This window comes from Felis catus, chromosome C2 (genome assembly GCF_018350175.1).
Source record: "Felis catus isolate Fca126 chromosome C2, F.catus_Fca126_mat1.0, whole genome shotgun sequence".
NCBI lineage: Eukaryota > Metazoa > Chordata > Mammalia > Carnivora > Felidae > Felis > Felis catus.
In genome coordinates, this window is record NC_058376.1 from 62,893,529 (window position 1) to 62,965,617 (window position 72,089).

Here is a 72,089-nt window from a genome sequence, read left to right on the forward strand (position 1 = left end):
ATGTTTTCCTTCACTTGCCAAACTCTCCCTCATCAGTTTAAGGCTTGTTCAAATGTCATCTTTAGGCAGAATTTTACTCCCTAATGCTCTGACTGCGCTTATCAGTCAGATCTGGTTATATCATGATTTATCTTTTACTGGTCTATTATCTAACTCCAACCATGCTCAGAACCCTTTAAAACAGAGACAGCATCTTCTCTGTGTCTTCAGTGGCCTGACTCGTTACTGATTATCAGAAAGAAAGAAAAAAAAAACAACACATTCTGAATGACTCCACGTTTGTTGACAGAAGGGAAGCAGTACTAGGCGCAGTTGATCCTGTTATCACACCTGGTCACACCTGGTCCTTAACAGGTGGCACTAGACTCTCTTTTTCCCTGGTGAAATTATATCTACCAGGTGAGTTCAATGTTACCTCTTGTGTTTAAGACTTACCCAACCATCTTAAGTCTTTCCCAACCATCTTTTATCTTTTCCTCTGCAATATCCTTTTGGCAGTGTGTGTGTGTGTGTGTGTGTGTGTGTGTGTGTGTGTGTGTGTGTGTGTGTTGTCGTCACATAGGAATTTTAGAATGCTGCTAGTTGAGGCTATTTCTCTTGCCTTCACTAAATTTTGATCTATGGAGAGTAGGGTGTGTGCTTAGCATATCATCTTATGTGGTATTAATTCTCAATAAACGTGTTTGAGTGAATGCAGGAATGAGCTGGATTGCTTTATCTGTATACCTCAAGCTTAAAATTGGTGTCAAGAGTTTCCTAGCACAACTTGTAATCAATTTATCAAGTCTATTTTCTAGGACCTGTCTGACCTGGAAAAAAAAGTCCCTTTAAGAGGCGTCTCTCCACTTTCAAGATGTATCAATTTACCAGTTAATTTCATCCTTTCTTGCTTCCTCAATAATAATAATTCCATTGTTCATTTCCAAATTTCCCATGCTTCCTAATGTTCTGCTTTTCTAGTAACTAGTATTTTTTTTAAATTCCTTCTTTATGCTTTCACCCCCCTGAGCACACTTCTCTACTCGTCACCTCAGCCTTGGATAAAGCCAGTCCACCATGACCCAGTATATATGTTCGTGTTCTTAAAGTCAAATGTGCTTTATTATTAGACTTGACAAAAGCAGATGTGAAAGAACAAATTCATTTGAAATAAAGATGCTTTTCTTTTCCTGCTACTGATAAAACTGTTTTTGCTTTTAGCTTTTATTTCTAGTGCCTCCATTCCCACAGTTTACCTTCCTTTTCTCCATTAGTTATTTTAATATGTTCCAGGATTTCTGTGACATTTCCATATCAAATTTCTTCTCAAGTCTTTTCAAATATGATGTTGCTTTTCCATTTTGGATTTCTGCCTTTTTAAGGCTGGGGAAGGAAATTCCTAATGTCTGGAGTTCAACTTTGTTGCTTTTATAGTCTAAGAATGATGATTTTTTACTGATTAAAAAAAAGAAAAGGAGAAGACAAAAAGAAGAAGCAGGCAATTGATAGATTCAGCTGCACAGTCATACTGCCAGTAAATTACCTGATAGCCCAGACAGTAAATTACCAATGAGTTGTACTGCCAGCTATTTATCCCCTGATCTATTCTGTCATAGCACACAGCAGTGTTAGTTGGGTCCAAACCACTATGTAATAAAATTTAGGTTCTAAGATGCTCCTGCACAGTTGCACAAATGAGAGCTATGCAAAAGCTTTGGCAGAAAGAACATGACTTCAGAGATTGAATACGGTTGAGTTGCAACATACCATTACAATCAATAATACAGCTTCAAGCAGGGCTCATTTTAGTCTTTCAGGGGAGATTTCTTCTATAGCATAGTGTTTAGGAGCATAAAGTTAGACGTCAGGCTGCCTGGGTTGAAAAGGCAGTTTTGCCACTTAGTAGACATGAGCCAGTTACTTCAAAGGATCCATGCTCAGTTTCCTCAACTACAAAATGGGGCAATTAAAGTATGTGTCTTATGAAGTTATTGTGAATATCAACTGAGTTAATATCAGCAAAACACTTATGATAGAGCCTGCCACATAGCAAGTGTTAGCTATTGTTCCTGTATAATACAGACATCAGCAGATCCACGTATTTGAATCATGTGCAAACCAAGGGGATCAGGTAGCTTATTGCCTAAGGAGGCTTCCATATGAGCTGCTGAGGGTGCATGCTGCAATCAGTAATAATTGTCAATCGCAGGTCTCGTGATCAAATTATTCCTTCCAAGGTAAGACTGTATAATTCACTGTAATTCAGTTGCATGACGATCCCTCCCTAGCCAGCTATTGTTCTCAAATTATTCTCATATTGGTTTAGAATAATCCGATTTGACCCTTACTTACTGTTGCCAGGAAGATTAAACTAAAGTCTTTGGCAGCCAAAAATGCAAGAGCTCAGACCAACAGTCCTGGACTAATCCCTGTCATTCATGGCCTTAGGGCAGATCTGTACCCTGCCCAAGGAACACCCGGGTAGGCACTTGGCCCAATTTCTTGAATGCACCGTGACAGTGTTGTTAAAGGTCTCACTCAGGAGCAGAGAAGCTGAATGTGCCACTAAAGCTTCACTTCAAAACAAATATTTGGCAAGAGGAGTTTATTTCTGGTTTAACCTCCCAAAATGGGTGCAGGCTAGTAACTCTGAAAACCATAGTTACTAAAGCAAAGCTTTGTAACCATTGAAACCTAGGTGGTATATTCCTAAATGTCTCCAAAGCCAACATGCAGCCATGGTAGTTTAAGAAAAATTTGGGATTAAAGAAATTTGTGCAAAATGTGGGAAAAAAGAAAATGCTAGAAACTTTACGGTTTGATACTTTAGGGCAAGCGTTTGACAAACATGCACACCTGTGAACTCTGAAGTATTCCATACTGCACATAATGTTTGATTAATCACCAAAGTGATTACGCTAAGTGGCATCCACAGTAATTTAAACAGATATATAAATGGTTTGTAATTACAGGATATTGGGCTCTATAATTCATTGCTTAGCAAAGAGGTATTTGTTGGGTAATTACTGTATCTTTGTGAGATATTTGCTGTGCATTTATGGTGTAGTTTATCCTGAGCTAGCAGGCTATGGACTATCTTTAGTGCCCTCATGCCTAAACTGAAGACGTCTTTAATAAATGGCAAAGCCACGATAACGTTGCCAGATGAAGAACTTTTTACTACTTGAGAAGGCCAGAAATGTGGAGAGATTTATGATAACAATATTCAAAAAGCAAATACAGTTAACACTTGATTTTTTCACACCACTGAAGGGTAGCATTGCTGTGGCTAATAGTGTAGCTCAAAAACTCTGTGCAGCTTAACTCAAGTCATGGCCCACAATGAACTCATTTTGGGGACTCCAGGAGTGTCCATCTTATACAGCTTGCTAGCAAACAACTATGCCCAGTATGCACTGGAAAATATATAAGTGCCCCCTACATGGATAATAATTCAGGGTTTTGAGCTGAAGGGAAAACCTAACAGGAAAGAATGAAAAAGTTTAAGAAATCAAAATTGTCTCTATGCCCTATAAGTATAATTGGGTGTATCCTGTAAGTATAGTAGGCATGAATAGATTTATTCATGCCTGTGAAACTGGTTGTTATGTAACAGTGTCCAATCGCCCATTTCCACTAAGTAGAGACCAAAACACAAAAGTGCTATGTGAAAAAAGAGAGAAAAACTGCAAAGGGAAATTTAGTTTAAACATAAGGACACCTTCAGATGGGTATCTTAGAATTATTTTCTTAATAAGAAGTAACAATAACTGAGATCCATACACAAATAATCCAGTTAACAGAAAGAAAGAAATAGCTAAGTAAGAGATTTGTATCTGATGGTAATGGAAAATTTGAGATTTCTGGATTTCCATAATAATGACAGTCCTACAGAGAAAGAGCATAATGGGTAGGGTAAACTGGGGTTTAGGGAGCACACTTTCTGGAACAACTTGGGAACATTTGGTACTGTCTCTGAGAGTGATGAAGATGAAGAGCCGCTAATCTTTTCTAGATATAAGAATGTATGAAATTCATAATTGTGCTCATGCTCAAAGGTTGCACATAACAAATATTTTGAGGTAATTATGACCTCCAAATCAAATAATAATAAATATCTAGGTATTAGTAAGACAACAATTTAGTCAATAGGAACAAATAACATATAATTAATGCCTCAGGCAAGAATGCAAAGATATCCGGAAAAACTTCTCTTACACCTAGAAATTAACTTGTCCAGTTAGGACAAGGGAAACAGTATCTGGGCTATTAAAATAATGCCAAGTTGGGCATTCATAATCTTACTGTTTTTGTTAGAAAAATGCAAACTAATCTTGCAAATACACAGAAAAAATCAACACTTCCCTCCAGTTCTTTGGAAATTAATGACCATGACCACAAATTTTGTTTTTCTTATTACCAGGAAGAAAATACTAAACTACATCTTTACAGTTCTTAGTAAATGTAAATATATAAAATCAAGGTTTGTGATATAAAAGACACACATATAGAAATGATTAAGGTGTTAGATACGGATGTTTTAGAAGTTTCTAGGGCAACTCTTCTATGATCTTTCCCATAGGGCTGTGATCAGCCCTAGTAGAATAATAGGTTCCCTATTACTACAACCTGACCAGGTGAAAGGACTTGTTTAGAGACCAAAAGTATGAACTTCAAGACATGATCCAGCTACTTGAAAATATACACAGAGGGGCGCCTGGGTGGCGCAGTCGGTTAAGCGTCCGACTTCAGCCAGGTCACGATCTCGCGGTCCGTGAGTTCGAGCCCTGCGTCAGGCTCTGGGCTGATGGCTCAGAGCCTGGAGCCTGTTTCCCATTCTGTGTCTCCCTCTCTCTCTGCCCCTCCCCCATTCATGCTCTGTCTCTCTCTGTCCCAAAAATAAATAAACGTTGAAAAAAAAGAAAATATACACAGAAAGATCTGTATTTAGATATATGATAGAAACCACATACAAGAATGGTCATCTAAAACACCTCACTTCCAAATATCCTTTCTCACTTTTTAAGTAAACCTCCCAAATTTCTGGTAATTTCCTTTATTCAAGCAATTAATCTATAATTTCCACTTAAGGCATGATTTTTTTTTCCAGATGACACTTCCATTTTAAAGTTATAAATGTCACCGTAGATTGCAACTACATAAAAAGACTTTGAAGATTTTTTTAAGTTCAAAAGAGATCGGAAAACTCATATCAATCAGATTTTCCTTACCTTTCTACCCATGACTGTAACAGCTAGTATCTCTCTTTTTGTCTTTGCTTAAACGCCACCCTCTCAGAGAGGTTCTCTTTGATCTTTCAGAAGCCCCACATCTTTCCATGATTACCACCTTTGCGTTCTGAATCCCCTCTCCCGTGCTCAATTTATCACCCATTGAAATATTACAGGTTTTACTTATTTACTATTATTTGGCTCCTCCTGCAAAAATGCCAGTTCTATAAGAAGTTGGAATTGTATTTTTCTCTGTTCTAAATCCACATCTAGAAGACTATATGGCCTATAACTGGCTTCCATTAAATATTTGTTAAGTAAATAGATCTACTCCCATGATTTCAGTTGCAATTTTTGTATGGTTTCAAATTTGTTTCTCTAGCCTAGGATGCTTTCCTAAGTTTAAAATTTATATATTCAACTGTCTGTTTGAATCACCCCAAAACATCTCAAATTCAGCATACCTATGACTGAATTCATTACATTGCCTCCTCACAACTCCGCATCATCCCCTCTGCCTGCTATAATCTTACATAATCTCTTCTATGGTGATTTTCACCCATCCATCCACCCAATGAAAAATCTTGAAATTATGCCACAGATCCTTCTTGCTATATCCTTAACTGCTCTTGCACCTATGTCCTCCCTTTACTAACTTATCTTAGTAACTTTCCTCTGGTACCTTTGTTTAAATTAATACAGTAGGCTTTTGATTGGTCTTATTTCTGGTCTTTCAGTGATCTCTATTCCACACTGCCCAGAGTCTAGACTAGATTTATCTAGTCATGTCATTCTCTCTGTTAGAAACATTTAGTGGAGATCAGTGGCTACAAACTACTTAGTACAATAGAGACCCTGTCATGATTTAGTTTCTACTCCTCTCCATTGCCTAATTTTCCCATTATCTTCAGCTCAGTCTCAGTGTCAACCTGTTTCAATTCACAAGTTGCTTCATTTATCCATGCTCTTACTCGTATTCATCCTTTAGCAAAGAAAGCTGTTCTTTAATTTGTAATTTCCAACTTGATTTTAATATTTAGCCTAATGTAATTGTACTCATTTTTATGTGTTTTTATGATATTACTAGACCATAAGTTCTTAGAGAACAGGGGCCATATCTCACTCATCTTTGCAACCTCATTGCTCCTTATAGTGGGGAGTGGTAAATATTTTAGCTAAATAAATGAACAAATGAAGAACTATGAGTTTGGGTAGAAGTAGAAAACCATGAGGACATGGAAATAACTTAAGAGTAATTAATTAACTAATTAATTAATTGAAATATAGTTATTATAAGTCCATCAATGAGGAAGTAACAGACTTAAATTTCTTTTTTTAGAACATTTGAATCTATTATCAGCATTAAGATGCTTCAGATGTAATGAAGGCAAGGCCCAACAATTAGGAAGCCACTGAAGGAACCTAGAAGTATGATAGAGGGGAAAAAATGAAATTAAACTGTCCCAATCCACCAGCTTGAATTAGTTGCTACCATTGCATCTCTGCATGTCATTACACTCACAGTGCTTAAAGAGCACCTATTCACGTCTATAACTCTCCTATCAGACTATAAGCTTCCAAGGTCAGGCCTGTGTATTATTTATCACCAAAATGCAAATATTTACCCCGATGTCTGACAAATGGTAGATACACAAACTTTTTGCATGTGAGTTAAGAAGAAAAATAACAGCTCATATTAGGGTAATAGCAGTAGGAAAGAAAAAAGGACAGCACACAAAATTCCAATGGAGGATTTTCTGTTCAGGTGGCTCAGTCTTGCTCTTGGTTTTCTAGGCATGGGCTCAGTGGTCATTCATTATTCTCTCTCTCTCTCTTCATTTCATCAGAATGTCTTCCTTTTCTCACTCTTGATTGCTAAATCTCTGCTTCAGCACTTGGTTGGCTTTTTGGTAAATAAACATTCAATAAATTCTGACTGAACAATAAGTCTAGCCTTTTGACAGCCATTCTTCCTGCTAATCAATCTGAGTTGTAGCTTTAAAATCTGGGGCGCCTGGGTGGCGCAGTCGGTTAAGCGTCCGACTTCAGCCAGGTCACGATCTCGCGGTCTGTGAGTTCGAGCCCCGCGTCAGGCTCTGGGCTGATGGCTCAGAGCCTGGAGCCTGTTTCCCATTCTGTGTCTCCCGCTCTCTCTGCCCCTCCCCCGTTCATGCTCTGTCTCTCTCTGTCCCAAAAATAAATAAACGTTGAAAAAAAAATAAAAAAAAATAAAATCTATGCTTATTTTCTACCATATACAAATCCCTCTAAAATGCTCCCCTCAGCTTTCATCTACCCTATCCACTTACACCTGCTTTGTTATTAGCACACACTACCACATTCCCCCACCCCTACATGCTCCTAATGCCCTTTTTTTCAAGTTGTGAATAAATACTCGGGCTCTTCTAGGACCCTCTCTACACTGCCTCCTCTACAAGTATAACATCTTGAAAATGTGGGCCTTAAGAATATGATCCCTGGATACCTACCCAAGTGACTTTAGGTAGGGTTCTATTTTCACTTGAGGCCAACTAACTATCATGATCTGGTCAGAAAGCAAAGGCTCAAGTGTTGGACTGCATGAGCTCTGCCCATGTCAGAGTCTGTGGCTGCTGTGTATTTGATCTAGCATAGTGAAACACATCAAATTAGGCATATATACCTATGTATACAAATTTATGTATTATATATACACATAGATTTATTTTTTTCTGATACTGAAAGTGATATGTGTTTATTAGAAAAATTAAAACTATAAAAAAGCATAAGGAGAAAATAAATATCTCAAATTTCACCATTCCGAGATAATCAGTGTCAACATTTTATAGATATTTTCCAGACATTTTTCAAGTTCTATGCAAATGTGAGCATATACATATGATTATATACAAAGCCATATTCCCAAATTAGATTATATTATGTATTCAGGCTTCAAAATTTGTACTTCTTATTTAACAATGTATTTATGGAACTTTTCTCATGACAAATATCATCATTATCATTGTTAAATAATGGTGATTACAGTGTTGTGTCAATATTTAGTTAACCAGTCTTTATTATTTTATTATAGGGTATTTTGTTCATCTTTTTTTTTTCTATTTTTACATTACAGTCTAGGTTGTGATGCTTGCCTATGCACAATACATCTTTGTGTCCTTGTCTGATTAGTTGCTTTGGAGAAATTCCATGAAGCAAAACTTCTGATCCAATGATCCATAAAGTTTTTAGAATGTAAGTGCCTGTTTTAGTAACTTCCTTTCCCTCTGGGTCACTGATGGCAAGAGACTATGGCCAGATGTCCCTGTGGATTGTTTTCTAGTACCAAAGAACCAATCTGAAGTGACATAATTAAAAAAAAATGGAATTATGTAGATTTTTATTGTAACTAATATTCTTTATCATGGCTCTGTTTTTGTTTTTGTTTTGGATTTCAATTGCATGGAATTAGAGGGGAAATAGAGATGAAAGGGGTTGGAAAGCATATCTTAAAGTAATTTAATGCAAAAGGGCTAGTTGTGTCTGTCTTTCTTAATCAAATAAGTACAGTAGGACAGGACATGGACAGTGAATATTAATGATAGAAACTTCAGGGTGAGTTCTTCCAAATATCACTTTCAAACAGAAAAACTGTTGACTGTGGCATTGAACTTAATCAATGTTGATTGATGGTTCTTAAGGACCAAGTAGGAAGTTGCAAACTGCAGAACTTGAGCAATGAGCATAAATTTTCAATTGAAGAGCACAGAATTGGGTTTTGTACATAGTATGTCCCCAGTTCATGCACAAAAATAATTAATTACTGTAGCCTTTCTGACATATCTATTACATCATATACAGAAGCTCAAGGCTGAAGGCAGTGTCATTTTCAGTATTTCAAAAGAGGATTCTTAAAAATAAAACTAATATAAAATAAAATAAAAAGAAGAAGAAAAGAAAAGCACCATGGAAACTTAAATTCATAAGTACACAAATGTCAGGAATTTCACATTTCTGGTGCCCACGGTGACTGTAATTTGGCCCCATTGTGCATATACAATAATTTAGAGTTAAGTGCATATTTGGTAATATGAAATGTTACATATGCTCAAGGGGAGAAAAGTTATGGTTGCTGTGGGAAACAGAACTCTGAAATTCCCGATTTTTGTGTTGTAAAATCTCAGCCATCAGACTGCATTAGCATCATTTTCTACATTTAATAATAGATGGCTCCATTGTTGCTTTCAAGAGAGAAAGGCTTTTTCCTCCTTCTCCTAATATATTTAAAGTGATGGGATTTATTTTAAATTGAATTAACCAGAAAACACAGGTTCTTTATCAGATATAAGTGACAAGCAATAAGCCTGCATCCTGCCTCCAATTAAACAACTTAATCAAAATAGTAGTTAAAGGATTCTTAATTTTTTAAATGTGAAATATATATTAACTGGGTTGACAGACATAAAACCTATAAATGATTTTGCTCAAAAGATATTTAAACATATTATTTAAATTTTTTTTTCACACAAAACCTTTTTCTTTAATGGCTACCTATAATACCTGACTGCAGTAATAAGTAGCATTGTCTGATTTTCCTCTATAAGGGAGTCTGATATGGCTGTGATTGCATTTTGAATCATCTCCATCGTCCTCTTTATCCTCAAAATAGTTTTTCTGTGTTGAGGAAACTGGGGCTTACAAAGGTTAAATAAATCACTCACAGAGAAAAAAAGCTGCGATTGAACAGAGCCATGTTCAAATGATCCTAAAATCTATGCACTTTCTATTTCACCTTACAGCTCCTGGCCTGCCTTCCTGTACTTGATCTGACTCAATACCCACTAAGGGCAGATAACGGTAATGATGATGATCATCATCATATGCAAAAAGCCTTAGTAACATTGATAACAATGAACTGGTGTGGCATCAGTATGCAAGAAGGTGGGAAGTTTGGGCGCTTAATACCTACATTGTAGCAGCATTAAATGAGGAAGAGCCAGTCTATTTTGTACTGTGACAAGAGATGGGCATAGCTTGAATCATAGTGGACTTAACTATGTGCCAGGTGCCATTCCAATCACTTTAGAACATTAACCCATCTAATTCTCATGACAATGCAATGATTCAGTGATTATAATTATCCCAACTTCACGTATTAGAACTCTGAAGCACAGAGAAGTTATGTAACATACTTAAGTTCCCACAGCTATTAAGTGGTAGAATTCAAATGTGATCCAGGCTGCTTGGCTTTAAAGTTGGTACTCTCCACCACTATGGACAAAGATCAGAGTTATAAAGGGTACAAGTGCATGTCTTCTCTGTTTGTGCTTGATAAGTTATATAACTTACCACAAAGCGCTTTGGTACTGCTTCAAGATAACAGAAGATCTTGAAAGAAAAAAATCATGAGCTAATTTTGATCCCCCCATTCCCACCTATAAAGATCAGTGTTTAAAATATAAAATTTTGAGTCTTTCTACTGATAGTGACTCCATAAGCTGTTCCCAAACCACTTTTATAAACACTTGTTTTTATAAGCCTAACAGCTCACCTATTTCTCACAGTGAACTTGACTATACAATTTTCGATTCTGCTTTCATAGAGATTGTGACCATCCTGCCAACATATCATTAAAGCAACCTACTACACCTCTTAATTTGAACACTTTCTCATGCCTCAGCCTTCTGTTCTGAAAGTTTAAATGCCTCCATGGATTTTCTACTTCCTCAATGAGACCTATATTGCAGAGATGTTCAGAGTATTAGAAAAAGATGATGGTAAATCAAGCAATATACTCAAATTCATATTATGATCTTAGCACTAAAGAAGTTATTTTCTCCCTTAAATACACAAATTCATCAAATCCTGGAAAGCAGGAAGGGAGAAATAAGACTTCGGTTTTTTTATCTTAATTTTTAAATTCTGAAAAAGACGGTCCGTATCCCCTTCCTTGCACCCTCCCAAAATTTTCAATTCATCACTTGAATTAACCTCCTAAGCACTGAAGCCATCAGATAGCTAAGGCACTATCTGGTCCATCAGTGGAGCCCAGCCGCTCCAGTGAGACAGCGCTGAGCCAGAAGCACAGGGCCTCGGCTGTGTGGGCTTTGATAAGCGGAGCAGAGCCTCCCGCAGACACTGCAAAGCAATTAAAACCGCAAAAGGGCTTCTCCCTGCCACCTCTTTTCCTCTTTCTTCTTCCTCCAAAGTTGAATAAAAATGACTTGATAAATTATTCTTTTCAGATCTAACCACTTGAGAAAGAGAGAGAGAGAGAGAGAGAGAAGGAAAAAAATAAAAAAAAAAAGGAAAGTCGCTCTTGAGAACTCATTATTAGCATGAATTCCCAGCACTCCAGCAATTATTACAGATCCACACAAGAGGGAAGGCAATGGGATAAAAGGACAGAAGGGAGTTTTATCTCAAGGCATGCAGGAAAGAGGGAAATGTTCTCCATAGGCTCAGAGCCTGGTCCGCACTGGAGCCCCTGTTAGGCCTGGTGTCTTTGAAAGGCAAACCTCAGACCCTGAGAGTTAAGTCTAATCTTGAATGGAAGAAATAAACCTCTGTAGTCTCCACTAAGATAAGGGGTGTGCCCTGAAACCTGGCTAGGGAGTATCTTCAGAGTAAGTGAGACTCACATGTGGAAGTAAAAAAAAAAAGAACCTCCTTATGAGCCAAAGGAAAGAAGGCTCTTGAGAATTTAGGAGAAATTCTGGGGAGGGCTAGAAACTTCCAGGCAAAAAGATCAAAACAACAGGAAAATTGGGAAAAGGGAAAATAAGAATTTAGACACTGATCAAGGGACAAATTTAGAAGGTACTCACTCAATACAGATATAGTTGACCATGGAACAATGCAAGGGTTAGGGGTGCTGGCTGCCTCACACAGTTGAAAATCTCCATGTAACATTTGACTCCTCTAAAGTTCATTATTCACAGCCTACTGTTGACCAGAAACCTTACTGACAACATAAACAGTTGTTTAACACATATTTTGTATGTTTTATGTATTATGTATTGCATTCTTATAATAAAGCAACCTAGAGAAAAGAAAATGGTATTAAGAAAATCACAAGGAAGTGGCACCAGGGTAACTGAGTCAGTTGAGCATCTAACTTTTGGTTCCAGCTCAGGTAATGATCTCAGGGTTGTGGGATCAAGCACTGAGTCAGACTCTGAGTGAGCATGGAACCTGCTTAAGGTTCATTCTCTCTCCCTCTCTTTCCCTCCCTCTCTCTCTCTTTCTCCCCACCTCCTCCCTGTATCCCTCCCCCACTTGTGCACACTCTCCCTCTTTCTTTCTCTCAAATAAAAATGGAAAAAGGAAGAGAAGATACATTTATGCTACTATATTGTATTTATAGAAAAAAAATAATCCACATGTAAGTGAACTCCTGCAGTTCGAACCCTTGTTGTTCAAGGGTCAACTGATTTTGCATGATTGAGTAGCTTTCTAGCTAAAATATGGGTACACTAAAGTTATATTTATCCAGTCTCTATGGCGTGAAGAAGCAGAAGGATGTGAGATTCCATAACTACTAGAGGTATCATAACAATCACTGAAATCATTGGCCATAGTTGAAAAGATGAAAAACTAAGGATTAAAATTCCCCTGATCTCTAGAAGAGAACATGGAGTACAATTTTTTAGACTCTAATCTTAACTCAGTGGACAGGTAGACTGATGGATTACTGATAGACTTCTAACTGAGTCTGTTAGAAATTTTGATTCCTTTTGATTCATAAATATGACAAAAAAACAAATGACAACTGTCATGTGACAACTATGGCATATGACATCATAGCATTGTGCCATAAAAGGAATCTTTTCTCCCAAGCATTTCTTCTGTCCTGTCCTCAGTCATGCTTCATGTCACCAATCCAGTCACTCCTCTGTACTTGAGGCAAATAAAAAATTAGAATAATATTTTCTCTGGCCCAATGGGACTGTGGCACTTTGTGAAATGGTGTCACCAAATTTTGAAGTGTGAGGGCAGCCTGAATGAAGATAATGTGGGCAAAGAGCAAGACAGAGGTAAGCAATGTGAATTACAGAATGCAATGGGGGAAGTCTAGGGCAGAAAGAAATGGAGATACATAATCAAAGATTCTTCTTTTTTACAATGGAGAGTGATTTATTCTAGATCTCCAAGTTAAGCAGACTTCTGATCCCTCTTGAAGAGTGTTATTTTTCCCAGCTCCTTACCACATACATTCAACCAATCATGATTGATTCTGCCACCAGAATACTTGTAATATCAAGGTCAATGCAAGAAGCAGTTAAGTTAAACATCAACTGAATGTCACTCCCCTTGCTAGGCATTAAGGCTATAGACATGGACACAACACAGCTTTCTCAAAGAACCGTTAGCCTAATTAAAGACCTGCATATGCAAATAAGAAATTTTAGTATACATGATATGGTGAAAGCTCACAAGGGTGGCATGTAACCCAGACCAGAAAAGGTATAGGAGAGGAAAACAAAGACTTCTTGGAGGATATGAAGTTCGAAATGTTGAAAATGATGAAAGGCACAAAGGGTATTTCATATTAGGTGAGCAGAAGGAGTAGAAATTTATACATACATACACAATAACACAACACAACTGGGAACCACAAAAAGTTTTGGAGAGTTTTAAATATGAGAATAGACAGGTAAACAGTCCAGATTACAGAGTAAAATCTCTGTATTTGAAGATGACCTTGACTTGTAGAAATCACTTCCATTCATTATCCCATTGCCTGAAACTTAGTCAAAGGGCTAGATATATCTTAAATGGATGCTGGGAAATGTAGTGTACTAAAGTAGTCAGTGTTCCAGGAATAAGAGAAAGACTGATCTTAAGAGCACAATAGGCAGTCTACAACATATTTTATCCTATTGACTATAGATAGCTTTCAAAGGGTCTAAACATGAAATGTTTTAACTATATTTGAAGCCCAGAAAAAATGTTCTTGGAGGAATATAGAGAATGTATTACACAGTATAATGGAATTAGCTAGCAGAACGACTGAGAGGCTGATAGAATTCTGATGGAGGTGGCAAGACTGTGAGTTGGAGTTGAGATTAAGTTCATTTGATGAAAAAAAAGAGTCATCTTCTGTATGCTTTGTTGACTAAAATTTTCCCTTGCCATATGTGTCGTGTCTCCATTATTTCAAATTCAATCAGTGAGGGATCCAGGTAAAGGCAACAGCTTACATAAAAACCTAGATACAAGACAGAGAGAATGGTTGGTATCAAAGAAGCAAAAGTTTTCTAGCTTGTGCAGGTAGGGTTTGGTGAGCAAAGGCACAGGAGTGGTAGGGGGTTACAGATTTTGCAGACTCCCTTAGGCTATGCCAAGGATAAGGGACTTTACTGGGTCATGTACAAACACTGCATAAGCGTAAACAAGGAAGTTGCATCACTAACATTTTTGTTGTTGAAAGAACACCTGGATGCTGAGTAGGAATTGGATGGGAGGTGAGAGGGGTGAACTGGAAGCAGGGAGACTAAAAGCAAGACAGGGTGATGACTGAAATTAGAGTACACGTGAGAAAATTCTCTTCAAACTGAAAATGGGCAGAATTATTGGTCCTATTAGTTTACAGTGAAGTAAGAAGGCAGACAGACGTTTACTAAAGAAAGCAGATATCCTACAATGACTCAGGAGCCAGCAAAAGGGAAATTATCAGAATACTGCACAAAGGGAGTAGTTAGGAAGGGGCGAGCCAAGGGTACTGTTTTAAAGACAGACTCTGAAGGGTCATCCATCAAAAGTAGCTCAGCCCTTCAGTCCCACTGCTAACAGGTGATGAAACCTGATTCATAAAACATTTCCAGGGTGTCAGTGAAGTGAAGCATTGGAGGGTTTTACTCACCCTGAATAAGAAAACACTTCCAGTGCTTGAATTTTAACAGATGATCTTCTCCTCCCACTTATCTAACACACACACACACACACACACACACACACACACACACACACACCACCTTTGTAAGTGTATGGCTGCAATAACTATAGACAAGGTGGGAAAGATGGGAGACCACTAATATATTTGCTGTTGTTATGATTAAACCAATAATTCATTTATTTTACCTTTATTTTCAGTATCTGTAAGAGCTCATTTAAGGAGTTTTAGAAACTGTAGTAGAAACAAGCAATAGGTAATACAGGATCTCTTCTCAATGATCACTGAGCTTAAAATCATAAAATCCCAAGCTTGGAAGGAACTTTAGATATAATAAAATTCAACCCTTTAAATCATGTGTGATATTTTACCACAATTTACCACCAGGTAGCTTATTGAGAGTTATTTGTTTCTTGAATCAAAATTTAGTTTCTGAATTTGATCTAGTAAATTTTTGTCATTTAAAATATGGCCCTTTGTAGCAACATGGATGGAACTGGAGAGTGTGATGCTAAATGAAATAAGCCATACAGAGAAAGACAGATACCATATGTGTTCACTCTTATGTGGATCCTGAGAAACTTAATAGGAACCCATGGGGGAGGGGAAGAAAAAAAAAAAGAGGTTAGAGTGGGAGAAAGCCAAAGCATAAGAGACTCTTAAAAACTGAGAACAAACTGAGGGTTGATGGGGGGGTGGGAGGGAGGGGGGGTAGGTGATGGACATTGAAGAGGGCATCTTTTGGGATGAGCACTGGGTGTTGTATGGAAACCAATTTAACAATAAATTTCATATATTAAAAATAAATAAATAAATAAGAAATAAAAAGTTAAAAATAAGAAAAAAAATTTTGTCATTTAGAATATTTTAAAATATTTAGAATATTTTTAAAAAATGTCAGTCAGTCTCTCTTTCATGCTATAGCACTTTAAGATTTTGAGGACTTCCTCTTCCCCTCCTCCATTCTAATCTAGGTTGAATAATCAAGAGTTACTTCAGTATTTCCTCATATGTCATGAATGTCAAACATCCCACCACCCTAATAACTTTTATCATTGTACATCCTACATTTGTTACTCTTTCTTTTAATTATGTAAAGAGAACTGAATATAATACCTCAGGTGTGGCCAGAGTAGCTTCAGTTCAGCTATTCCCTTGCTTCGATTGCTCAAGAAATTTTACTTCTAGTATATCTATTTGGGGCAGTATGGCAGAAAAGGCACTTTGAAAGACCCACCTATTACCTTACAATTATATTCCAGATAAATTACAAGGGTATTTTTTTTTAAAATGAGCTAAATGCCCAGTTTAAAGCATAGAGAAACAGCACCAGAATAACCCCCCACAATAAAAAGAAATAGAAAAAGGTTATAAAATATAGAATACATTAATAAAAATAGCAAATATGCTAAACTAAAGACATTCAACACAGGTAAAATGTACTCCTATGAAAAGACTAAAAATAGGCAAAACTTTGCCAGAACTAATTAAGGAAAATAGAGAAAATAGACACACAGGGATTTAAATTATAATAACAAAAGTTAGTGAACCTTTTTATGACCATAAATTTGAAAACTTAAGAAAAGTGGACACATTCTGCATAAATACAACATATCAAAACTGATCAGGAAGAACTAGAGAGTCTGAAGAGTCCTATAACCAATAATTAAAATATAGAGTGAGCAGTTAAAAATCTTCCTACAAAGAAAAGATTTAGCTTAGACAGTTTTGCAGAAGGTTGTGTCAAACTTTCAAGAAAAAGGTCATTCTAACCTTACCTTTTTTTTTTTTTTCTTTCTGGAGAATAGAAAAAAAGGAACTTTGCTTGATTGAATAAGCTTAGGATAATATTGATACCAAAAAGCAAGAAATGATCATATTCGAAAGGAAACGTATAAACCAATCTCAATAAACTTAGATTTAAACTTCTAAACCAAATATTAATAAAAATTCAATAGTATGTGATAAAGGTAATACACTATAACCTAGATGATTCTATCTTAGGTGTCAAAGGGTAATACATTATAAGAAAATCTATAAATTCAATTTACTCCATTCACAGATAAAGGGACAATAAAATGTAATAATCTCAATAAACACAGAAAAAAGAATTATGATAAAATTAAACATTATAACAAAAACTTTGGGCATGTTAGAAAGAGAAGGAAACTTCCTAAACTTTTGCAAAGATATCTACTCACCTCTCCCCCTACATACTCCAAATATCCAATGGGCAGCTGGATATGAAGAACTCACGCTTGTAGAAAATAAAGATACTGACTTGTAGTCATCTGGGCAGAAGTGATTTTTAACTACACCAAGAATGAATGCATTCCATGACACACCCAACTTCACACTGATTTCAATATCAATTAAAATCGCTAAATGTTCTCCACACCTGATAATTTTTAGCCTTTTCTTTCCTTCCTCCAGATGCTTATCCTAAACTTCTGACTTTTAGAAAAGAAAACACCAGGGAAAGACATATTTTGAGGGCTACTTCTGATCTCATTGCCACAGACTTCCTTGGAGACGAGAGTACAGAGCCTGGCTACTTGCTTTAAAGAAGAAATAGAAAGGTAAGAACATTCTGGGATAAAGAACAAAAATAGTATCTCAAAAAGTTGGCTACATCAAGAATTGGAGTTAGGTACTTTAGGAAATGAGGAGCAATTAAAAAGCTACTTTTTTGAGGGGCACCTGGGTGGCTCAGTCAGTTTAGCATCTGACTCTTGCTTTCAGCTCAGGTCATGATCCGAGGGTCATGGGAATGAGTCCCACATTGGGCTCCATGCTGGGCATGGAACCTGCTTAGGATTCCTTTTTTTTCTTTTCTTTTCTTTTTTTTTTTTTCTTTTCTTTTCTTGTCTTGTCTTTCCTTTCCTTTTCTTTCCTTTTCTTTTCCTTTTTTCTTCTCCTCCTTTATTTCTCTCCTTTCTTTCTTTCTTCCTTCCCTTTTCTTTCTTTCTTTCTCTTTCCTTCTTTCTTTCTTTCTTTCTTTCTTTCTTTCTTTCTTTCTTTCTTTCTTTCTTTCTTTCTTTCTTTCTTTCCTCTCTCTTTCTCTGTCTCTCTCCCTCCCTCCCTCCCCAGCTCATACTTACACTCTCTCTCTCTCTCTCTCTCTCTCTCGCTCGCTCTCAAAAAAAAAAATCACTTAATTTTTTTTTTTAACAAAGTGACATTATTGAAGTGAGATTTTAGGAAAATTCATTTAAAAGAATGGAAGAGGTGGAAACCAGAGGAGATTAGTATATTGTAATAAAGAAGTGAATATAAATATAAATATAAATAGGCATTTTCTAACTTTTTTCCTACCTTAAAAACATTTTTTGTCTCTAGTCATTCACACTTTTGCAGCTTTTGTCAGAGTATTAAAAATAATAGAGGAAGTCAGTTTATCCCAACTCATTGGCTGTGATTGTTAATTTTATGTCAACTTGACTGGCCATGAGGTGCCTGGATTAGACGTTATATCTGATTGTGTCTGTGAAGATAATTCCAGTTGAGGTTAGCATTTGAATCAGTGGACTCTGTAGGGTAGATGATTCTACCCAACTTGTCTTGGTACCATCCAATCTGTTGAGGGCTTGAATAAAACAAAAGATAGAAGAAAGAGGAATTTGTCCTTTTTTTTTTTTTTTTTTGTGCCTTACTGTTGGAGCAGGAACATCTCATCATATCTTCTTCTGTCCTCAGATGGGGATTTAAACCATTGACTGGGTCCCCTATTTCTTAGGCCTTAGGACTAGTTTTCCTGGGTCGCTAGCTTCCAGACAGAAGATTGTGAGACTCCATAGTTTTATGAGTGAATTAATCATAATAAATATAAATAAATAGATAAACAAACATAAAGACATGAATGCATGAATATTGGTTCCATTTCTCTGGAGAACTCTAGCTAGACACATTAGCCAATTCTACAGAAATGCAATAGTGATAGATGATGAAGGAAGGCATAGGCATTGCTTGGAGTGGGGATGTGAAAGTTGTAGAGCAACAATGAGAAAAGAATTTAAGAGAAACTTATACACCTTAGAATTGAATTATACATCCAGAATGTGAAACCTTAGTCTCTGGCTTTTAAAAAGTATTTTTCATTTTTCTGTAAAAGTTTCTCAAATACCAATTTCATATCTGTTAGAAACCTTACCTGTACGAAGCCCATATAATCATTTTATTCTTTAATATTTTATTTATTTATTTATTTATTTATTTATTTATTTATTTATTTATATTTTGTAAGTGGTTCTTCTTATTGTGGAAAACAAAATGGGAAAAGAATGAAAGCGATATCTTGTGTAATGTCTTTCAAGTTTACATATGATAGCTTTGGAATGAAGTCTTACATATACTAAAGTCTTAACTATCCTAAAGGAATCTTTCAAATTCCCACATCCTCCAGAACCCTGCAAGGTTCAAAATCCTGCTTGAAATTCTTTCCTATGTGCACCACATGGAATCAGTACACAAATCCTTCCAGGTTTCCCCCATGTTCCTCCAGTTTGTCCATTCTTTTTATTTCCCACATTTCTTAATTCATGTCTGGATTCCTGAAACAATTCCTGGCTTGTTCTCCCTGGGATCTCTCCATCCTAACCATAGATGACAGATGGCCAGCTGGAACACATTGTTCAATTTGCTTTTCCAAAAACCAGTCTTCATGCATTCCTATGGACCCAGATCTGAAGCCTTCTAGCAAATGACTCCTTCTTATCTATCCAGAATCGCCCCTGTTCTTCCTCAAAAGAGTCTTTCTATTCCAGGAAATGAAATCCAATCTGCTTGATGCTCTTAACTTGTTAACTCCCACATCTGTGCCTTCTTCCTTCATAACAACACCTTCTTCACTTTCTGACAATATGTTTTTATCTGCCTTCAAAACCCATCTGCAGGAAGACTTTCCTTACTCTTTTTGTGTCAGCTAAACACTCCTGTACTCTGCACCCACTGTGTGTGTGCAAGCATGGACACTCATACTACTATTTATATGTTGCATCACTATTTCCCTCTAGTTGTTTCATTTGGGTCTCTGTGAATCTTTAAAAAAAATCTTTTCTTAGTGGTTTTAAGATTTTATTTTTAAATGATCTCATAATCTCTATACCCAACGTGGGGCTCGAACTCACAACTCTATATGCTCTACTGACTGAGCCAGCCAGATGCCTACCCCTAGTTAGTATTTTTAGTAGAAGTTTCACTCAATAATAACTCAAAGCTGAGATGGATAGTTATTATAATCGAAAACTTATGATTGAATATCATTTCGACAGGATAAAAAAAATGGTAAAGCTTCTAAGAGATTAAGTTAGTGGGAACAGATGGAAGGGCTGCACTTGGGAAGTAGTGGGAACAGCACTGGTGTTGTCAGCAAACACTGTGCAACCTCGGCAGGTCTATTTATCAACTTTCCTTACCTAGAAAATAAAGGGTCAGCCAGATGATCCCTCAGATTTGTTTCAACTCCAGTCTTCGATGTAAAAGGTGAAGAACGTGTCTTCATTGATGTTTTCCATAGGAAAAATTATGGCCCAAATAAGAATCCATACTCTAATCCCTGGGTTGTGACTAGGTTTCCCTCCATGGCAAAAAGAACTTTGAAAATACAATTAATATTACCAAAAAATAGACCTTAAAATACGGTGATTATTCTGGATTATCTAACTGGGCCCAATATAGTCACATAAACTTTTAAATGAAGAAGAGGAAGTCAGAGGTTAGAAGCATGGGAAGGATTGTACCTACCATTGCTAGTTCAAAGATGAAGAAGACCACATGGAAAGCATAAAAGGAAATAAATTTTCCATAGACAGTGAACTTGAAAGAATTTCCTAAGCCCCAGATGAGAACCACAGGCCAGCACATACATTGATTACAGTACAATATTACTCTGAGCAATATACTCTCAGCCATGCTGTGCTGAATTTCTTACCTATAGAACTATGAGGTAATAAATTTGTGTAATTTTAAGCTGCTAAGTTTGTTACAGCAGCAAAATGGAAAAATAATGTACTCTCTAAGAACAGAGTAATGCATTTCTTGTTTTCCTAAAACCATATTGTAACCAATATAGAATAATCTTGAAATGTCCAGAGGGCAGCTGGACAGAAAAAACTGGAGCTCATAAGAGAGAACAAAGCTGGAGATACCGACTTTAAGTCATCTCAACAAAAGCAATTGTCAACTGTATAAAAATAGATGCACTTACTGAAACATTTAAGTAAAGCTAGGGGAATAGAAGCACTTAGGAATAAGTCTTTAGGAATGCCCACATTTCAGCAATGGAAAAATAAAAGACACAGGATTAAAGAGACAGAAAACAAATGGTGAGATACTAGGTTGTGAACAGAAAGTATGTGTATATGTATATACATATACATATATGCATGGAACAAAGGTAGAGGATTTTTAGGAAGAAGAGGTAGTCATACCAGATCACTCCCATCATTTCAGTGAAGCAGGAAGCTAAATCAGTTCACAGTGGTGCTTACTGGAACACTGAGAAGAAAGTTCTGCAATACTCTTTGGAGTCAGTGTTCTAGAACATCAATTAGAGATAAAGTAAGGGTGCCTCACCGGCAGCAGGACCAGAATGATTTCATGGTAAGTCAGGAGTATAATAGTGTTTGCGTCTTCTCCAGGATACACTGTGATTTAGAACCGGGAAAGCCATTTGTGACAGGTGATTGTGTTCTGAGCTTGGGCAGTGGTACACTGTGTACAGTAGAAGATCAGCGAAAGAATGTTCAACTAGAACAGTGGCTGGAATAGAGAGGAGGTTTTGAAGAGCTCTCAGTACAGTAAGGAGCAGACTGTATGCCTGGGTTAAGTAACTGAGATCCCTACAGGAGGGCTGAAAAGACTTTGCCATGCTGGAGAATAAAAGAGGTGGCAAACAGCCTGCCTTTCTGACAGCAGCACTTTTCCTCACGGATCATCATATTCAATCTTGTCAACTTTAGAATAGGCACTATTTATGCTCATTCTCCAGATACAGAAATAGAAACTTAAAAGTTTATGTGGCTTATCCAAGATCACATCGCAGGTCAGGAGCTGAACTTGAGTTTGGAAGCTTTGCATCTGCCTCTAAATTCTGCCAAAGGTTACATGTTCAGAAAATGCTACAGCAGGGACGAAAACCTCCCAATTTCAAGGCCTATGCCCTCGCCACGTGATCACATAATCTTTCAAAACCATACTCTTGGCTTGGTTATATCCAAGTTCTTTAATGAGCATGTTTATATGCATTGGCCATTTTATCCTCATGGAAAACCTGTGGTGGTAGGTGGGTGAAGATTTAATTCCCATTATATAGATAAGGAAACTGAGGTTTAGAGAATGTAAGAGACCTAACCAAAGAGCACAGCTAGTCAAAGAGAGTTAGTACTCTTATATTATCTTTAACCCTACCAGAAATGTTTCACTAAATACCAGATACCTACATTCTTTTCATCTTTTCCCTTAATTGTTTTAGCCTCTCTTCCTGTCCTAGAGGAGATATTTCATATATATTTCACATATATTTCATATATATGTCCTAGAGGAGATATTTCATATATATAGGAAATATTTCATATTTGAAATATATATATATTTCATATATATATATTTCATATATATCAAATTTTCATACATTAGGGATGTAACCACACAAACATACATATTTATTACATATTTATTACATATATATAAAATCCTAGCACTACTTTACCCAATCAGAGGGAAGACAAATGACACAACCAGCATCCGGTCTCCTACCTAAGCTCAGAAGGCATTATGCGCTCTCAGAGATGACCTTCTTTGGAATGAAAAGTGGGATTTGGGTGTGTCCTTCCTCATACTATTTCTTTTTGTTTTGTTTTGTTTTGCTTTGCTTTTTATGAGAGAGAGAGAGGGAGGGAGAGAGAGAGAGAGAGAGCTCATGCACACATGGTAAAGAGGAGCAGAGGGAGAGAGAAAGACAAAGAAAGAGAATCCCAAGCAGGCTCCACACTCAGTGCAGAGCCCAATGACTGGCTCGATCCCATGACCCTGGGATCATGACCTGAGCCAAAATTCAAAAGTTGGACACTCAACCGATAGAGCCACCCAGGTGTCCCACACTATTTCAAATCATATGGAATTGATGCAGGACAGTGGGGATACTTTCAGAAGACTGACAGCTGGTGTAAAAAAGCTAAGTTAATTTGCATGTGAAATGGCAGAATGCCTTAAAGAACATGAAGCAGTTGGAAAAAGAAAATAAGAAGTAATAGATGTCTTGGAAAGGAAAAGAAAATGGAAAAGAGAAAATGGGATAAAGAAATGGAGAGAAAACAAAAATAAAATCAGAGGAAAAATGGGAGCATATCACAAGGAAATAAATAAGCCTCAATAATAAATAAATAAATAAATAAATAAATAAATAAATAAATAAGGAAATAAAAAGCCTCAATAATGTCCAGGACCACACTGGCCATTTCTGGCCTTTGAAAAATACAATGAATCAGAAGCAACATCTAACACTCCATTGGATTTCAGTAACTTTAATTTAGGTAATGAGCAAATAATGTTATGCATTCCTCTTTGCATTTAGTCGGTGAACTGCTTTAAAATAGGAGCAATTCTTCCCCCAAATACACTTAAAGATAATTTGTTTCCCTGGACCGCACTGGATTCCCTCAGAAAAGAGATTTTTCACCTTCTGTGGTAAAAGCCTTAACTGTGAGATGGAGGCTCCCTCTACTGGACCTGTGGTTAATTGCAGATGTAAGTTCTAACCTGCTTTGAGTAGCTAATTCCTTGTGACTGGTGTATGATTATGGCTAATGAAGTGAGCACCAAGGATAATGTCTAATTAACATGCACACACACCATTCTTCTCTGAAAGTCTAGAAAGCAACAATCTCTCATGAATAATTTAGTATTTATTCTCTATCTTCTTTGTGCTTGCCACTATAGATGTCTAAGTGTTGTTTTTTTTTTATTTCCGTAACCAGATTGTAAAATTTAAGGATTGAGTTTTTATGTTATACTGACCCACGTTCAATTACAATTATACACTTACTATATTGAAAGCATGGTTTGTACACATACTATTTGTATTACCTTGGGTAAATTAATTTCTTAGAACCTTGGTTTCTTGACGTTAAGAAAATAAAGAAAATAATAGGCTTGTCTAGGTTTGTGAGAATGGAAAAGAAATATATATCAATATATAACATTTTTTGGCGTGGCAGAACATGGTTCTCTGAGTTTATAAATGCTAATTTGATGTTCATTCTCTGACTTCCTCTTGTAGCTAGGTGAATGGATTTAACTAGAAACATGTGACTCACAGTAACTAAAACAGAGTTGATTTTGTCTTAATACTGCTAACGTCTACCCAAATGAACAAATATCTATTGGGTATCTTCTCTGACAAGGCAATATGCTAGGAACACAGGCTGTCAAAATGAATGAGGTAACACTGCAGGTTTCTTCTCTGCAGGAACATACAGAAGAGAAAAGGTCTGTTTCCTGCCTCTGTCTCTGTTCTTGCTCTGAGACATCCCTAGTAATGCTCCTTGTAATTGCTCAATAGATGTTTATTAAAATCATCTTTAGCCATCTATCTTGGTCTCCACCTTCCCTTTTGTGAAGTATAAAATACACATACTTCCCATCCAAGACAGCCTGCCATTGAACACATGTTTATTTTTCTAGTCCACATCTATTGTTCCCCACTCCCTTCTCTCAAGATTTTGAATACACTATAATGGAGCTGCTTTCTCATTTTTTACCTTTCATGATGAGAGTTCAACATATATTCCACTGTTAATCCATATACTTTATTGTTAATGTGTCTCCCTTTTGGAGTATCTTATTCTACGACAAAGACCATTACGTGTCAACATAGAGAAGTAAATATGTGAGGCTAACACTCACTTGAACCTAAAGAACACAGTTCATTCTCTTACACCTGGCTTGAACAAATAGCACCAAATACAACTAAATCCATGAGAAAGAAATGAAAAATCTCTGGATTAGTGTGTCGCCACTGGGGCTTGGGAGTCTGTAATATTTGGAGTAATCAAAAGCACGGCATGTAAGTATGAAACACATTTCATTCCTAGTAACTTTCTTGAAGATATAACATAAACTGCCCTTAGAAATGCTCCCTTTATCAACATATTGTAAAAACAAGACAACAATAAAAAGTAAATAAAAATTAAGATACAGATTCTAAATAACCCTTTATCCGCAAAAGCCCTTAACAAATCAAATATGTTTGTGCTATGGACTCAGTGTTAGCGTCCCCCCAAATTTATGTTTTGAAATCCTAACCTCCAATGTGATGGTGTTAGGAGGTGATGTCTTTGGGAGGTGATTAGATCATGAGGGTGGGGCACTCATGAATGGGGTCAGTGCCCTTAAAAAAGATACCTCAGAGGCTCCCTTGGCCCTTTTAACACGTAAGACCCCAGCAAGAAGATAGCCTTATGAGCCAGAAATGAGTCCTCACCAAACACTAACTTGGCCAGCACCTTGATTTGGACTTCCCATTTTCCAGAACTATGAGAAATAAATGATTGCTGTTTAAGCCATCCAGTATATGATAGTTTTGCCATAGCCCCCTAAATGGGCTAAGACAGTTTCTTTCCTTAGAGCTTCAAACATGATAATACGAATTATGACTCTCCAGGAGAGGTTAAAGTATATAATAGTTATTAATTTAATAAATCCCAGAGCCATTTTTATTTTACAGTTCATCTCACTTGAGTTGGATTTTCTCCCTTGCTAACGTAAATCTCTCTAGAAATTACATGTGAAATGCTGTCTTGCAGATTGGACCACAAGCTTCATAAGGGTAGGGAAGGTATTAGTTTTGATCTCTAAGGCATCCCTGGAACTTATTACAATGCCTAATATACAGCAGTCACACAATCCGTATTTGTTGAATTTAACTGAACAGAGCATCTTTCCTTAAAATATTTTTTAACCCAGGTACAACTGCATGATTATGTTAAAAGCAAGAATCTGAAACAAACCAACACAAGCCCCCAGGGCTGCAAGATAATTTGAATGTATAGAAGTTACTAGGGTTTGGTTTAAAAATGGTGGCACTGGAGGAAGGGGGAGGGGAAAGAATCTGCTGCTGTAATGATTTTCTGCCAATCACTCTCTAATATCTTTCTCCTTACAGCTCTTTGAGTTTTTATACTTATTTTTTCTTAGTCACATGTAATAACTAAAAGAGAACAATTGAGTCAGACATCTTCTGTCACAGTTAGAATTTCAGCACAGACATGCTTTATAAATGGATCCCGATAAAGAGGAAAAGGATTCAAGCCCACAGTCACTATTAATATCCATCTAAGTCTTCACCTAGCTGTACTTCTGTAGATTGACTATGTGTCTCTTCTGATGTATCTACCTGGTAACCTTGCTTGACTGGAAACTATTATATTTTCTGGCATTTTATCACTGTACAGAAGTCACAAAGTATCTTCTTCACTTCCTTCTCACCCTAACAAGGATAAGATTTGGAACCCAGAGAATCGAGGAAGGGGCCGCCACCCCCCACCCACAAGAATACCTGCCATGAAAAATTGTGAATAATTCAAAGATATGGGCAAGATGAAGGACATGGCTGACATAGCAAAACTGAGAACCTGGAGCCAGTCTAAGAGCCATGTGAAATCCCAAGTTTAGTAGTGACAATGCAGGGTGCAGCAATTTACATGAAAAGATGGTTCTAACCTGGGGCACAGGGGCGCCTGGGTGGCGCAGTCGGTTGAGCGTCCGACTTCAGCCAGGTCACGATCTCGCGGTCCGTGAGTTCGAGCCCTGCGTCGGGCTCTGGGCTGATGGCTCGGAGCCTGGAGCCTGTTTCCGATTCTGTGTCTCCCTCTCTCTCTGCCCCTCCCCCGTTCATGCTCGGTCTCTCTCTGTCCCAAAAATAAATAAAACGTTGGAAAAAAAAAATTTAAAAAAAATAAATAAATAACCTGGGGCACAGAGAGTAGAATAAAAAGAATGGCATCTCATACCCATTTGGGGATTGACATTGATATTCTATTGGTCTTTTCACTGTTATGCTACTTTCTTGCTCAGGGTTTTTCCCTCCCAAACCTCATTCATTATCTTTTGTATTTTATGTCTGTTTGTCTGTCTGTCTCTCACGCATCTGTATGAATAGTGATTAATAAAAATTAATTAGAACTCTTAGATGAGAGCCTCTGCTAATTAGAAAATAAAGAATACGAATATACAAGAGAGGCATCATTATTGATTGTTTTATTAACTATGAGAATTCCTTCAGCCTCATTGTTAAGTAATATGAAATGGAAGAAGGAAAATGGTAGAGTTGCACCAAGGAGAAAAGCATTCTCCCTTTATTTCCTATCAAAGTCAATGTTTGAAAGTATATAATACTCTAAGAATTACACAGAGCATCTAGCCATCTGTCTACAGTAGAAAATTTTAATCATCCAGCTAGTTCTGAGCACTGAAACTCCTATAGTTTATGTGGTTTGTGATGGGGGTAGATATTAAAGGGGTTTTACCTATAAATTACAGCTAAGCCTCTGTATCCAAGTGGACATGTCCCATAAAAACTGAAAATACGAATTAGAGCCCAGAAGGAAGCTGAGGGAAAAAATGCAATGTCTTGGCTTACATGTGATCCATAAAACCAGGCATGTTGGTAAGATGTCCTGAAAATAGGAAAGAAACTCCTAAATTGAGGTCTGAGGTGCTCAAACATGTAGACATTAGGAGAAGACAAGGAGCCAGCAAAGGAAACCAAGGAACAGACAGAAATGTGGGAATAAAATCATGAGAATCCAGTGTCATGGAATCCAAGGGAATCTAATCCATGAAACTGCTGAAAACTGCTTGGAGGTAAAACAAAATGAGGTTTGAAAAGTATTGAATCTGGCAACATGTTGGTCACTGGTGCCTTTAGCAAGAAACATGCCAGTGGAATGGTGGTGGGTTTAAGCCAGGTTGGAGAGGGACAGATGAGAGAAGGGAGAAAATCACTCAAAATTTGACTTTAAAATGGTATAAAAACATATTGACAATAAAGGATAGGGAGTGAGAGAGTGGGGGACCACATGGGCTTTTTTGTGAAGGGATGGGACTGAGGGCGTAGTGTTATAGTATCAAGGCTTTTTGTTTATTTGCCTTGTTAGAGTTTAAGTGTTAATGACAAGAATTAATAAAAAGAGAATAAAAGTAAAGTATGGTTAAAAAAAGATTTAGGGGGCGTCTGGGTGGCTCAGTCTGTAAAGATCAGATTCTTGATTTCTGCTCAGGTCATGATCTCAAGGTGGTGAGATCCAGGCCCCTGTGGGCTCCTCTGTGCTGAGGGTGGACCTACTTGGGCTTCTCTCTCTCCTCTTTCTGTCCCTACCCACTCACTCGTGTACTCTCTTTCTCACTAGGTCTCTAAATAAATAAACATAAAAAAATAAAATAAAAAAGAGGTTTAGGAGTGTGTGTGTGTGTGTGTGTGTGTGTGTGTGTGTGTGTATGAGTGTGTTTGTGGAATAACTGATAGAATTGTGTTCCAGGGAAGTGGGAAACATTCAGAAAATTTGGAGAGACTCACCCTTGGTGAGGGGAAGGATGCTAACTTAGTAGTAACCAGAGAGGACAGAAATAATGTAATTGTAGGTGAAGGTACATTTAGATTAGGTAATGGGAAGGCAGACAAGGAAAGTTGTCCCATTTGCTAGTTGGTATTTTCCTTTTGTAAGTAGGAAGAGTGAGGGGTCCCCAGGAAAAAAAGTTGAGACAGCTTTCCTGACACAGAAGTCATTTTAGCCCAAGACCATTTACCCTAATCTATGCCAGATTTGCCCCAGCACTCGTCTTGCAGAACTTCCTAGCAGGAGTTACAACAAAGAAATGCAAAAACCTCAGTAGTTAAGGATTTTAAGGGAACAAAGGGAACGCAAAAACTAACAGTCTTTCCCAGGTCAGGAAATTGCCTAATCATATCAGAGACAATAAATCAATGCTAAAACTCCCAGTGCTGTTTCAAAAGTAAAGATTGCCCTAACACACGCTCTGGAGTTGTTTTTGCAGGTTTGAAACTGTGATCCATAGGGTTAAGGAGCTTAAAACTGTCCCCAACAAGACCCCCCATCAACCCTCCTTCTGGATCACAGGAACGTTAACCCTATCTTTTAGAGGGAAACAATAGGAAGAGCTCCTGGGGACCTAGACCAGTTTGAGTTCTAGCACCAACTCACACCTGTGCAGATGGGCCACAGAGTGTCCTCCTACAGTTACCACTACCTCATTATAATGTTAAATTCTCTGCCCAGGGAGGAACACATGCTTCATCAACATAACACACCATGCATGCTTAAGTATGTTTCCTAAGTACACATGCATGGCCTTATGCCCACCTCTACAGGAATGGACAGAGCTCCCCTTTCTGAATATTCATCCTAACCCTAAATAAAAGAAACCCCCAGGTGGGGAGTCATGGCTCTGGAAGTTATTCTCCGAGATCTCCCTATTGGCTACAAACAAATTTCCCTTTGTGAGACAACTCTACTTGGGTGTGGTCTGTATCTGTAACTCAGCAAGGAACTAGCTTACTTGTAGTCCCTTACACTTACAGAGAACACTGCTTGGAACAGTGCTTTTTTTGCCCGTGAAAGCCCATACTGATACCTCCAGTATTCAATGTCGTATGAACAAACAAAATAAACATACTGGAAATGTTAAGTGTCTGGGATGTGTGTCATTTCAGAACTTTGGTTTTATCATGTTATCAAAAGATACAGCACTGAAAAGAAAAAAATAATACATGTTATAAAATATTTAACAGCTACAATGCAGAAAAATTTTCTGAGCTTTTCATAATATTTATCTTTGAGTTCAGTCTATCCCCTGAACGCTTTTCCAGCACTCTGTCAGGGTCTCTTTCAGTAGTATTATTAGATTCTATTTAGAATAGGCACCAGTGGACCATACTTTTCCTTGGTTTAAGCACAATAGCATACAGTGAGTGCGTGCATGTGTGTGTGTGTGTGTGTGTGTGTATAAAATCATGTCCTGATATGTCAGGAAACAAAATTTCAGTACCCAGAAAATGTAATCATAATGTAATAATCTCTGCTTACAGAGTATATTAATGAACGGACAAATACTTTTTTTTTCAGCTTTGATCAATTTTTAACTTGTGGTTACCATCCATTTATTCAAAAAGAACAAAGTCATGCTATTGCTTGTAACGTTTACAGTGTGGCAGAGGACTGGGTCATTGTTAAAGTTTTTTACATTTTTATGTTTGATAATATCGTCTCCTTGAATTAATCAGAGGTCCAAGGTGTTCAAAATATTTAATATTTTTATAAATAAAATTTCACAACGCAAGAGTTGTGGTATCATTGAAGATTCAACTTTTGAGTGTTTCTTCATGTCTAAAATCCTATTTAAAGTTGAATATTAAGGATCGGTTCAGGAATAGAAAAACTATCTAAATCTCATGTTTACAGATAATTCTGATAAGGGTGGTAATAATTATGATGCTGAACATCTACTGTTAGTGATGATCAAAAATATTATATAAGCTCAGAATAAAAAGTTTTTCCAAACACTCTAAAAAAATGACCTTTTTTTTTCACATCCAATATACTGAAGAGCACTTTTCTTTCACATCCAATCTACAATCTCCAAGCAAATGAGACAAAAAAAAGGAGGTGAAGCCCCTTCCTCTGCTCTGCAGATTTATAGATAATAAGATATTTCCATACTGCTGACAAAGGACTATCACTGGCCCAACCAGTAAAGATACTTTTTCTAGACCACAAACACATCTCTTGAAAGAAAGATGCTTTGGCCTTTGATTTAATACATCATTCTCTAGAAAGGCTGCCCTATGTACACTAAGGGCGTAGGATCGCCAGCCTGTCTTTATTGTGAAAATATGGGAAATAAGTGAATGACAGAAAAATCAGCTAATGACAGAAATATTGCCAGGAAGGATATTAATAGGTCAAAACTTAGAATAAGTCCTGAGATAAACAGTGTCAATATCTATACCTATAGAGACTAGACTGAGAGTCTAGACACTGCCATTTTAGATGAAATGAGAATAATGAATTATCTGCAAAAATAGAATTAAGACATTTTTATAACATTTATATTGGAGACATTAGAATTTTAATGTCCAGTGACCAAAAAAAAAAAAAAAAAGAGGGGGGATAAGGAAATTGTAGACTATTTGCTCTATGGAAAGTTATACACTGATAAGAAATGAACAAATATAATGCTGAGTGAAAAGAGAAAGTCCTATAAAATAACATATATTTAATATTATTTAATAAAGCATAAGGACAAGTAAAAAATAACTTTTTATTTCAGCATATATATGTATACATGTTATGTATGTATGCATGTATATTGCCATTTTACATATACCTGGTATGTGCATACCCATTTAATCAAAAAGTAAATACAAAATTTAGAATAATGGTTATCTACTTCTGAGGGAAAAAAAGAGGATGAAATTGTAAAGGAGCATATTGATAGATGCAAATTTGGGCAATATCCCAATCATTAGGTTTGTTATTCATTATAAATTTTTACTTTGTCATATTATATGTGTGTGATATGTGTATATAAATATAAATGTGCATATATCCATAAATTATTATTTAAGCAAAAATTAAAACAAAGGTAAAGTCTCAGCATTAAAATGTATTATTTCTCCAAAATATGAAAACGAGGTATTTTTATAGTCATTTATCACCAATGATTGATGATCTATAGTATAGGGAGTAATCAATCAATAAACACATTGTATCTGACAGATAGTATTCGTGCTCCAATCTGTGTTTTGTATTGCTCACTTGACATCTTTTCCTAAATGTCTATAGCATCCAATATGCAACACTTAGTACAATACCAAAGAAATATTCAGTTCACTTTTTTTTTCCTGATTAAGGATCAGGCAATCTAGATGTTGACATAAAACATTCCTATCACAAACCATTTATGCAGCAATATTACATATTTCAGATTAAGTCATCATACTGTTGTGAAGCTGTTGACTTTCTTTACTATTTTCTAAAACAAAACAAAAAAAATCTGGTTCCTGACAAGTAAAAAAAATATATAGTAGTGTAGAACATAGTCCAATAATCTAAATTAAGAGTTAAGATAAACTGGACCCTGCTGCTATTGTAACTCAGAAATTCCAGCTACTCCTAATAACACCAAGGGATGCTAACCAAATGTGCATTTTTCAATGCTTCCTCACCACCACCAAAAATTCTATCTGTAAAATTTTATAAATTGTTGTACAAATTCTGCTGGGAGACTCATGGTAATTACCATTGCTTCTGCAGTCACAAATCAACTACATCGATTTCAACCAAAAGATACATGCCTCAAAAAACCATTTCTCTTCCATGAAAACCCCTGACCTAATTATCCAGGAAGACTTGGTATCCCTAAGTGGCGCGTTAGGCATAAAAGAAACTACCTCAAGTCTTTCAAGCTCCTAGTATAGTAGTTGTTAAAAATGGCAGGGTGGGTGGGGGGGGGGGTCTCACGCTATATCTGAGAATATGCTATATTTATCTTCTCAGTAAAATGTATATATCCATATGCACCAAATATGGGGCTTGTGCCAGGGGCTTGTGCGTTTCTGAAACTCATTCATAGACTAAGGATCTGTGGCTTTAAATAGTTGTGGATAGCATGCCTGATGTCCATATTTTCTTTGAGCCAACATGAGTAATAAAGGTGAAATATGAATTGAGTGTTTACCATCACTTATTTGAATTACTAAAACAATGTCCTATCTGGTCTCTGCCTGGATTCGCAACAAACTCTGTCTTCTACACTGCCTCAGTAATAATCTCTTGAAAACAAAGATGGAATCATTTAACACCCACCACTCCCTACTGAAAAAAAAATTAAGGGTGCCTGGGTGGCTCAGCTGATTGAGCATCAACTTCAGCTCAGGTCACGATCTTGCAGTTCATGAGTTCAAGGCCTGCATAGGGCTATCGGCTGTCAAAACAGAGCCTGCTGCTTTGGATCCTCTGTTCCCCCTTGCTCATGTTCTCTCTCTCTCTCTCTCTCTCTCTCTCTCTCAAAGAAATATTTTTAAAAGTTCGAAAAACTTTTTATCATCATTAAGAAAAACAAACAGAAAACAACTTATGTAAGACCCTTGGTGATATAGTCCCCACTTATCTTTTGTATTTTCTCCTTTCCTATGCCCATCACCCTATGCACTCTGCACTTTGTCAGGTGATCTTATCCTCTAAGCGTTCATATATCTGTTCTCTCTGCCTAGAATATCATCCTATGGCTTTATTCTCAAGTAAATAATTATAATTTATCCACCTTTTCTGAGACTTGGTGTGGGTTTCACTTCTTTCTCAGAGCCTTCTCTAGCCATCCCCCAAGCTCTATCCAAAGCTGTTCTATGTATATGGTGCCCAAATAAACCTATGCAATCTGCCATTATAACATTTATCAAACTGCCTTATTACACTAGTTTCCCTCTGCAGGCTGAGAGGTTCTTAATAGCATGGACTGGATTTTTGTTACTTAATCTACAATGGCTTCAAAGGAATGCTAGACACATTAGAAAAACAATGCTTACATGGAATGAATAAATTAAAAAATAGCTTTCTTTCAGGAACAATGTAGTTTTTATAAGAAAATGAATTGAACTGGTTATCTGAAGACTTTTTCTGGTATGGTATTTGCTCCCAATTCACTGCAAACCCTTGAGAAAGTCCTTTTTTTTCCCCCCTGGGTTTTCTTTTCCTTTATGGAAAAATGATATGGTTTGACTACATGCTCTCAAAGCCCCTCTCAAATCTAAATTTCAATTTTTATAAAGCTTTCTGCTTAGTTTCTTCACCTATCTAGGATATGCATTATTGGGGTGTTATATGATTCGAAGAAGGAAGAAGAAAAATTGAATTACATGTACTCAACCAGAAGACACACAGCAATGTCCTCTGGTAACATTGATAATAAGCTTTTTGTTTCCCCAGTTATTTTTTTCCTGCTGTGAAGCAAAAGTGAAAATAAAACTTCATTACATGGTCTTGGTCATTTTTTAAGCTAAAAGAAAGTAGGCAGAGGAGGGAAATGTTCTAACAAGCTTACATTCATCATTTTTTTTTTTTCTTAAACAACAATTCAGATTCCTAAGTTGATATTTCTGACAGATAACAAAATAGAAAGGCATACTCCTGTTATAAGGCTTAACATGGGGACAAGCACCTTGTCTCTTTTGCTAACCACCATTTCCCTAGTGCCAGACATGTATTGGTTGCTCAGTAAATACTTATTGAATGACAAGTATCTCACCACGCTTCTATTCAAGTATATGAAGGAGACCCCAGTTCTGGTGGGATAAGTAATATGGAAGGATTTCATCAATTTGTTATCCAATATTTCAAAATATGTGTTTGGATATGGGCTGGGTGGTGTTTATAAAGAAAGGATTTGCTAAGTCTACCTGACTACTCTTAATAAGTCTGAGAATGCAAGTTGAAAACCAATCAAGAAAATTCCAATTGTTATTTTAAAAAGTAGCTATTTCCATATAAGTAATCAGTATATATCAATCAAACTACATTTGATTTTAACCTGTTCTCTGAAGCAATCACCCTAAAGAATTGTATTAGAGCACTCTTTAAAACCCGTATTTCTATAAGATGCTAGTGTATTTTTTTCTTTTAGCAAGGTGTTTACCTGAAACTCTTGATTTATAGAAAAGAAACATTAGAGCACAGGCATTTTCTCTGTAAGTGCATTTTTCTCTTAAAAACATATGCTCAAATTACAAACGGAAACAGTTATTTCAGATTTACAGAACGCTCAATGTTTAAATGTTTGATAGAATATAAAGATGAATGAGTCATCGCCTCTGACCTAAAACAACATAAAACCTAGGAAAATAAGTGAGAGTTAGGTTCAAAGGACAAAATGTACCATTTGTGTGGTATGGCAAATGCTACCTTTTTTTTTTAATTACATTTTATTGTATTACTTATTTTGTATACGAGGCTTGATGAGGTACGCATGGGATTTCTTTCTTGGCATGGCATTCAGAGCAGTTATCAGAAGTGAGGTAGGATATAAGCTCATTCTTGAAAGAGGGATATAGTTTCAGCAAGTGAAAGGAAGGGGGAAGGCATTTCTGGTAGAGAGAACTATGCAGCAAAAGTCTAGAATCCAGGTAACACAGAACAGACATGAGGGACAGGCTCACACACAGGTGAGATCGTGGAGGTGAAGCCTCAGCAGCAAAGACCAGAGTTACAAATCTAGGCCACACCGAAGGCCACATTAAGAATAGTGACTCTCTTTTAGCATGCAGTGAACCGGCAGCAAGAATGCAGACACCAGAGCTGCAGACTTAACTGCAGTGTTATTGCACACCCAGTTACGAGTCTGGACAGAGTTTGGGGGAGGGGGTGTGAATGGAAGAAGATGAAAGGAATAAAATTTGAGAAGAGTCAGTGTAGCATACTGATACAGTATCTGGAGAAGGATGCTAGAAGAGAGAAGAGAAAAATGAACGGGAAAAAAATGATGCCATCAGAGAGAAAGAACACAAGTCAGCAGGGAAAGTGAATTTGCTAGGAAGACAATGAGGGGTAAGGAATAAGGCTATGCCATTCATTTTTTTAAAATGTTTATTTAAATATTTGTTTAATCTTTATTTATTTTTCAAAGAGAGACAACGTGTAAGCAGGGAAGGAGCAGAGAGAGGGAGACACAGAATCTGAAGCAGGCTCCAGGCTCTGAGCTGTCAGCACAGAGCCTGACGCAGGGCTCAAACTCAGGAACTGTGAGATCATGACCTGAGCCGAAGTTGGACGCTTAACCGACTGAGCCACCCAGGTGCCCCTTAATGTTTATTTTTAAAGTGTTGAATTTCAGGTAAAAGAGGGTAAAAAAAGAAAGAAACAAACAAACAAAAAAACTGTCCAGGTGGAGGTTGTGAGTTTGAGCCTAGGTCAGGGCTGGATGACTACCACTCCAGAGATTTCTGACAACATGCTTCTAATCAAAGCCTCAGGACCAATGACATAGTGCCAACATAACTATTCATTTTGCTGATAGGTCCCATCTCTAATTTGGGACCTCTCTCTCTTTACCATCACATTTCTCCTTTGGTCACTAGATTTGCAACTAAATTAGTTGAAAACATTGTAAGCATCAAAATTTGGCAGTTTGAATTAAGGTTTCAGTGCAACATTTGAAAGCTAAAATTGTCAATGGCTTTTGGAAAGCAAAAATAGCAAATGATAGACTACTTGAGTCACTGAGACTCTGAATATCAGGCTGCTCTTAATGACAGCCCATTTACACCCAGTTAGCCCATAAAGAATGTGTCCGTAATTCCCTTTCCAAAGCAGCCAGAGTCCACAGGCAGAGATCTGGTCGCTAGCACAGTTACCACACATTCTGAGTCCTCTTGGGAATAATGCTGTTCATCTCAGTGGAAGGGCTGGCTTGGTTGCTTGGGATCTCTTAGGCTCAGAACCCCCACCTTCAGTACCCACGGCCACTGTGCTTAGCATCTTTGTTGGGTAGTGGGAAATTATTTCCTTTCTTTCCCTTCGGTCAGAGGATGTCACTAAGCATCAAATGCTTATTTCCATCTTTAGATTTAGAAAGCACTAAGTCAGTTTAATGCTGATTCCTGCCACCCCCCTTAAAAAGCAGACAGGTGAATTAGAGAGACAAATGAAAAATAGTTGAGTCACTCACTTATCCTTTCCAGAGATTTTTATCATGGGGCCTGGAACATGCCTATTAAGAACTTAAACCTCTGTTGACTCCATTTAGCTGGCAGTCTGGAAAATGCCAGTGATAAGTTGTAGTCCTTGGGGAGCTCAGCCTGTATTCTTCGTCTCTTCCTTGATAATTCCAGAAATACCATGGAAGGGGTAATAATATCTACAGTAATGAGTGTGCCTTGGGAAATTGCTAAACTTCTGAATTCACAAGAAAGCACATCTTCATATCTCAAAATAGATTCTCACTTGTAGCCTCTCTCGTCTGCTATACTTAAGCACAGGGAATATCAAAATGTAACCACTTTTCTGGCCAGCTGAGGGCGCGATTGATCTGCTTTTGCAGATACAGCCCTCCTAATGCACAGACAACAGCCCTTCTAATGCCTTTGGATAAGAGTCCACTAAGCCATCTGCAGAGAGAGGACACTCAGATAAAAAGCTGGTCTGGAGGCAGGGGGGAGTGGGCAAGAAAATCTAAATGCCGCAACACAGAGCAGCCCCAGAGAGTTTTGAGAAGCATGGAGAAACGATATTTGATGCATAAGACTCAAGAGCTTTTGTTTAATGAAGTGTATTTGGTTTACAGAACAAACAGGATAAGTTTTCCATTTTGTTAGTGTGTGTGGGTAGGTTTAATAAACATTTATTTTCTACAATTTTTAATGCCTACCTAACTTCCACACATCTGCATCGATTAAAAAACAAAACAAAACTAGAATACTGATTTTGAGTTTCTCAGCCTACTAATACATTGACAGGAACTGTACTGGTTTTGTGTTTAATTCTTCATCTCATTTAGGACAAAATAATGCTGAAAGGAAAATTATAGTGTCTTCTAAGAAGACCTACTTTCTCTCACCTTGAATGTATACCCTGACCATTCAGAATTCATTAATATGAAGCCAAAACAGCAACTTGCCAAAACTCACTAATAACTTTATCATGCAAAACACCTAAAATATGTAGTTCTATAGGAAATTTAAAGGTCATTTGTAGGATGTCAGTATTTACCTAGTGAATATATCCAGACTACAGCTTGGGCTTGATAAAAGTCACCTCTGCTACCTGCAATGATGTGTTTGCATTGCTGACACATCTTGATTTTTGTCTTTAAATACTTTTTGAAAGTCTGTATATACCCCTTGAGTCAATAAGGTATACGTACAACTGAGGCACAGAAGGTTCATCTATTTCTTTCAGGAATCTTGTCTATTCAATCTATTTTGCAACCCTCTAGACAAGTTCTTTTGCTAAGGTGGTCATGGATCTACGGCCATCTCTTACTGAGGAAAAGCAACACAGCCCAAGAAATTCCTGCAAGTCTCAAGATCTGGAAGGGATCTGATCAATATGATCGAGGGACTGATTAATCAAAATAATAGATAGGAGACCAGAAGTGAGATTATAGACAATTCCATTTACACTCTATTGCCAGACTAATTTCATTAAAGCATAGATGGATTCATTCACTTCCCCTTCCCATCATGCATAGCAAAACCCTATTCTCTCTGGCCTAACATCCACAGTGCTCCTTGAACTGGCAACAGCCGACTCTTCCAACCTTCTTCCTGCTGCCCCTTGAGCTCCAGCAAAACTGAACATGGGGTTTCATCATTTACATCCCTCCACTTGACCCCTAGGCAGGTCCATCTCTCTAGAATTCAACTGGAGTGAAGAGTGACCACGTTTAAAAGGCAGTTCATGTCCACACATAGTTAAGGAGTTCTAACTTCATACATCTACGTACATCCTTGCTGACCCAACCTAAACACAGTTTCTGCCGTCAAATTTCCCTAATGTCTTCTAGAGAGTCTGTACTCTTTTCAACATGCATCACATCTAAGCTTTCTTAAGTCACTTAATTCTTGGAGCATCTGGATGGTTCAGTCAGTTAAGTATCCAACTTTGGACTTCAGCTCAGGTCATGACCTCACAGTTTGGGAGTTCAAGCCCTCCGTGGGTCTCTGTGCTGACAGCTCAGAGTCCGGAGTCTGCTTCAGATTCTGTGTCTTCTCTCTCTGCCCCTCCCCACTCCGTCTTCCTCAAAAAAATAAACATTAAAAAAAAAAGACACTTAGTTCTTTCTACCTTAAAATGTGGTCTTTATGAACATATATTTTGTCTAAGCTGACTGCAAGTAGAATCCGTATCTGACACATCTTTTTATCCTCCAAAATATTTAATACGATGCTCAGCACCAATAGACACTCAGTAAATGTTTACTGAATGAATTAATAAATGAATTAACTTACAGTTTCTGCTAAACCGAAGTTACTTTCTAGAGAGGTATCTAATAAGCTTACTGTTGCTTAGCTAATTCCCTTCTATATAAAATCAACTACAAGTCAACCACTTAAATGCAGAGGAGTTACCATGTTGCTGATGAGCAATGACTTAATTCAAGGGGTAATTGCTCGTGTGGCTCTTTTGAAAGGAGAAGGTTCAAATATGAGCAAAAGGTTGATAAGTCTCTTAACTAGAAACTCTCAGCATACTTGAAAAAAAACCATTGATAACTTTATAAAAAACTGCTTGGTGCTCACAAATCCTAGCACTACTGCTCACAATCCTCAGTCATGGAAGCAATAATAGTCGCCTCCTTGAAATTGCCTTTCTCCGCAGTCTTTGCTTGATTTTGATAGTGAGGTACAGATATGGAATTCAAGGGAAGCAAACAGAGCCTCTATAACATTTAAATCACTTTTACTTGTTATCACTAACATTATATCGCATGCAGTATATGCACATGTTAAATATTTACAATGAAGACAACAGGTTCAGCTATACAGTGGGATTTAAAATGCAAAACACTCAAACTTTACAATAAGAAAGAAGTGAAAGGTAGATTTTAATTTGACAAGAGAGTTTTTAAGTTTTTAAGTCTTCTTTTAGTACTTTAAGAGGCATTAAATATTTTTACCCTCACCCTCTATTTTCTCATTAGACGAATATGGTTTTACCAGTTTCTTTGCAACCTAGATACAAAGCAGATGCATATTTCAGCACCTAAAAGCAAATAATACATCCTGTCCATTCAATGGTTCCTTGGGACACTGATGGGGTAGAATCATGTGCCAGATATAGCCTCAGCCTCCTCATTTGATAAAAAAAAATTACCGAGGACACAAATTTAGGACACATTTATGCCAATATGTGATACTAAATTAAATAAATGACATAAATCAATGTATATTCAGGAAAGAAAAAGTTAGTGATGACTTCAAAGTTTTAAACAAAATTGATTGGGATTTTACCTGATGGATCCCACAGTAGGCAAAGATTTAGTGAAAACAGCCTATTTATAAAGTGTACGCAACTAAACAAAGACAGGATTGAAAATGGCTTATTTATTGGATAGTAGGAAAATTGAACTGGTATATAGTAAGAATTTATTGAGTATTTACAATGTGGCAGGCATTGTACAAAAACATCTGAATGAACAGGTTGTATTAGGGTTAGTGTTTCTAAAAGTGTGGTGTCCCCAGGCCAGCAGCATCAGTAGACGTGGAAATTATTACAAATGCAAATTCGTAGGCCCCACTCCAGAACTAATCAGAAAATCTGTATTTTAATTTGTATTTTAACCAACTTTCTGGGTGATCCTGATGCTCACTCAGGTTTGAGAACTGCTCGGTTAGAGGAAATAACCCTGACCAGGTGGCATAAGACCTAAAATTACAAGCAGAATTGCATTAGATGAATTAGAAACAGGAAGTCACAGACAGATTTTAATAAGACCAGTAACATGAAGAAAGTGATGTGTATTTTGTTCAGGTCACTCAGAAGAAATATGAGCAGTGGCTAAAAGTATAAAAAGAATTATTATCGGGATATCTGAAATCTTTATAAAAGTCCCCTTAAGCCATACAGCTACTAGAAAACAGAGACAAGTTTAATGAAACAATTCCATCTTTTGAGAAGAAATGAGTCACTCTTCTTAAAGAAGTTTCAGTAAGATACTTAATTTTTTCCCTTTGTTCTCTCTGCCTTCTCTAGAGTGCAATTCAGCAGGGTCACGAAGAACTCTACCTAAGAACTACTGGGACGAAACCTAGTCTATCACCTTTTTTCAGTGTTCTTGATTTTTTTAACATCAATTTCAGATACTAACATGAGGAAAAGAACTTAAATTATACAGCCTGAATCTTATGTTTTCTTATTTTAAAATTGAATATTAAAGTAAATTCAAATCTTACAGCTATTATAAGGATAACTCTCTTCATTATACACACACACACACACACACACACATATGCTTATGAAGTGTGTGTGTGTGTGTGTGTATGTGTGTGTGCACTTATAAGTATTTTTCCACTTTAAAATACCTTGTGAAAAAGTGAAGCTCTGGGGTGCCTGAGTGGCTCATTCAATTAAGCATCCGATTCTGGATTTCCACTCAGGTCAAGATCACAGAGTTTGTGGGATCAAGCTCTGAGTAGAGCCCTATGTTGACAGCATGAAGGCTGCTTGGGATTCTCTCTCTCTGCTTCTCTCTCTGCACCCCACCCCCCACCTCAAAAATACATAAACTTAAAAAAAAAAAGTAAAGCTCTGTACTTGGCTTAGGTAGCTCGGAAGAATACCCTTCTAGAGGGTCACAAAGAATGAGGTGGTTATTGATTATTTCAGGTAGGAAGGAAAAGTAGGTGTAAGACAGAAATAGGCAACATCTGAAATGCAATGATAAGCAAAATTTTAGATATTTAAGTAGGAAAAAATAATTTTAAAAAGCTAAAATCTGAATGTTACAAGAATTAGGTTTAATGAAAAGCATCTACAGAGTGTGATGGATAGTTACATGTACACTGCTATCTGTACTACTTGATGAATTTTATTTATCAGCCCAGAGCTATCTGGAGAAGCCTATGTTCCAGGGAAGGGCTTTCTGGAAGATAAAGGAAATCAATCAGATCATGGAGGTCTTTGGGTTGGGAATATTTTATTCTCCAGGAACATGCACTGTCTGGCTCTTCAGTCTCTTGTAAGTTACAGTTGTTCCTCATCATTTGGGGATTCCAATATTTGTGAATAAGCCTACTCATCAGAATTTATCCCCAATTCAACACTCACTATACTTCATAGTCATTTGTAGACATGTGTTGAATGGTGAAAAATTTGAGAAGACCAACACATATGCATGCTCCCAGCTGAGCTGCCTGTTGATTCAGCACTCATCCTATAAACAAAAGTCTTTTCTGTGGTCTGCTTAGTGTTGCATTTTTCACATGTTTCACAAAACATTTTTCACATGTTTCACAAAACATTTTTCCGTTTTGTCTTGGTGATTTTACTGTTGACAAAGGCTCCCATGTGTAGTGCTGAAGGGTCACCTATTGTTCCTAACTGCAAGAAGGTGTGACCTGCCTTCAGAATTTGAGCAAGATAAACTTCATTTGTGTGTGAATTATAGTGCTGTTGGAGTAAGTTTGGTGTTAGTGAATCAACCACCAAAGAATTCAGCTTACAGATTAACATTTAACAACATATACACAATAAGGGGTCTTTAAACAGAAACACACATAAAACAAGGTTATGTATTCATCATTGTGACCTAAGGCTTGCAGGAACCTAATCCTATATTTACCCTAGGAGCAACAGTTCAGTATTTGCCAATTCAGTGTTCACAGGAATTTTACAGAATATAATGAATGCAAATAATGAGAACCAACTGTACGTTGCATGTAATTTGGAGTATTACCTCAAGCAAGAAGTCCCCCAACTTTATTTGCCCTCAATCCTGTATATGTTTGCTATTACAGTCCACAGCTCTTTGGTGGTGGTGGGGTGATTACAGTAGAAAATATTTTGTAAAGTGACTTGCTGGCTTCCATCTAAGTGTTTTGAGTATTAAGCATTAAAATTTTACTATTATGATTGGAATGGTATAGAGACCCAAATTCTGAGTTATATGTACCTTTGTTGGTAATTAACATCTTAAAACCTCAACCAAATATTAGTAATGAGGAGCTTCTGGGAGGTTTCTGATTTGGAAAGAAACATAGCTTTGATACATCACTGCCGAGAAGGTAATATAAACCTCAGTGTCTTAACAATTTACCACACATAGGCCAGGTGGAACCCTCAGTATCACAGTGAGTACTGGAGAAGCAGCTTTAAATGTTGCCTTGCATGTACAAAACAACATCTCACAGGATGTTTCTGGTACATAAGAAACATGGAGAGAAGTAAGCATAGTCCCAATATGAGTAAGTCCAATAGCCAGAGACAAATTCAGCCTGATTCTACACCTAACACAGAAAGTCTCCCCGAGTTTTATCTTGATAAGAATTTGGGCAAAATTAAACATGGCTCACAGGAAGAAGAGAGCTGGACCAAACCCTACAGCTGATGAAGGGCTGCATTTCATTCAAGCCTTCATTTGAAAGCTTCTTGAAACAGACCTAAGTAAGTAGATTGAAAAGTTTGAGAACTACAAAGAAAAGGAAAACAAACAAAACAAATTAAAACTATAACCTGTGTCTGTGATACAGGTCAATTTCCCATCCATAACAGGTAAGAAATTATAAAAGGTAATTTTATTTTTCTTCCTGTCTTATGTTCTGTCTTTATGCAAACACATTTCAAACAAGTGACAGTATTAAAATCCAAATCACTTCCCAGTGATACCTCAGCCTCCATACTCTAGGCTTTCTAAAGATTTGGAGACCAGAACTTAGTGACATAGGTCTCCGTGTGTGTGTTATGGACATGCATCTCAGTGTCTGTCTCTCTCCATTCTCCTCCTTCTCCTCCTCCTCCTCCTCCTCCTCCTCCTCCTTGTCTTCTCCCATCCCTGCATACTTCACAGCATCTTTGCAATCAGAACTCTGTAGATCCACATGATGGCATGAAGAATCTGGTTTAGTTGGTACTGTTATTTAGGAAATGTGTGTGGGATGGTATTGACTTTTTTGATTTATCAGTGAAAAGGAACTTGTAGAATAAATTAAGCCATAAAACCAGAGGGCTCCCTCACAGGAAGAGAGAAAAGGTTGGAGGTGAGTGGGAGGCAGGGTACTGACATTCTGCCTCCTTTGCTCCACTTAGCATTTAGGATGTTGACCGTAGGGCTCATCCCATCTACGGTGATCCAATGTCAGGTGGAGTAGAAGAATACCATGGGTGAGTATATAGGGCTTCAGATATTTAGTCTGCTGGGTCATTTTGTGTTGGGTTAAACTCTTAGGACCAACTAAAGAGGGTAATTTCCTAACTGAAAAACTTCCTCTTTGCTGCATTGCTAGACTATGTTGTCTAGCCTACTCACAACTGATGTGCCACTGAAATTTTCCAGGACAAAAAGTTAACCTCCAGTGAAGAGGGATTCTTGGCTTTATAAAAGGTGGTGACACACAGTACGGATCCCAGTGTCTAAGGAACAGCTGCTGCTCTCTGAGACACAGAAAGGAAGCCATTGAAACTCACAGAAACTGCAGTTCAGAGAGTAATTTGCCTCACAGGAGGTAGAGGTGTCACCCTCATTGGAAAAACTGATAGCAAAAAAAGCCATTCCCCACAGTGGCCCAGGGGGAGTGAGGCCTTTGAGGTGTCCCAGATAAAGGGAAGAGCCAGCTCATTAGATAGAGGTGGGGGACAGACAGAGAGCTACCTGAACAACTGCAGAAGTACTTGGGCCCCCAGAGAGGAAGCCAGGCTGCCTCTTAGGGCCACACTAGTTTATTAATAGGGACATGTCACATGAGAGACTTGGCCACCTAGGTCTGTTTCACAACTTAGGCCAGTGTTTTTCACGTGTAGCAAAAAGATTAGAATTTGGAGAAGGAAGTAGTGAAAGGTGTCCTTGAGACAGATTTTTTTTTAATCTTGCAGACTTTCAACAATGACAGACCAAAGGAAATGGCAGAAGTGGATTTTCCTTCTACTCCACAAACTACTTCTCCTCTTCCAGGATATTATCACTATGCAGAGGGAACTTCTTTTGAAAATACATTCCTGCTGTTCACAAAATTATAGATGTTCTTCCTTTACAGGTAGAGAGATATGATCGAAAAGAACTAAGAAACCTATATTTGAGAATAATGTTTAAATTATATTTTACTTTCAAAGCATTTCTAGTTCTAAACCAGAAGTCCTCTACCCCTTGTAGTTTAAATCTGAGCCCTAATAGACACAGAAAGCTATAGATGCACACATTCACATATGTGTTTTATTTGTGCTTTATGTACTAGTTAGACATAAATGTAGTCTTCAAGGATCTTGTAATCTATAATCAATATGATCTAAATAATAAAGAGGCTTTTTCATAGAAAGTAAATGATAACAACAGGTATTTTTTTTATTTTATTTTAAGGTAGTCTATCATGATAGGGTGTTTTGACTTATGAGTAAAACAAAAATGAAGTGGTAAACATTGCCCCTTAACTAGTCCTATGGAGTTGATTTCATGGACCATGCCTAATTAGGAGAGTATTTTATTTTTAAAAATGTTTTAAAAATATTTGTGTGTGTGTTTGTTTGTTTAGGACAGAGAGAGAGAAAGAGGGAGAGAAAGAGAGAGAACGAATGCAAGTTATGTGTGTTGGGGAGGAGCAGAGAGAGAGAGGGAGGGAGAAAGAGAATCCAGAACAGGCTCAGCCCTGTCAGCACAGAGCCTGATGTGGGGGTCCATCTCCCCAGCTGTAAGATCATGACTGAAGTGGAAATCAAGAGTTGGATGCTTAACTGACTGAGCTACCCAGGTGCCCTGGTACAGTGTTTTAAAATAAACATACATGAATGAAGTAAAACTGAAGAATTTTTAGGTTTGGTGAAGCAAGTTAGAAGATAAAGGAAGTATGAATGACTGACTTCCAGTGTGATGAGCAGACACACAAGAGGACCAATGAAATGAAAGGTGTTGCTTGGTATAGATTCCCCTCTTAGAGATTCTGAGGTGAGGACAAAAAAACAAAACACAAAAACCAAAAACCAAAACAAAATAAAAACAAAACAAAAAACTGTTCTTAATATATTAAGCACTGGAAACTAATGGTGACTCTTTAATTTTTTTTTTAATATTTATTTTATTTTTGAGAGAGAGAGAGAGAGAGACAGAGCATGAGCAGGGGAGGGGCAGAGAGAAGGGGAGACACAGAATTCGAAGCAGGCTCCAGGCTCTGAGCTGTCAGCATAGAGTTGGAGTCAGACACGGGGCTCGGATTCACAAACCGTAAGATCATGACCTGAGCAGAAGTGGGACATTTAACTGACTGAGCCACCCAGGTGCCCCTTAATGGTGACTCTTTGAAAGGATGGAGACAGTCGCAGGGTTTTACAATCAAAGTGGTAAATGAAAAAGGGAAATTTTAACTATAGTGTTCAGAACCAGAGATTTAGATCCTTAGATGTAATACATGGATATAAATAGACACATTGTTCTAGAGCTACAAGAGACTTTGGCCTCATCTAGCCCAAAGGATTCAGCTCACGGATTAAGATACTGAACCTGAAATGAATACATGGCTAGTGTGAAGCCATGAAGCTAGCAAAGGACAGGGGCAGGACTACAACCCAAATTTCCTGTTGGAAAGAGCTGGGCTTTCTTCTCTTCTAAAGACTATTAAACATTTTACAAACACAGAACTCTTTCTATTAGAAAAACTTACACAGGAACCAAGATGAAAGACAAATGACACTGTGCAACTAAATGAGGTGAGTGTGAAGGGCTGAGGGGGAGTGTGGAGGGCAAGTAGTGCCCCCAACCCTACCAACTCTTTCAGGGCCCTTCAGAGGGTCCCTAAGTCCCTAAGACAATTGAAAACTCTTGAAATATAAGACCCTTTCTCTTTTTTTCTTTTCAAATGAAAAATAAGCCAGAATACCTTACGTGACAGCTTCTTAAAAAGTATAAAGACTCAGAAAATAAAATCGTCTTAACAATTACTGCATCATCTTGAGAGAAAAGGTATATTCAAAATTTACTTTTATTTTTCATCCTTTGAATTTTCAATTAGTTTCTTGTATTCAATCATTCATTCTTTCAGCTGATTCTACAAACACACATTTAGCACTTACCACGTGCCAGATCTTGGGCTAATTATTTGGGAAACAAAGCCAAATAATAGGTCATCTCGCCATCAAGGATCATATAGTAAAACAAGATTATAATGCAGGATGTTAAGGGGTAGATCAAGGCCAGAAGAGGGTGTTCTTAGGGCACATAAAAGGATGCAAGTGAGGAAAGTCTTCCAGGAGAAGGAGATACTTCGACAAGGATTTGGAGGATAAGGAAGAATTAGCTGATTGGGAAATGGGGGGCCTATTTCAGGGCAGCAAGTGCCAAGATATGGAGGTGGGGAATACTGAAGCCCACACGGTTCAGTATTGAATACAATTCTGACACAGTAGGCAAGCACTAACTCTCCACTAAATAAAGTTAATTAGTAACAGCAGGTTAAAGAATTAAGCTACAGAGAATCTTGACTCAGTTTCCTCCCCATACAAAGCTGAATATAACAGCACCTGTCTCACAACTGTTCTGGAAGATCATTGGCAAGTTCCCCTTTTATATAATCTCCCTCAGGTAATGAGAAACACCAATTAAAACTGCAAGGTGATGCTATTTGTCATTTATCAGAGAGGCAAAAATCAAGTAATTTATGTGCAGCAGGAGATGAGTGAAAAGCAGTTGCACATGGCTGCTGTGAACACAGATTGGAGACCTTTAGGGAAGGCGGTCTGGATATATAATTCTGGCTTGTAAAATCGTACAAACCCTTTTATTGAGCAATTCCCCTTAGGAATTAATCCCATACATAGACTCAGATATGTGATAAATGACATATCTGTTACACAGGTAATATCTTGATACTGTTTAATATTGTTTTGGATTGAAAGTAAAGATACTAGAACACCATTTGGTTGATTTTTGCCTCTTGGTGTTCTGAATCTTACCACTCACTCCTTATGTTAAAGTTTGCAAACTAGTCCCAGCATCTAAAACAAAGAAATGGTGAGGTTTCAACACATGAATTCATGTGAAAATGTCTAGCATAGTGTCTTACTACATGGGTTGGGCTTAATAAAGGATATGATTGTTAGCTATTAGATAATAGCTCAAGCTATTAGAAGCCACTTAGTGATTTTAAGCAGAAAGTAATTCAATAAGATCTGGGATTTAGAATAATCACTTGGGCAGTAGGAGAAGGATAAGGTGGAGAGAGGCGACACAGGTGGTAAGGAAATTAGTTGGAAGGCTATTAAAATTGTCTAGATAAGAAACTACAAGGCCTGAGCTAAAGCATCAGGGACTGAGAGACAACAACAGATTGGAAGATGTTAAAGGTAAAAATTTTTCAATATGTGGACCTAAATGGAGGAGAAAGATATGTAAATATGAGAGACATTTACATATCCTATAAATATTTTGCAGGCAACTTTAACATTAAGGAAAAATGGGAAATGTTGATTAAAACTGAATCAAGCCAATGGAGGAACATCTTTGCCTGTGCTTTTTTGCCTAGGCAGGAATTTTAGACTTCTACAAAAACTCTTTCCAGCCACCATGAAGCACACATGCACGCACACACACACACACACACACACACACACACACACGTGCTTATGCATTTAATCACAGAATTTATTCTCTCCCTTGAGCTAAGAAGACCCTAGTGTCATGGCACCTCAGGTCAGTATCCTTGCCAAGAGATGTCATCTCCTCTCTACTCATATCAGAAGTGCCAGGGAACTCTCTGCCTACAAGGGGCAATGCACTGTGACGCTCAGCCATCAGTCCTAAATCCACAAGCTTAGTGGCCCAGGAAAGTGTGTTCTGCCAATATCACCATGAACTCTTAAGCAATATGTTTTATCTTGAGTCTTCTCTGTTCCTAGTATACTTTGGATGTCAGGCATCAGCTAGATCTACTCACTGTGAGAAGAACAATTCTGTAACATTTGAAAAAACATAAAACATGTGACTCTTAATATGGTAATTTATCCCACCCATCCCCCAAGCCATCCCAGATAGTCAGGAAATTATATTGATGATTTTATAAGGGAAAAAGAGACTGATTCATATTTATTTCTATTCCTAAGCATGATTTTAACACTATTCTCAGAAAATGTTGCCTTGATTGCTTTCTACCTCTTAAATTTCCATATGCTTCCTCAAGCAATTTTTCCGGTCTTTAACTGGCTCCAGATAGAGTATGTGTGACAAGAAGGCAACACTGGTCTCCCACTCAACCTACCCGGGGGACACTTAAATAAGCTTTTAACCCATAAACATTTGCATTCAAAATGAAAAACCTCCCTGAGCTAAGTCATGTCAGGAAAACTATGGCTCACAGAAAAGTACAGAAGCTGCAACCAGACCAGGCCTCAAGAGGGCAACGCACTCTAGGGTGTTTAATAAATACTTGCCGGTTGACTGACTGTTGGCCCCTTTCCAGTGCTGAGGGGCTGCTGTCATCTCTGAGCATACAAGCAAGAGCAGAAAACAAACCATCTAGAACCCTGAGCAGCAGGACTGGCCTCCCAGGCATATGGAACAGCCATTTGGCTCTGCAATCTGATCAGAGGAGAGCAGCTCACAAGACAGATGCCCCCAAATAACATTCTCACCAGCCTGTCCCTGAGATGCTTCAACACTAGAAGTTTCTATTTCTTAGGTTAAAAATCTGGGCTCTAGGAGTCTTCTGTCATAACGCAGAATGTCTGCAGGAGTCACACTATAGACTGGAAATACTCTTTAGTGCTCTAAAATGGGGGCATATCAGGTTGTTTTCTAATATGATCACCACGTAGCTAGAGTGGGATAGAGAAAAAGCTGTCACATTGGAGGCAGGTAAAGGTGAAGGCTGGACTGCAGCCTGTTGCCCAGAAAGTGCAATCAGTTTGAGACCCCAGAAGAAGCAGGAAGTATTCTGTCCCAAGAGTCGTCATCTGCTTCATCCCTTTGCTTTCACAGTATACTTCTGCCAAATGCGCCTATTAGCAAACACACGTAGCATGCCAGTGTTTATATTTCAGTTGGAGAAGCTGTTAACATTCATCCCTCCCATTGTTTTTCCTAGTATAGTATGGCAGGAATTTTTATTCTCTAGGCTAGGCTTCTGTGGTGGGAGAAATCAAGTATGTTGCTTTCTTTTTTTAAAAAAAACCATCTGATGTCATATATCTTAAGAATAGTGTTTATGAAGAAATAGCCGTGGGGCAAATCAATAGATCTATATACCTCTCCTCCAACCTTATCCCTGATACTTACATATAGGAGTTTTTTTGTTTTTTTATTTTTGTATTTTTTTTCTGAAAAAAAAAAACACACTCAAGACTACTTTTAAGGGAACTAAAATCTCAAAGAATACAAATAATCAAAAAGAACTAGGAGATTAACAGCCACATGCTAATTTTGTCCTAGTAAAAGTAGGGTCTGCTCCATTGTGGGCTGGCCTTAGAGTGGTTACAGTGGTCCTAGATATTTTTGTCTTTCACCAGCTAGAGCTGTCAGGAATTACTCCCTCACACAACTGAAGATCAGTCTTTGAGTCATTTCCATTTGCCTTGGCTACCACACCAGTATAGCCAACCAGCCTATTATATCTGGATGCTGCAATACAATAGACTATTTAAAGGTATCCATATTGCCTTATTCTCCTGATTCAGTCAGCCAAAGGAAGCTTCTACATATATAAAGCAGATCCTCCTCTTCTCTGGTTTAAACTCCTTTAAAAGTTCCCCGTAGTTCTTAGAATAAGATCCCAGGCCTTCAATGGCCTGCCTGAGTCGGTCCTCCTGGATTCTCCAGCATCTCCCAGGCTGTTCTCCCCTTGCCTACAGCACTCCAGACACTTTCTCCTCCTTTCTTCCCTCAAATTTGTCAAGCCCATTCTTCCTCAGAGCCTACTTGTTCCTTTAGGCTTCAGCCTCTCTTCCTTCTTAGCTCATGGCCAAGTTCCCATCCACAATCAGGGCCCATCTACACAGATTCCATGAGGAATGTAGATATTTATGGACTTGTTTTTTGTTTGTTTAATTTATACCTCTTGTTTCATTAGACCTGTACTATAGCTCCTTGAGGGCAGGGATTCTTGTCTAAGTAACATATTTCTACCTAGCCAGAGTCTAGCACAAGCCTGGCACATCTTATTTGCTTATTATTATTTGCCAAATGAATCAATTCTGTTTTTCTAAGCAGCTATTCTCTGTGATGTTTAGTCAGGATATGAAGAGTTAAGAAAATCCAAGTACAGTATACTGCTTTCCACGGAATGAGCAATGAGCAGAGATGCTCAGGACTATTCTTCCCAAATTTTGCATGTTATAGTCAATTTAAGGCAGATTCTCATTAGCTTAGATCCCACACCCAAGCACAGTAATTTATATTCTGCTCCTTTGTTCTAAGTTTTGATCTGTGACAGTTTTAGATAAAGGAAAAAGAAATTAAGAGAATAGAAGAGGCTTGGCAAGAGAATAAAAAATCATCTTTCCTTGCCAGTCAGCAGTTCAGACACCTTTAAAATGTATGGTTTTCTAAAGTTCTTCATTTAAAAAGTATAAACAATATAAGTTAATGTCAAATTCTCTAAATAAGTGTGATGCAATTTTTAAATATATATTAATGCTAATATTTTTGTGATTTGTTACAAAATGTGTTGTTTGTATAAAAGTACATTTCAATATGTCAGATTTGTATGAAGAGGAGAAAAACTGTAACCATAAACAAAGTAAGAGTTGGGATTTTAATGAAGCATGTTTGGCCGTGGCTCTTTATCCTGCTGCTCGACAGTTGTACGATCTTGTACAAGTAGGCTAAGAATATGTGTTGAGTTTCAAGATCTTGGGCTGTAAAAGGTGAATGATTCCATCTGCCTCTGAGAGCTATTGTGAAGCTTAGATATATGATAACGTAAAAACATCCCCACCAATACCTGGTGTATAGTGGTGCTTAATAAAGGCTAATTCAATCTAAAGCTAAATCTCTTCTCACTTTCCAGGAGATTTTAATTGGTCCCTCTGCTAAAAATCATCTTGGTCTCTTAGTAAATCCAGTCATGTGTTTGGATTCCTTTGAGCCTCTATATTCTTAATTGGATAGCTCAGCCCAAGGTTTATATAAAATTCCAGATTCACTATCAAATTATACATCAATGAATCATTACAAGGAAAACAATTAATGTCCATCAATGGGTTTGATCATACAACTGTATCGTTGCTTGCTCTGCTTTCTCTGACATTACATGGTCCCAAGTGAGGGGTCTGCAAGGGCTCAGGATTCTCTGAAGAGTTCCCTTTCTTTACTAAGTCTATCCCCCGTGGGAGCTCACCAATGAGATTCTTCCACAATGGATTTCATCTTCCAGGTGGGTAGGAGGGGAAGAAGACCACTGTGGTCACTGTTGGGTGCTCTGAATAAAAAAGAGCTTCAGGGGCACCTGGGTGGCTCAGTTGGTTAAACTTCCAACTTTGGCTCAGGTCATGATCTCACGGTTTGTGGGTTCAAGTCCCACACATCAGGCTCTGTAGTGACAGCTCAGAGCCTGGAGCCTACCTCAGATTCTGTCTATCTGTCTCTCTTTCTCTCTGCCCCTCCTCTGTTTGCACTCTGTCTCTCTCTTCTCTCTCTCAAAAATAAACATTAAAAACATTAAAGAAAAAAAAAACAGGAGAGCTTCAACCATGTGCTTTGTCACTTTAGCAACATACATTCTCAACAGGGGCATTATCAGCCCCAAGAGGGTAAAACCATCTTTTTTTTTTTTTAATTGATTATTTTATGTATTTATTTTGAGAGTGAGAGAGCACGAGAGTGAGCAGGGCAGGGGCAGAGAGAGAGAGGAGAGAGAAAGAGAATCCCAAACATGCTCCACAATGTCAGCATGGAGCCTCATGTGGGGTTTGAACTTATGAACTGTAATATCATGACCTGAGCCCAAATCAAGAATCAGATGCTTAACTGACTGAGTCACCCAGGTGCCCTTATAATCTTAGCTGTTGTAATCTGTAGTCTTCTAATGGGCCACAGTATATTGTACACACACACATACACACACACACACACACACACACACACACACACAGAGTATATCATTGTATTAAAATTTCATGAGAGGAGGATAACCATGGGGTATGGCAACATCAACAAAGGTTCAAAAACACTGCCTTAGAAGAAAATCCTCTTCCCCTCTTAGGATTCTCCTTCTCTTGAAGAAAATGCATTTAAAGCAGAGCTACTTACAGACAGTGGGAAGATATCAAAGACCTGTGGGTTGTCTGCACTCTCCTTTTGAGTCAAGGCAAGGACTGAGTTTGAGTTAGGCTGCCCTGTTGGATTATAAGTCTTCTAACACCTCCCTTTGTGACCTTGGACAAGCTATTAAAAGTCTTTGTACAATGATACCAACTATCAATGTACCAATTTTGCAGGGCTAAGGGATGGATTAGTGGGAACAGTGTCCCTTGCCTGGCATAGATTAGGCATGCAGTAAATGGTCGCCATTGTTATTGTCATGACTGCTATGGCGAGGGGTGATGAGATGGCAGGGAACCAGCAGCTCAGAGTTCTGTGGGAGAAGCAGCCTTGGGTAAAATTAGATAAGAAAGGTTCTAAGAACCCAAGATTGCCTTGCTTTCTTGATATTTTCCCCTGTGATTTAGTTTTAGCATATTTTGACAGCTTTTGGCCATGGAATTACTTTGTTACTCACAAATAATTATGTTTTACCATTTTTTCCTCTGGGCCTATAACCTTGCCACTGTGCTAGGTTTATTATTGTGCTGTTGCTGTATAGTGCATAAAGAAGCTATTTGAAGCACTTGTTTCTACCTAAGGCTGTAGGAAAATAGTATTTCAGCCAGAGAAAGACCATCACAGTAAATGAGGGGGGCTGCTGCTAGCACTTCCTGAGTTGAGCTGGCACCTGAGGATTGGAGACATGCATATCTCCCAGACTTCTTCCACAGAATGATTCATAGAGGACATGTACAGCATAGCATATAGGTATATTTCACGCTTAAAAGGCTAATTCTTGACTTGATTTGTTTTAGAAGTCCTGGAGATTCAGTGGAGGACAAGAAAGACAAAGAGAAGAATTACATGGCTCATACTCTTCAAAGAGAATAATGGAAAGAGATAAAGAAATTCATGGAAAGAATTATTTGGTGTTTCTGTAAATTTATCTGTTTCATTTTCTCATAATCCTCTTCCATTATTGCTTCTATTTGGTACATCTTTCCTGCTAAGGTACTGGGTATCTTTTCCTTCCATTATCACTTCTAATTTCTCTCAAAACATTCTTTTTTCACAAAATCCTTGTTTAAGGGTGAGAAAAGAGGAAGACAGGCATAGCAAAATCTGGAAAAGTAAATTCCGTATATGTAACATAAGGAAGGTAGTCCATAATGATAGCCAAATACAGTTCAAATGCTTCCTTTTAAGTCTCAAGATCAATGAGTACAAATTTCCTGCAGAAAGAGGTATGCACAGATGACTTTGGTGAATTTCAGGATGCATTGTTCAAGCTACTGAAAGTGATAACAGACTTAAATAGAACATGCTGTTATAATCACCACTAATATTTTATTTATGTGTTTACTTCCTTGTGTTGGGAGTAATGGCACCACTGGATATTTTGATTGTAGAAAGAGCACATTATTTTTCCCCTAAAAGGCCAGAGGTTGGGCTATAGATTTTCACAGAAATACGGCACTAACCTCACATTTCTACAGAATCTTGCAATCCCCTCATTGTCAAATGTATTTCTTAACAAGTACATTTTTGTTTCTGAATCCAGAGGAAGATACTAGGATATCTAAAGAAGGGAGGAAGAAGAATATCTTATCTAATTGGAACTGTTGGAGAAATTAATTTTTAAAACCTAATAGAATTTCCTGGCTTGGATTTGAGCCAAGATATTAGAGCACATTTATTTTCTTACTGTAAGTCTTAGAAAAAGAACCACTGGGAGGAAGAAGACAGGGTAGACTTTGACATCATATCTGAAAGTAAGTATACCTTAAAAAAAATCACTTTCCACTATTAGTGAAACTAAGATGCCAAAAACTATGTGTACAGATAGATGGACAGAGAGATCAAAGTTACCACCCTCCAGTTCTTAGTGAGGAAAGTTCACGCAGCAGTCTACAGCCAGCTTTTCTGTTTCAACACCGGGATGTCAGTGCCAATGCCTATGAGTATAGCCTGGAGGCCACTTTTAGGTACATCTCCAGTGAGTAAAGGCAGTTCATTAGTAGAAGTCCCTGCAGAATCATCCGGGCTATTTTCTTAAGGGTTGCTTTAAGGATGGCTCTATCTTCCAAACTACAAATTAATACTTCCCTTATGACCTGTGATGGAATAAATACACTCTAGTTACATGGTAGTTTTTGAAGTCTTTATAGACTTAAGTTTCTGTGTCTCCTCTCTCTCGATCTGCCTGTCTCTTTCTGGCCTAATAAGTTTAGACTTCTTAAAGAAACAATTTAGGGGAACAGTAAAGCCTTTTGCTTGGGAGCTTCATGATAATAGTCTGCCTGATGCTCTGTGGGTTATTACTGATACACAAGTCAGCCTCACACACCTACATTAGACCCTTTTTTTTTTTTTTTCGACTGAAGCCTGGATCTAAATTTTTTTTATGCAACTTGATAGTCCAAGACTGGGCAATCATATGCCCTTACTAGTTCTTACATTGTTTTTGTTTTTGTTTTTTTTTCCATAAAAATGATAATTATGAGACTACCTCCCTCCTACAGTTGTGATTAAATGAGATACTATATGTAATATGCTTACCATAGGCTGTTATATTTTATTACATTATTGTGTAGAATAATCAAGATTGTTATATTCTATTACTTATATTATTTATATTATTTACATATATACTTCTATTATTAATATTTATTTATAAATTATGTTTATTATTAACAAAAACTTACAGGTCCCCTCTTGTTCCCACAATGCCATCTTACACACAATTCTAATTCACAAATACTGCCATAGAAACATCAAGGACAATTAGATACTTTGAACTATTTGTAAGCCATCAACTTCAGCTGAATATAGGATTTTAAGCTGTTTCTCTTGTACCACAGTTCTTTTATATGTCTGCTTTTTTTTTCAGAGTAGGAAATGTTATCTCCTGTATCCCAAGTTACATTTCTCAGAATAATCGTCTAATCATTTACCATTGACTCTGCATGGTTCATGGAGTCATGGTCAAAGTACTGCCACTTCTTTCCCCATACCACCATTCTTCTCCAGTTTCTCACTTCTCCAGCCCCATTGTGATAGCCTTAGATAGCTCCTAAGATTTCCTTAAAGGTAATGAAGTGATTTTTTTTTTTTTACATTTTTTCATCTAGTTGAGTCTACTCTTTCAGCACAGTGATGCAGATGGATTATATCCATCCCATCCAAGCTCTGGAAACTGGGTGTCTCAACCTCACCTTAAACAGAATGCAAGTTGAAGACAGGGACATTTACCAGCTGCTACTTACATCTATCAGATGCTAGAGCATGATAGCTTTTCAAATCATTTCAACCTAAAAACTTCTCCAGATCACCTCTCATCAAAACTGAAATCAAAACTCCTTCATAAGACATCTGAGGAGTTTTAACAGTCACCTCTCCATAGCAGTCAAAATACTTTTGTCACTGTTTCAGGTGTGCATATTGCTTCAGTCACACCAAACTGTCTTGAACGTGGCACACTCCTTTACACGTCCATGAATTTCTTTATCCTGCTGTCTGGAAAGACTCCTTTTCCTTAATCTGCCTCATGAGTTCATTCTCTGAGACTTTATACAAATGTTTCTACCTCTGGGGAAATCCTTCAGCTCTCCTAAAATATAATCAGGGTCCCTTCTTCTCTGCCTTTCAAACACATGAATTCCTATCTAGTACTACACAGAGTTCATTGTCTTATTTCTTGTATGTCTTCCATGAAGGGCTGTAAGTTACTAGAAGCACTCAAAGTTTTATAATTTTTCTTTATATTCACTATATGGTGTTCAGCATTTATTGAATAAAAAAATAAAAGATGGAATAAAACAAAGATTAACCTCTCCTTTTGAAATCCACTGATGATTCCACTCACTTGGTGTTGTCTTTTCCACAAATCATTCTGACTTCTGATATGTTTATAACCTGCCTAACCACATATAAATTGAGCTAATGTGTTCTACAACAACTAGTTTGTCTGTCTTACTGTGTAACAGGAAAAAACGACAATGGGACATGGTGAATGGCCAAAATACGGGACTGAGGAGGACCCCCTCAAATGCTGTAGTTCAACTTTCTACTTCCCAGCAGGACAAATGGAAAGAAAGTTCCAGCATATGCCAGTCTTGGAAGTACAGTACTCACATCTACTTTTGTTGTTGTTGTTGTTTTGTTGTGTTGTGTTGTTTTACTGCCTTGGGGAGATGTAATAAAGAGAAAATCCAATGCCTCCACCAGCTAATGGTGTTTATTTTAAAGAAAGTAAATAAAGTATTCGTTGCAGTAAATGGAAAAAACTACAGCATGAATTAAGCTTGAAAAATGAAAAAAAAATTCTGAAGTGATCTGAACTGAATGGTAACTAATATCTTTCCTAGGATATGTATGTCTCATGTTTGATGTAAAAAAGAACGGATCTGAAAATGCTTTGCTTAGCTGTTAAATACATGTGGCATGTTCTTCCCTCCTTTCATGATGGAGGTAAATTACAGCAAGGTGGAAGCCCATTCTCATTGGGCTTCCTGCTACCATCCCAGTCATAGCTACCTCAATTAGTCACCAAGTGAATGAGGACTACAGGGCCAAAGATTTAGGTTAAAAAGCACTTTTCATCTCAAGAGTAATTCACAGCAAGAAATGCTCCTCCTCTTACTCCATGACCTTTCAGAATGCCATCGCTACACAGAAAATAACAGGATGGTACCTGCCCTGGGCATTCATCTTACTTTGGATGTCAGAGCAAAATTTGGAGGAAGGTGAGGTCAGGGGTGAAGTGGCAACGTTCTTTCCAATTTTTAGTCTCACTCTAGGTTATCAACCACTGCATGCAGACATTGCAACATTGTGCTTAGTGGCTGCAGAAGGAATCAAGTGGATGTGCAATGAACAAAGGAGGGATGCTAACAAGGAAAAGGGGGTCTTTCAAGTGTTTCAATGGTACTCAGACACGAACAGAAACATGCATGACTATCTATGATGCAAAATGCCAGGGCATGGAGTCAGAAAAACAAGGTGTGAGTTCCAGCTTTCCAGCTTTCTAAATGTGTCCTGATAAAGACATTTAACTTCTCTGATGCTCAGTATTTTCCCATATATGAAGTGAAGAAAATTACACCACCTCTCCTGTCTTCTTCATAGGGTTATTATGAGGATTAAATAGGATTATACACAATAATAGTACATTCAACTCTAAAGAGCTGTTCCAGTATCCAGAATTTTCATCATCCCTCAATACAATGGCTCACCACCGACTACCACATGGCCTATAGAGTTGGAAGGGACCTCAGAAACTATTTATCAACATACACCAATGCATGGTCCTTCCTCCAACATGCATGAGCAATGAATCTCAGCCTCTGTATGACCCTGCCAGCAACAGGTGATGCACCACATTATGAAATAGCACTTCCATTATTAGGCACTTTATAAATATTGGAAATAGGCTCAATGCAATTCAATTTATTAAGAAATAGTTTCATTTTCTTACACTTACTACATACCAGGAAAGGACTCTTGAAGCAGTTCACAAATAGGATCTGATGCAGTCCTTTCAAAAAGTCTAGTCAAATGTATTATTTGCACTATTTTACATATAAGTAAACTTTGACCTGTGTGGGGAATAAGCTTAGGAATTCCCTGAGCTTGCACTGATGGGTTAACAAGGCATAAAGAAATAGAAAGCCACAGGATGAAAGCATCCAAGATTAGGTAAACAAAATGAGACAGACAGGGCAAAGGCCCCCAGTATAGGACAAAGGCATAGGAGTAGAAAAGCCTCAGGATGAAAGCATCAAAACTGAGGTAAACAAGATGAGGCATTCAGGGCAGTAACGCCCCCACCCCCCAACTTAGTACAGTAGCAGAAAGCTGCTTTCACAGGAAGGAAGAACCAAAAGGTAAACAAGGCTATAGACCTCAGCAGGGCAAAGTTGCCCAGAGTGGAGCTAATTAGCAAAAGAAAGGTGCCTTATTGATCCTGAGGTAGTATGTTCTGTCTTTCTTGTCCCCTAGGCAAGTTTAGGTAAACAGAGGTGGGGCCTCATGTCTGGCTGTAAACAACCATCTGCCCAGCTCCAGGATTTTGTTTTCTATTGACCCAAACCACTAACACCGCATATCTTCAAAACCCCTTTCCCCCATGACCATGAGTTAATGTTCACAGTTTCATTGTCTTTTTGTGCACTTCTATCACACTTGTAAGCCTTCCGATCTTAATAAAAATGGAGCAAGGGGGGCACTTATCTCCTCCCAGACATTAGCCTCTCTTGGATTTTAATACTGCATCCGCTCTCTTGATGGGCAAGAGAGAACTCCAGACCCAGAAGCTATGACAGGCCTGAAGATTAAAATCATTCACCTGAAATCAAATATCAGTGAGTTTTAAGAGAGGATCTTAGTTTTAAGATTGTGACAAGCTCAGGGGCAGCTGGGTGGCTCAGTCATTTAAGTGTCTGACTTTGGCTCAGGTCATGATCTCATGGTTTGTGAGTTTGAGCCCCGTGTTAGGCTCTGTGCTGACAGCTTGGAGCCTGCTTTGGATTCTGTGTCTCCCTCTCTCTTTGCCCCTCCACTGCTTGTGCTCTCTATGTCTCTCAAAAATGATTAAATGTAAAAAAAAATTTTTTTTAAAACATCGTGACAAGCTCAAAGTAAGAAATAATGTTGTATCTCGGGGGGGGGGGCAGCGGGGAGAGGTCTCATAGGAGTATATAATTTTTTTCCCCTGTCTTCATATCCTCAGTGAAAACTTAGGAAAATGTGCCCGTGTTTCTCTTTCTCCCCTTAAAAACTGAAAAATATAATACTTTATAGGAGCCACAGAGGGAGGCCTAAATAAATTAATTAATTTTTGTGAAGAGCATCGTGACTCTAATAAAAGTATGTCGTGACCGAACCAAATATTCCATTACCTGGGTGGGTGGGCAGATAGTTCAATAGCAACACTATACAGCCTGTGTTTAGGTTTGATTTTAATAATACATTTATATTATGTTAACAGAACTAATACCCACAGGAACAAAATCAAAGCAATTAGCTAACAGATTTAAGGAAAACTGAAATAATAGAACCACATGATGTGCTCTGTGATTTGTGTTCTTCTCAGGCTCTGTTGATACATACACCATAGATAACTTTTCAGACCTGTCAATAACTTGAGTTGCATACTAACTTGGGAGTTGGTAGAGGAACACATGTAAACACACATGCTATTCAATACAGACCTTTCAATACAGACTAAACCAAATGCTTTTATCCTGTTCTAGCTCCCCAGCCTCTTACTGGCCTTTGAAGATGTCATGAGGCCAGCCCATTACAGTCATATAGCTATTAGGCCAAAAAAAAAAAAGTATAAGTAACTAGGGCACAACCTATATTCAAGAACTGGACCTACATTTCATGTCAAACTGAGATTAGACTGTCTTCTGGCTTTTAACATCTAGGTAGAAAGAAGTCATTGTATTATTTTCTTTCTTCCTGCTATAGTCTTAAAATTCAGAACTCTTGTCTGACTATTTCAACAATAACCAAAAATATATTAAGGGGCTTCTCTCATACACAGTTCACAATGATTCCTGATATCTTTCTGTTCAATTGTCTCTAAGATTGAGTATAGGAAATTCATTGCTTCCTTGCTTTGGAAAAAACTTAGAATTAAAGAGTTGCCATGTGGGTAAAACACCACCAAAGCAATTTGGGCTTCATATTTAGGTTTGACTCTCCTCTTCGGGTTTCTCCTCAAATTCCCAGATACATTCAGAGCATGACAATCATCATCATTATCATCATCATCTTCAAGTAAATATGGTATAAAGAATAGTTATCTAACATGATAAGGCATGAGACAAAAGGAAAATGGAGCTATTTAAATAAGAATACGTAAAATGTGAAAAAATACCTTGTTTTCCAGTGTCTCTAATTTTATGTTCCTTTCTCAATATTATTTTGATTCCTGGATATTAAAAATGAGATGAAATATAAAATAGAAAATCAGAAATAAAAATTTTTAAGAAATAAAAATTTTTAAAAGGCCCCAGAAAAGTAACATGTTCTCTCAAATTAGAATCAAGAAGCTTGTGAAGCATCTGTTGTGTGTCCAGCAAATAGTAGAAACTATAAACATGTAGGTTTACAGAAATACACATGGGCAACAGATAAACTTAAAGAAGGGAATAGAAAAAAAAATCACTCAATTTGTAATGTTTTATTTATAAAAACAATTAGAAGTCAGTATGACAATGTTAACATTTATTAATTCTGCAATGGTGGTGGAAATATGTGATATAAAGTTGGCAATATCTTATACAGAACTAGAACTATAGTGGCAGAGGTCAATTGGAAATTAGGGTGAGATACCTTGGATATACCCTTCCATTTCCTATTATCCTAATTTCTCTACTTACATAGCACTTACTAGTATATAATTCCTAGTAATTTCAAGCCAATGAAATGACTGTTTATAATTAAAAGTCATATATTTTAACTATCCTTGAATTTACTCAAAGCCTACACATAATAGTCATTTAATTCTAATTATTTGCTTACATTGAGCTTTCCTAAAAACTGAACACTTCTCAGTTTAGTATCTTTGACCTATTTTTTCCAATGGTCAATTTTGAAGAGGAAATATGTTTCTCAGTAAGTTCTGCAACAAAGGACCATTAGGTTTAGCAGTGTTCTTTTATTCTTTACATTTTTCTTTTGATACATTATCTTCAAAGCTCCCACATAAAAAGTGTGGATCAACAGAATTTGGAGCGAGTAAAAGTAATATTAATCCTATTTTGTGCTTGAAATTAAGAGAACTAAATTCTATTTCTGACTCATCCTCTACTTTGATGAGTGACTGTAGACACATAACTTCATTTTCTTAGGTTATAGTTTTATCATGTTATAATGAAGATGTTGGACTAAGGCTTGCTAGAATGTTTTCAACTCTGATATTATTTGATTTCCACCATATTCAAAATGTACTTAGTTTAACAATCAAAGAACAATCTACTTTTTAAGACAAGTTTTAGCCTCAGAAAACACTACTTCTCAGGGATTCATTTGGCTTTATAAACCAAATAAAGCAAATTGACTAGCTCCACTTAACTGTATTATCAACTTTTTAAGGCAAGAAGTCATGTCCTATTTCCTACCTTCCCCAACCAAACCTAACTCATACTTTTCATAGAGTAGATAGTAATTAAAAAAAAAATAGGGGTGCCTGGGTGGCTCAGTCGGTTGAGCGTCCGACTTCAGCTCAGGTCATGATCTCGCAGCTCCTGAGCTTGAGCCCTGCGTTGGGCTCTGTGCTGACAGCTCAGAACCTGGAGCCTGTTTCAGATTCTGTGTCTCCCTCTCTCTTTGTCCCAACCCACTCGCATTCTGTCTCTGTCTCTCTCAAAAATAAATAAACATTAAAAAACATTTTTTTTAAAAAGATAAACATTAATATTGATATATTCCTCTAAAGTTCATAAAGCATTGTCATCTGCAATATTTATATAATCCTCCTGAAACACTAAAAAGTAGACAATACTTAACATATTTTACATTTGAGAAAACTTTGGTTCTCAAAGTCATGATCTGTTTAGATCACACATCTGATAAATGAACTGCTGAGATTTGAGTTTTTATTTTTGTTGGATGGATGGATAAAACAAAACACTTTGTTAGGGCTGAAGTTTTCTTATTACTATTCAAAAACAATTTTCTGTTTTATGAAGAAAGACAGAAGGATGAGAGAATCTCTAACATCTATCACTTGAAGAGACTTTAGTCTTAAAACTAGTAGCTTGAAGTCCAAGCTAACCAAGCCAAAGGAAGTAATGGAGACCATCAATTTCATAATGGCTTAACAGACTTTAGTAAGAAAATTGGCATCTAAAATTAAATAATTTATAATAAATGATCCTTAAAAGACATTAGCTCTTCACTTGGCCTCTAAGATTCAATGTGGATTTCTAAGAGTAATAATATGTAAAGGGTAAAATATGTAAAGTATTGTCTACTTTTCAGTGTTGCAGGAAGATTATATAAATATTACAGATGACAATGCTTTACGAACTTTACAGGAATATATCAATATTAAGGATTAGTATCCAAAATATATAAATAACTGATAAAACTCAATATGAAAAAAAAAGAAATGATCCAATTAAAAAATGGGCAGAAGACATGAACAGACATTTATTCAAAGAAAACATATGGATGGCCAACAGACACATGAAAAGATGCTCAACATCACTCATCATCAGGGAATGCAAGACAAAACTACAATAAGATATTACCTCATACCTGTCAGAATGGCTTAAATCAAGAACACGAGAAACAAGGGTTGGTTAGGATGTGGAGAAAAAGGAACCCTCTTGCTTTGTTGGTGGAAATGCAAACTGGGGCAGCCACTGTGGAAAATAGTATGGAGGTTCCTCATAAATTTAAAAATAATACTATCCTATGATCCAGGAATTGTATTACTGGATATTTACCCCCAAAATACAAAAACATTAATTCAGAGGGATCCCCTATTTTTATTGCAGCGTTATTTACAATGGCCAAATTATGGAAGAAGTTCAAGTGAATAAAGAAGATATAAGATAGATAGATAAATAGATAGAAAGAAAGAAATAGAAACAGATGATAGAGATGGAGATAATTATTCAGCCATAAAAAAAGAATGAAATCTTACCATATGCAACATGGATGGAACTAGAAACTATAGTCAGCCAGAGAAAGACAAATACCATATGATCTTACTCATATGTGGAATTTAAGAAACACAACAAATGAAGAAAGGAAAAAGAGAGAGAGAGAGGGAAACAAAGCAAGAAACAGACTCTTAAGTACAGAGAACAAAGTGATGGTTACCAGAGGGGAAGCGAGTAGAGAGATGTGGGAAATAGGGGATAGGGATTAAAAAGTACACTTCTCATGATAAAGAGATAAAACAAAATGATAAAAAGAGTAATAAATATATTAGTCCTAACACTGGTTTATAAACTTTTCTAAATTTAGCATATACTGTACTACAACTTGAAAAGAAAACAATGGAGTCTATCATTGGTCTTTTAAATTTGAATTTATGTTGTATTACTATCTGCAAGTGATCAGAAGAGTCGGGTTCATGGAAATCTTTCCCATCTCGACTTAATGCTTTTCAAATACATCTACCAAGTGTTACTTTATCATCAGAAATCCCAAAGAGATGGAGACTTTATAAGAAAAAAAAATATTTTTTAAGGTAAATCAGATTTACCTTAACAACTGCAAATGGTTGTTATTTACGAAAAACAATAATCCCTACCATTGGCTGGGTAGTATCTAAGTTGACGCTTTGGTATTGGTAAATTATGTCTTTCATCCAAAATGAACTACATGTATTGGATAGGTCATATTAAAAATATGAAAAAAATGTCATTGGTTCATATTTCAGTAAACTAATATATGCCATTGAATACATTCTCCAAACCTATATTAGATTTATGGTATGTACAAGATCATAAGATATTGTGCAATACTTCAAAGAGTGAGTTTTTAGAGAAAAATGCACTCTACCTGGCCCAACAGAGATTAATTCTAACCATTCTCACCTTACCTCTCCAGATGCCAATTCTGTGGTTCATTACCTAATGATCAACTATCCCTCCACAATAACTAAAAACTTACTCCTCATTCCACAAGTTTCCAATCACTCTACATTCCAGCCATTTTCACTCCATCTGAATTCCTGTACTGTTTCAATGGAAGTTGGAGACCTGCCATTTTGAGCTTTTTTACATACATTTCACTGTGCCCACCATTATTCCTTTAAGCTCCCACACTCAACAGTCTTTTTTACTCAGTCTCAGACCTTTATGGCTCCCTGTGTTTATTAGATACTCATTTTCCCACATTCTTTTTCTATGCAAAAGGCCATTTCCCATCCATGTTCTATTAGCCTTTCAGGTGTAACTGAGACTGACTCTTCTCCATGGGGGGGGGGGAGGGGCGGGAATCATGCCAAATCCTTTTTTTTCCCCAAAAATCTTTATTTTTTTCCTTTTTAAACTCCTATTGGTTTCTCAGTATCACATTGTTTGGAACATTTTAATTGCTTTAAGGACATAAGCAAATTGCTTCTCCGATCAGTTGGCTTCTGTAGTGGGAAATAATTGAACAAGAGCATTACCAGGTATGCTTGAAAAGGTGCAAGGCTAATGTGGAGGTACCAGAGGTGAAGTTGTACCTTATGATGGAAAGATCTAGGAGTGTGTTGGACATGCTAGCACCTGTATAATGGCTTAATATCCATTTACAATGTGAAATGACTATGGATTAAACTTATACAGAGCCTCCAAATTCCCAAATCAACATACAGAATCAGTACAAGCATAATCAAGAAAGTGGAATTCATGGAAGATAGCTCACATGAGGAAATTTATTCCAGGAAAGAGTTGCAATGATGACGGAAGAGCTAAAAACTAAACAGAAGATGATAAAATAAACCAGAGATGAGCAATAGAAGAAAGATACTGCCATCTCCAGAATCCAAGGGAGGAAGAGTTGTTACCATGGGCTGGAAATCAAGTCACCCAACGAAACCTGAAATCAAAGCAGAGGCTGTCCTGTGAGAGCTGGGACCATGGAAGAGATGCAGAGCCACAAATACAGGCAGAGGTAGCCTGACTCATTCATTCTCACTAGCAATCTTCCAACAGTGTCTCTCATAATCTAGACCTAGCAGAAGCCAAGAAGGAAAATGTAGTTTGTAGGATCAGTTAATAGTGATATAGAGCAGAACAGGAGGGAGTGTAGGGAATGTCTTTGAGACAAAAGAACCAACTGATTTACATATTATCTATCTATCTATCCATCCATCTACTGTAAATAAATACATATGCATATATACACACACTATGCACTTTGAAATACAGTCAGGGTGTAGTCTGAAAATGACTGTAACATATCATGAATTGCAAAATTTTGGTGAATGTCACTATTAAATTCAAATAACAAACTCTACAAAATATTTTTATGTGTGTATGCATAATTCTTTATAACTCAGAAAGGTTTTTATAGCTATTTTCCTTGAGGGAATAAATCCCAAGTTTGAAATATCATAATGAAACTCTACCTCCACACATTATTCAATTAGGAACTCTAGGGGGAAAAATGGCTGAATTCTGTGTTTATTGTTTGCTACACTGCTTCTCCTCCAATGGTCATCTCATTCATATTGACACCTAGCATTTTTCTATGGTAACCTTTCTAAATTATATTCTGCTTTGTCACTTCTTCAAGTAAATGCTGCTCCAAGAACATTCTTCTCTCACTTTCCAAAGTAAAGGGAAAGGCAGCTGAACTTCATTAAACGCAATCACTCTCTACACTTTACCTCTGGTTTAGTATTTGATTTGGTGTACCCTGGACTGTAAGTGAAAGTGATTGTGTCATTTTGACATATTCACAGTTTTCTGGCACAATCCAAAGACTAATAAGAACGCTATTTAGAAAAATAGCATCGTTTCTGGTAAAATTGCTTATAAAACATATGAACCTTTAGTGAACTGTATTATTCAATATTTTCCTGCTATTTGTAGAACAGGGAAACAATATTGAAAACATTCCCATTAGAGTCCTTATTTATTCTGGAAGAGCTTGTTCTAAAGGAACTCACGCCTCCATGTTCTCTCACTGAGCCACTGCCTGCTGATCAGCCTTTCTTTCTCACTCAAGTGTTGCCTACCATACAGCTCATCCTAGAGTACTGTCAAGGTTTGGGTCATTAAACTGCAATAGATGACAATGGAAATAGCACTTGAGACAAATGAAAACAGCAATACCTGTTATTACCAAATACACTTCTCAGTTATCATTGCAGAATGAAATACTAAAAAGCGGAGTGACATAGGATTGTTTGTTAGGGACTGCAATATAAGTATACATGAGAGGCACCTGAAGAGAATTAAAGAGAAGTCTGACCTCCTTAGTAAAATTGCTGGTCAGAAGAACAAATATACAGCACATTAGCTAAGAATAAAACACTGAGCTATAAGCAAAGACCTGCTGCATAAGGTACAGCATCTAAATTTTCTCCAGCTTCAGCTTTATTCTTTGTAAACTACTTCACACAATTCTACATAAAATGATATGTTTTTATATATGCATAGGTTCAATGACTGTTAAAACAGGAATATGTTATATACTATAAATTTTATTTATTAGCTAATTCCAAAGAATTATTATAGTATGTATTTAATTACATTCAATGTTTAAAAAGACCCTATTTGAACAAAAGCTGGTTTTTGAATACTTTAGCATTCAAAGATGAAAATAGCAAGCACTTATATAGCTATTTATGAACCAAGCATATTTCAATCTGTTTAGATATATTAATTCTATTTTCAAAATAACTCTACATTTTTCATCCCCATTTTGTATATGAGGAAACTGAAGCACGAAGATATTACAGAAGTTGTCCAGAGTTGCACTGTGGAGTAGTGGTGAAATAGACTCAATGACTGGCCAATTTCAGAGTTTGTGTTCTTGGCATCACTGCCTTGAGGCAGCTACCTGCAAGGTCCTGTTGTTCTGTTCTAGGGCCCATGCTCTGACAGTTTGGGAACCCAGGGAGGAAAGAGTAAGGGGTGACTTGGTGGAATAAGAAATCAAGACAATTAAAAACAAAGTCTTAGTAAGACAATGAGATGTTATTTAAAGTAAACTATATGAAAAAAACTTAGCTAAAAACAGACACACAAAGATGAATGGCTTTTCCTTCAACAATGCAATGTCTTTTTCAATGAATTTGTAAACCAGTGGAGGAACTTATATTCTAGTGAGGATAATCAACTCACTGTCAAATGTGTACTGACTCCTATGAAGGGTAAAGTATTAAATCAAAAAGAGGACAATGCCATGAAATCAAGATTCTTATAATCTTAAGGTCATATGCATCAAAAATACCTAGTTAATACTGGAAATTTAAGAATTATTTATTCTGGGATGCCTGGGTGGCTTAGTAGTTTAAGCCATCACCTCTTGATTTCAGCTCAGGTCATGATGTCACGGTTCTTGAGAGTGAACTCCTCAGAGCTTCCCTCTGACAGCATGGATCCTGCTTGGGATTCTCTCTCTCCCTCTATCTCTTTCTCTGCCCCTCCCCTGCTCACCCTCTCTCTCTTTCTCTCTCAAAATAAATAAACATTTAAAAAATGTTTAAATAAAATAATTAAAGAATTATTTAATCTACTCTCTCTCTCTCTCTTTATGGACAATTACATTTCCTAACAATCTCTTTTTAGAACTCATCAGGTTCCCCCAAAATGCCCTTTCCTTTTCAGGGCCTTTCTCATGGGATTTTCTTTTCTTTTCTTTCCTTTTTTTCCCTTTTTCTTGAGAGACAGAGAGGGCACTTGAGCGAACCCAGGAGGGGCAGAGGGAGAGGGAGCGAGAGAATCCCAGTCAGGCTCCGCATTGTCGCCATAGAGCCCAACATGGGGCTCCATCTCCCTAACTGTGAGGTCATGTTCTGAGCCAAAATCAAGAAACAGAAGCTTAACCGAGTCTCCCAGGAGTACCCTCACACGGGGTTTTCTATCTAGTGGGATTCTAAACTACATTCATCAAATTTCTATTAATCTTCCAATCGTGGCTCACAAGTAATCCTTTCGTAAAATTTTCTCTTATTTTTCAGTCCAAAATATTATTTTTCTCTTGTACTTAACAACACTAAACTATTCTTTATATATATATATGATATATATATTCTTTATATATTCTTAACTATTCTTTATATATATATATGATATATATATATATCATATATATACACATAATTTCTACATATATTTATATACATATGTATAATTTTATATATTATTTTTATATATACACCTGATAAAAAGATAGTCTACAACCAAGTTTACTTTTATTGTGTAATTTCACCAGTACAATGTACAGAGGAATAATAATTTGTTTATTTAACAACTTGAAATAATGTTAGCCATTGACAATTTTATCTATTCTACCTCATACATATGTCATATAGACAGAGAGATGTATATTTCACTCCTATCTCAAGACATCTTATGTTTGGGGGTTACCTAACTTCTGTGGTTTTAGATTTGCCACTCAAGACTACATTATTATAGTTTCACATTTGTTTATAGAATTAGATGCAAAAATATGCTAATGTATCATTAAGACTGAGATTATTGTTACACAGGAATTAGAAAACTCTCTATTGAAGTTCCCAAAGCAACTATAATTCTTTTTTCTCAAAATATCAATAAAATACGTATTTTAAAATTTGTTCTCCTGTGGTGTTAAAAGCCTAAACACAAAGGAAACTTGAGGTAGTATTTGAGAAATTGGGAATAAAGTGAAAATCTAAACATGGAAATATTTTCTATCTTAAATGTTTAAAAACTTCTTAAAAGAGAAAACAAATTATGTAGTTGATGAAAGCCCATTTGAAAGTAAAATATCTTAGTTTCAATAATGCAAGGTGTTAATAACTGAAGAAAGAATTTCTAAGATACATAATTTGGGTCTTGCCTGAGACCCTCTAGCTATAGAGTTGCTATAGCAATGCTACTAAAGAAAATTAATGTTTGTAATTAGACCAAAGCTTTAATACCATAAATCCCACTACAGCTATTTATTTTCAAACTGTTAAGTATCTGTAGCTATTTTCAGGACTTGGTGATTTACATTTGTATTTCCTCTGTTTCAGGCCAACCATTTTGGCAATCTAGAATTTGTTCAATTAACTCCATTTAAAGTTCTGATTTGACTGGATCCAGTTTCAACACACACACACACACACACACACACACACACACACACACACACACACACAAATGTGCTTGGGGCTTCAGTACTTAGAAAAACTGCAGTAAATGTTTCAGTTTTTTTAGGGTATAACTCATCAGAACAGAATCACATGGCATTAAATATCTCCATTGGTAAAAAAAAAAATTTCCTACCAATCATAAATCTTCATCCTTTACTCTTTATGATTTGTTGTGATGTTTTAATAATAGTCACATTGTTATTTGTTGGTAGTCATTCAAATAAACATGTGGTCTTTCTTTCTCCATCTATCTGTCTATCTATCATTAAATTTTATGTCTATGAGAACAGTAAAATAATAACCAGGAGGCTATCAGAAAGGATGACATAACTTAAGAATTGCAAAAAGACAAAAGAATTTCTCAAATGTGTCTTGAGTATTTATGCCAGACCATAACCATGCAAAGAATTCCTGATCAATCAAAATACATCTAAGACATTATCCTCATGAATGAAAATCACAATGATAATATAGCTGTGTAACTTTGGTACAGAGAAATAAACTATTTTACTCCCCTGTAAAACCCTAGTACCACCATTTTGTATGGCTAAGTGTTAGAAGGAGTGTCATTTGGTTTTGGAGACCTCATCAAGATCCATCAGACAATATCCAATGAGAAACTCCTAAAGGACTAGACAGTAAACATAAATATGCAAGCAAATATTATTGTCCTTGTATAACAGTCTACAAATGACCATTTGGCTCATAAAAGGTTATGCCATCAGACCCCTACTCTCTTAAGTAAATGAAAACTCTGAACTCTGCAATTAAGTCTCAAGCTAAGAAAAAAAATAGACAAAGAGAGGTAGTTACCCAAAGATGGAGAGTAGAGAAGGCATAATATAGTAGTTACCTGGCCCACAGCCATGACTTTTTCTGGGACAATACTGTTTTTAAAAGCAGGAACAGCAACTTACCTAAGGAGAAAATGAGGGAAAAATGGGTTACTGTAAGAGAATTTTTAAAACAGTTTAAGAGAAGCAAGGCATATGCTGGCAGGAAGAGCCAAGTCTGTACATACAGAGAAAGTACCTAAGTCTACTATGTGCCCCACTGTAATTTCCCTTCCTCTAAATCCCTTTAAATGTTCTCATCCTCCTGTCCCTCCCCTACTTTCTCCTAGTAACCCTTACTTCACACCCATATTTGAAGGCATCTCCTTCTCAGGCTGGCTTAACTCTACTAATACTTACATGTTTCTCAATGAAAATGGGTCATTTCATCCAAAAATAAAGAATTAATAAATGTAGACTAAATTCCAGACTTTACCTCTTAATAGAGTCCCAACCTTTATCAAGACAAACCATCTGTGAGCTAAAGGTGATTAAATAATTGAATTTAAGTCTGCTTCTAGCTTCAGAACTCTAAGTTGTTAAGATAAGGCAAGTAGAGTGGCCGAAAGAAATAACTTCTCAATAAAATGTCAGACCTAACAGTTCTCATTTGGAATAAATTTGAAAGATAGGCCCTTTCCATGATACTTGCTTTATTTTAGTCTCTAGGATTGGCTATTGTGTACATGGGCAAGGCTGATTTGGTAGCCAAGGCTCTGGGCTTAAAAAACACTATAAATTGGGATTTATTCAACTATAATATCATTTATGAAAGATACAGGGGTGGGACTAGAGGTAAAAGATGAGAGTGTGGAAATCATCTGAGATAACTTGGTAACATGGATCTATTTGTCCCAAGATCACTTTGAAACTTCCAAGTTCAAAGGTCAGTATTACTCAGTGCACTTGTCAGTGGAATATCAGCACATACAGGAAAAGCATTCCTGCAGAGACAGTAAGCAGGGAAACTACAATGCTGGGAGCAGGAAAAGGGCTGGCTCTCCCAGGCAGGTGCTGCAGTGTTTGCAAAGCACCTAGCACAATCTCAATTTCCTTAGGAACCAGCTTGGAAAATTCTCTGGGTGCACAACCTTAACGTTTCTCCTGCTGGAAGCTGAAGTGTTCATTTTATGCATTGACTAATTTATGAGTTTAGTGAGAAATTCTTTGTAAAATAAATTCTAAAAAAGAGAGAGAACCTGAAAATGAATTCCCTCTGCACAACATGTGTGTATGGTCCCATTAGCAATCGCACAGTGGGCAATCGATTAGGGAGGGAAAAATGGCTTTTTTTATGGTAATGGATTTTGAGCCTCCTGGTGATAATTTATTTACTAGAAATTTTGCAGAGCTGGCTAGCACACTGATGAAAACCCTCTGAACATGTTCATTTAAAAAGAGGAAAAAAGTGCCTTGGCTTATTTTTG

At 37.1% G+C, this 72,089-nt stretch overlaps 1 long non-coding RNA gene across 1 annotated transcript; it reads left to right on the forward strand.

The window, feature by feature from the left end:
- The first annotated feature begins 21,623 nt into the window (after positions 1-21,623).
- LOC109503458 lies at positions 21,624-57,235 on the forward strand. Its single transcript, XR_002162434.3, has 4 exons — positions 21,624-21,681; positions 44,676-44,836; positions 53,835-53,956; positions 57,006-57,235. It is a non-coding gene; the product is annotated as an uncharacterized LOC109503458 (long non-coding RNA).
- The last annotated feature ends 14,854 nt before the right edge of the window (positions 57,236-72,089 follow it).